Genomic DNA, 72089 nt, shown 5'->3' on the forward strand with positions numbered 1-72089 from the left:
GTCGATTAGAATTTAGCCTCATAGCTATATTCTAATTCCTTTTCCCCAGAATCGGTTTTTCTCGGAATTGGTGCAACACCACCCGAGTTCGTGATCCATTTTTTTTCCTTTCGCACTACTAAGCCAGGACCAAGTCCTGGGACATTTTGTTGGTTGTTTTTTGTTTTAGGTTAATCTGAAATGGCCCTTCAAGAAGGCTACAGTACAACCCGCCCTCCGCTATTCACCGGAGATGACTTCGGGTACTGGAAGGGTCGGATGGAGGCATATCTCCAGACTCACTTTGAAGTCTGGATGATTGTCAAAACCAGATTCCAACTACCATCTGATAGCGTCGGCAAACCACTACCGTACGAGGACTGGGATGCATCTTTTATCAAGAAGGTGGAAGCAATTGCCAAGGCAACCTGCACCCTCCAGTATGGCCTATCAAAAGAAGAACTCAACCACGTCGGCCCCTTCAACAGTGCCAAAGAGTTGTGGGAGAAGCTAATTGAACTTCACGAAGGGACATCCGACACCAAAGTAAGTAAAAGAGACCTAATTTTTAATAAATTATTTAACAGCAAATTGCAGGAAGGTGAAACAGCTGCCCAACTCCATGCCCGGATTCAAGATCTGCTCAATGGTCTTCATGCAATTGGACAGAAGGTAGACAACCGGGACATCATAAGGTGTTCTCTAAACGCCTTTCCAAGGAACACCTTGTGGGCATCCATGGTAGATGCCTACAAGGTCTCCAAGGACTTATCTACCATTAAACTAGATGAACTTTTTGCAGAACTCGAACTTCACGAACAGACTAATGCACGCCCGACCGAGAAAGGGTTGGCTTTGGTTGCAGGAATAGGGAGATCGCGTGAGTCAAAAATCAAGCGGAGAACCGAACCTGAGTCAGAAGAAGAACCAGATTCGGAAGACGACGATGAACTTACAACCGAGATAGTCAACTTAGTAAAGAAGCTCTGCAATCAGAAGGGTCACATCAAGGCAAATTGCCCGAACCAGAAGGATCCAAAGAAACCCAAAAGAAAGAAGGCATTGAAGGCAGCATGGGACGAGTCTTCTTCCGAGGAATCCGACGACGAAGAACTAGAACAGACGAACTTTCTCGCCTTGACAGCCCGGGACTATACCAACGGATCCGGAAGTGAGGACGAATCGGAAGCCGAGTCCGAGAGAAGCCACGGATCCGCATCCGTTTCCGAAGGACCGAACCCCTCTGTAAGTAAAAATCGTTTATATAGCTTAATTAATTATTTAATGCATAAAGTAGCTAAGTCCAAGATTCGAATCAAATCGCTTCTAAAGGAGGTAACACTCCTTAAAGAAACGACTAACAACGAATCCTTAACTGATCAAGTTCAGACTGGAACCTCAACTCAAGTTCAAAAACTTGAGGAAGAGAATTCCAATCTGAAAAGTCAGGTAAAGGATTTGAAAACAACCCTAGAATGATTTTCCTTGGGATCCAAGAATCTTGACTTGATTCTTGGAACACAAAGGGCAATCTACAATCGAACTGAACTAGAATATAAAAAGAAATATAAATCTTACATATCCTTAATAAACAAACCAAATAGTAAATCGGTCCAAGCTTGGGTTGCCAAGTTCAACCTGATCAATCAAGTAGGACTTGGACATTATTGGGTTCCTAAGGATCAAATACATTACCTCGATAAACCTTATCGAGGCTATGATCCAGGGGGAGCTAGCAGAAAAACAATTAAAATTAATAATTAAATTTAAAATTAAAAATTCGAAATTAATTTAAAACTCAAAATTCAAAATTCAAAATTAATTTAAAACTCAAAATTCAAAATTAATTACTAAAACTCAAAATTCAAAATTCGAAATTAATTTAAAACTCAAAATTCAAAATTCGAAATTAATTTAAAACTCAAAATTCAAAATTCGAAATTAATTCTTTAAAACTCAAAATTCAAAATTCGAAATTAATTACTAAAATTCAAAATTCAAAAATTTGAAATTGTTAAAATTCAAAATTCAAAATCAATTATTCAAATTTAAATCAAATAAAAATTTAGAAGGAGGATCCAGAAAAGCTGGCACCCCTAACTAATATACCCGAAATGGGTAAACAAAAGTAGACTACCCGGCAGGGTAATTAAGGTTAAAAAAAATGGGCTAGGTTTAACTTGACCCACGGTACTGGTGAAGTTTTTGGATGATAGTAAGTTAGGGAAGCTTGGGCATCGCATGTCTAGGAAGATATGGCTTCGACCTGGTGCATTTGGCCAAGTGGAACTGACCGAAGCTACTCTTAAATGGATCCTAACTAGTTACACCAAGGTTTAGTATTAAGTTCAATGGGTAGGACTATTTGGAAAACCTCGAAGGCATGGTTACTTTAATGAGTTCCTTGTGACTCACCATAGCCCAGAAGTTTATCCAAAGAATGCTTACTTGTTGAACCCAAAGCTAAATCTGAATCTAACACAAAGTTAAACCAAACCCTTAAATTGAACCTCAATTCATCTCACGAAAATTATAGGATTCCTTGATTGAAAATTCAGATCGGGTGAGATGACTAAGTAATTAAAAACAAACTGATAATTAATTGAAATTCAAATTAATTTCAAAATTACTTCAAAACTTAATTTTAAAATTCATTTAAAAAATCTTTAAAAATTATTTTGAAAATCATTTTAAAAATTCATTTAAAAGTCCTTTAAAAATTATTTTGAAAATCATTTTAAAAATTCCTTTAAAAGTCCTTTAAAAATTATTTGAAAAAAAACTCTTTTAAAAATCATTTAAAATTATTTGAAAAATATTTTGAAAATTCATTTCAAAAATCTTTTGAAAATGCATTTCAAAATCATTAATTTTTTTTTTAAAATCATTTCAAAATATTATTCAATTAATTTCAGAATGTTATTCAATTAATTTAAAAGGGTTTAAAAATCTTTAATTCTCAAATCATATTATAAAATTATGATCGCAAATGTTAACTCCATCTCACGTTCACTCATATGCTAAACATGCTTGTTTATCTAGAATGAGTGAGATGGAAAGATAGGAAAATTATCTTTTAACCTCTTATGCTTGGACTCCTGAACGCAAAGAATTTATTAAGGCATTTATTAAGGGGAAGTGATTTTAAATTGGTTTTAAAATTAGTTTTTCGTTAAAATAAAATTTTAACTTGATCTCAAAATTAAAAACTAATTTTTACTTATCTTCAAAAATTAAGGTTATTCTTAACTTAACTTTAAAATTGAAATTATTTATGACCTGACTTTTAAATTATAACTCTTCTAGAATGTTTTCAAAGCTGAGCCTTTATGTAAAACCTCTTTAAGCTAAGTACTTTATCAAGTTTTCTTTAACTAAGCTTAGTTAGACTATACTCTAAACTTAGCTATTTGGCAAGAAGTTTTCTCAAGGCAATCATTTTTAAGCTGAATATATAGCTAAGTATTTTCAAATTTAGCTAAGTATTTTTTAAAGTTAAAAAAAAAAAAAATTAGCTAAGTGTCTCTCAAAGCAATTGTTTTGCTGAAAATGTTAAGTATTTTCCAAAGCATTCTCAAAATTTCATCAAAACAATTATCTTCATAAGTTTAGCTAAGTCTTTGATAAAAGTATTTTAAATTTAAAAATCTTAGCTAAACTAAGTCTTGATCAAATTTTTTTTGCTAAACTCCCTCTTTAAAAACTAAGAAATTAAAGTGTTGTGATATCACAAACATTTACTTAGTTACTTGTTAAAGACAAAAATAACCTTATCTTAGCTAAAAGTATCTCTCAAACTAAAGGAAATGGGAATATTAAGATTAAGCATGCTTGTACTTAAGGGATCTGATACCTGATCAAAACAAATCTTAACTTATGCTTGTACTTAAGGGATCTGATACCTGATCAAAACAAATCTTAACTCATGCTTGGTCTTTAGGGCTCTGATACCTTACTAAAACAAAATGGCAAGCTATTAAACATTAAGGTTATCGCTTCTCCTTTGCCTTAAGTATTCTTGAAATTCATTTCAAAAACATGCCTTAAACAACTTTTCAAAAACTTCTCCAAATTTAAAACTTTCAAGTGTCCTCTATTTTGAAAATTCTTTTTGAAATTTTGTTAGAAAATTATTTAAGCTGAAACTTTTTCGAAAATTCGTTAAGTTAAAATTTTTTTTCTTAAGTTAGAAAATTCTTTAAAGTTTGAAAAATTTTGTTAAGCTGCAATTAATTTATTTAAGTTGAAAATTTTCCTTGGAAATTTTCTTTAAAAAACCTGAATATTTTTTCGGAAAATTTCTGAAGTTGAAAATTGTGTTTTGAAAATTTTTCTGTGAAAATTTTTGGAAACTCCTCAAAATACACTAAGTTAAAAAGAGCTCCTTTTTGCTATATCTCTTTAAGAAAAATCAATTCTAAGGTATTGCCTTTCACTTGCTCCTTGCCTAAGTTAAAATGTTTTCTGCTAAATTCTGTCTTGAAAAGTTAAGTTTTTCAAAACTAGCTCATTTTTGATATATGACAAAGGGGGAGAGTAGAGAAATTCAAAGAAAATATTTTAAAGGGAGCTTGTATTAAGGGGGAGCTATGGCTATTAGTAAAAAATTCAAAGAGAATAACTTATATTAAGGGGGAGCTATGTTTATGCTTATCTTGCTATCACGCTTATCGTGTTTCTTGTGCTTATACATAACTGCATATTTTTTACTTAACATTGAATTTCGGTTGCCATTATCAAAAAGGGGGAGATTGTTGGTGCGGGAAGCATCCGACGATCGAACCTTAGTTTTGATAATGGCAAAGGATTCAAAGTTAAGTTAGTGTGTGATCTAACATGTTTGAATAAGTGTTTCAGGAAAGTCCTAGCTGCGGTTAGGCAGGTGAAAAACCCTAAGGGGTGGTAACCTTAGGTCCTAGGGGGCGGTAACCCTAGGTGGAGGAAAACCCTAAGGGGCGGTAACCTTAGGTCCTAGGGGGTGGTAACCCTAGGTGGAGAAAAACCCTAGGGGGCGGTAACCCTAGATCCTAGGGGGGTAACCCTAGGAGAAAAGTCCAGTTGGTCTGGAGGACCGGACTGGCATCAGGTAAATCTCCTGAGTGGAGTAGGTGAGGACGCATTCCCCATAGAGGGAACAGTAGGCGTCGGGTCGACCTAGGGTTTCCGATTGGAAATCCGAAGTCAGACTCGGACAGTCCGAAGACTGTCAGCTCTTTTTCACTTATGAATTATCAGATACTAACATTGTCTTGCAGGGTATTTAATTGCTCGGACTAACCTTGTTTTGCAGGAGAAGCGGCTCCTGGAAAAAGGAGGTCCGGGCGCCCGGGACCAACTTTTATCCCCTGCGCGACTTCGCGACGTGGAGCAACCTGGTTGGCTGCCCACGTCACACTCCAGGCGCCCGGAAAGGTCCCAGGCGCCCGGAACCTCATATAAAAGGAGGGTTGAGGTGCAGCTTTAAATATACAATCTTCTAAGCATTCTCCGTGCGACAAGCTGCTAACGTCTCAACTCATAAGTGCTGCAACGATAACCCGGAGCTTCAGTTTTCATCTTTTTATTGTCGGTACAATATTCTTTTCTGCTTAAATTGTACTTAGCTTGTAATAGCTTTTACGAATTATAGTTGTTGCCCACCGGAAGCGATCAAGGATCGCGAGCCTTCGAGTAGGAGTCGTCACAGGCTCCGAACGAAGTAAATCCTTCGTGTCCACTTTATTTACTTTCCGCTGCGTTATTTCTGAACAAGCTTTTACGAGTTCGAAAAAAGAAATAGCCACGAGCACTATTCACCCCCCCTCTAGCGCTTTCGATCCATCAGATTGTAAATGACTAAGTAAAAGAGGCAAGAGAGAATATAAACACAAGTTAGATTGACTTGGGGGAGTTTAAATGAAAAGCATAGAAAACTCTTGAAAATTTCGTTTTAAGCTTTATTTTTATCTTTTTAAAAAATAGTTAAGTTTGAAAATTATTTTTAAATATAAACTTTGCAGAATTAACCAAATTTTTAAAAGTTTTTAAAACATCTTTTTAAACATAAGTTTTATGTTTTGCAAAAGTAAAATTTTCAAACCAAGTTTATTAAATTTTAATACTAATTTTATTTAATTTTCAAACTAAGTTTGAACACTTTTCAAACATAAGTTTATAAGTTCCAAATTTCAAAACTAAGCAGAAAAATCAATTTTCAAAACTAAGTTGGATCCAATTCTTAAAAATAACTTAGTTTTATATGAGTTAGTTTTCAAATATAGGTTTATCAAATTAGATTTTCAAAAATAAGTTAGATTTTTCAAACACATTGAAAATATTTTTAAGAAAATATTTTCCAAAAACTAATTTCAAAATAAAGGGAAAATAAGTATGAATAAATAATTAATTCTCCCCCTGAACCTGACATAATTTTTTAAGTAAATATATTAAAAAAATTTGAACCTCCCCCTGAATTTGATATTCCCTTAATTCATTACTCTTCCTTAATTTATCTTTCCCTGATTTTATTACTCCCCCTGAATTTATTACTCCCCTTAATTTAACATTAATATTTGGATATGTTAAATTTAACACATTTTGTGTCTAAGTGTTTTAGTGGATTTAGTAATACTTATATTGTTTATATAATTATTTCTATATCCTTGGTATAATTGTTCATTTAAGTTTGATTAATCAATTATTCTAAAATTAATTGACTTTAGATTCAAGTGTAATAAGTTAAACTTTAGTTTAAGGTTAAATAAGATAAGTTGTTATTGATTCAATAACAGTTAATCAATAATTTATTGGTTAACTTTTACTTGATTCAATAATTTAATACTTATTTAATTAAAATAATTTAAATTTCGTATTAATTGATTGAGTTGATTAATGAAAATGTTCGTTTAACTTTTCATTTACTTTCTTTTAAGTAGGATTAACTTAGTTTAAGGTTAGTAGTAATTTGAAGTTAAATTTATTAAAGTTATCATATAAAGTTAAGTAAGGTTCAATTTAAGTCAATCTTTAATTATGTTTTAATTAAAATAGTTAAAATTTTCATTAATATTTTAATGTAAAGTTAAGGTTGATTAACAAAGATTTAGAGTCAATTTAATGTTTTTAATTAGGTTAAATCTAGCTTCTAATCAAGTCAATCTTAGTTATCAAATAAGGTTAGACTTAAACAATTAAGTTTTAGTTATTTACTTATTAATTACTTAATTAAGTTTAAAGTTTAAATTTTGAGTGATTTAACCATTTTATAAAATATCAAACTTTTAAATTATTATTATTATTTTTAAAAAAATTAAAGAAATTTAAGATGATTTCAAGTCATTTTATAAATAATAAAAGGATTTACGTTTAATTTTAATTTTAAATCTTAAATTAATTTTTAATTTTAAGTTTTAAATCTTAAATTAATTTTTAATTTTAAGTTTTAAATTAGGTATATATTTAAAGTTTTTAAGTTATAATTTAAGTTTTAAATTTAAGTTTAAATTAATTTAAGTTTCTTAGTTTCAAAATGATCTTTAAAGTTTTTAAAAGAATCTTTAAAATAATTTTTTAAAGTTTTTAAAATATTTTTTAAAAATAATTTTAAAAGTTTTTTAAAATAATTTTTTTACAATTTTTAAAATAATTTTTTAAGGTTTTTAAAAGAATTTTTAAAATAATTTTTAAAGTTTTTTAAAAGAATTTTTAAAATAATTTTTAAAGTTTTTTTTTAAAATAATTTCTTTTTAAGTTTTTAAAAGAATTTTTAAAGTTTTTAAAAGAATTTTTAAAATAATTTTTTAAGGTTTTTCAAATAATTTTTTTAAGTTTTTAAAAGAATTTTTAAAGTTTTTAAAAGAATTTTTAAAATAAATTTTAAAGATTTTTTTAAAATAAATTTTAAAAAGATTTTTAAATAATTTTTAAAATAATTTTTAATTGAATTTTAAAATGATTTTTTTAAAAGAATTCTTAAAAGGATTTTTAAATGATTTTTTAAAATACTTTTAAAAAGTATTTTTTAAAGGATTTTTTAAATGGTTTTTTAAATGAATTTTTGAAAGGATTTTTAAAATTATTATTTTTAATTACTTTTCAATAGAATTTTTAAAATGATTTTTAAAATAATTTTTAAATGAATTTTTAAAAGGATTTTTTAAATGATTTTTTAAAAATAAATTTTAAAATAATTTTAAAAGGATTTTTAAAATAATTTTTAAAAGAATTTTTAAAAGAATTTTAAAAGTATTTTTAAAATGTTTTTTTTATATTTTTTAAAATATTTTGAAAATGATTTTTAAATGATTTTTAAAATAATTTTAAAATAAGTTAATTTAAAATAATTTTTAAAATAATTTTTATGTTAAGTTAATTTTAAAATAATTTTTATGTTAAGTTAATTTTAAAATAATTTTTAAAATTAGTTTTAAAATATGTTTTAAAATAATTTTGATGTTAAGTTAATAATTTTTTGGTTAAAATAACTTTTTAAGTTGATTTAATTTAACATAATTTTTAAGAGAATTTTTTAATCTTAAAAAAATTAAAATTGAATTTTTTATTATATTTAAAATGATTTGGTTTAGTTTAATTTTAATTAGATCTAATTAAATTTGGTTTATTCGATTCGATTTGGTTTGATTCGATTCGGTTTGATTTGGTTCGATTCGATTCAATTCGATTCGATTCGGTTCGATTCGATTCGATTCGATTTGGTTTGGTTCGATTTGATTCGGTTTGATTTGGTTCGATTCAATTCGAAGTCCTTAGTCATCTCACCCGAACAAGGTTTTCAATCAGGAAATCCTATAATTTTTGTGAGATGAGTTAGATTCAGTTTCAGGGTTTGGTTTAACTTTGTGTTAGATTCAGGTTTAGCTTTGGACTCAATAAATAGACATTCTCTGGATAAACTTCTGGGCTATGGTGAGTCACTTGGATATCATTAGAGTAACTATGCCTTCGAGGTTTTCCAAATAGTCCTATCCACTGAACTTAATACAAAACCTTGATCTAACTAGTTAGAATCCGCAAAGGGTAACTTCGGTTAGTTCCACTTAGCCAAATGCATCAGGTCGAAGCCATATCTTTCTAGACATACATAGACTAAGCTTTCTTAACTTATTATCATCCAAAACTTTAATTTATCAGTATCGTAGGCCAAGTTAAACTTTGTCCCTTTTTATTTTAATCCTAATTATCCTCCCGGGTAGGTTAATTTCGGTTACCTTGTCGGGTAGATTATTTTTGGAGGTACCAACTAGTTTGGAGCCTCCCCTAAATTATTGATTTTCTTTTTAAGATTTTTGTATATTTTTATTTAATTTGTAAGTTTTTAATTTTGAATTAATTAGATGAGTCAAATTGTCCTTCTTTAAAGAGTGTATTTAATGTTTAAATTTTCATTTAATTTTAGTTTTATTAAGTTAATTGAATTATCTTTCTTTAATAGCTTATTTTTAATGTTTAAGTTTTTATTAATTTTTAAATTTGAATTAATTAAATTATTTGAATTATATTTCTTTAAAGATTTATCTTTTAGCCTTTTATTAATTGTTAATTTTGAATTTTCTAGATTATCTTTGTTTAATTTGTTATTTTTAACATTTAATTTTAAGTTTGTTAAATTTAGTTTTGATTTTATCAAAGTGTTTGATTTTATCCTTATATTTTCTTTACTTGTTGATATGATTAGTGGAATTTATTAGATTAACCTTATCATTAAAATTTAATTTTTTGTTAATTAAATTATCTTGGGTTTGGATAGGATTTTCTAGATTGATATTGTCTAGATTATTAAATAATTTATTAATTTTATCTAGATCAATATTGACCTTGTCATCTTTATCATTTGAATTTTCAGATTTGTTTACGTTTAAATTTAAATTTTTAGGTTTATTAATTATTTTCAGATTTTCTATATTTTCTTAATTAATTATATTTGTTTTATCAGAAAATATCCTAGGGGTATTTTTGCAAGTATTGTCAACTATTTTATTTTCACATAAATTTTTAGAAATATCCAAATTAACATGCATATTATTTAAACTACTATTAGCAGGGGTATTTTGGTAAATATTACTAACCTTGAGTGCAACCCCTAATTCAGTAGGTTTTTTCGTTGGATCTAACTCGAGTCCGGATTCAATTTTGACTTGATCGTCTAACTTCAATGACTCCTCGTGAAGCTTGGTCAGACAGGTCCAAAACTCGTGGGCATCCTTGACTTTTCCTATCCTGCAATTAACTTTGTTAGGTAATAAATTTGAAACTAACTTTATTACCTTTTGGTTTGCTTCTGAGTTTTGTGTTGATCTTCTCAGTGCCAAGTTACTATCAAAGTCATTCATGAAAATGAAGTTTTCCATCTGCATCCTCCACAAATTGAATTCATGTCTCTCGTACATGTCATATGGAGGTGGCTCGTTGATGCTCCGTCCTTCTAGAAGAGACATTGGTCTTGCACACAAGGAAACTAAAGAAAGATCCCAAGACTTGGTCTTGGATTAGTAGTGCTGGGAAAAAATATAATATTTTACCAATTTTTTAAAAAATAAAAAAATATTAAAAAAATATTATTTCAATTTTTGGAAAATATGATATTTCAGTAATATTGACCAATGGTGAAAAGATGAAAATGAAATTTTCAAAAATATTTTTGGAGGTAAAAAATGAAAGGCGTAAGAATATATTTTAAGCAAAAACGATATCTAATTTTTCTTTTAAAAAAAACCCTTTGTCTGATTGGTTGTTGCACCAAATAAAAGCGGTACATGCTCTGATACCACTTGTTGGATCGAGGAGTTTCGCTAGAGGAGGGGGGTGAATAGCGAATTAAGAAACATTATCGAGAGTACACAGTGGAATAGACACGAAAACAACAACGCTAACACAAAAGCAATTTTTACTTGGTTCGGAGCCTTCGGCGACTCCTACTCCAAGGCCCGCACTCGTTGAGTGATTTCGTTGGGCAATCTACTAACAATTCGAAATATTACAGATGAAAGTACAATTGCTTAAGAAAATTTACCGACAACAATAAGGAATAAAAAAGAGATTTGCGTTGTCGGAGGAGCTTCGCAGCGTCGCAGGAGCGTAGCACGGCAGACCAATCATTGGAAGATCTTGTTGTTCGTTGTCCTTTGCTCCAGGCCTCACCCTCCTTATATAGGAGGCTTGGGGCGCCCTGATCCCTTTCGGGCACCTGGAGTGTGACGTAGCTCGTCCACACATGAAGCTCCACGTGGCGATGTGATAAGGGGATAAGTTTGCACTTCCGGGCGTCTGGATCCCTTCCGGGCGCTCGGACCTCCAAGCGCCTGGATCCCTTCCGGGTGCCCGGACCACTCTTCCCCAGAAAATCCTTCTTCTGCAAGAAAGAGTTAGTCCGAGGCAAAATGCAAATAATATTATCCTGCAAAATAGAATATTAGCACAATTTATAGATAAGCATAATAGTAATTAGATTCCGTCTCCTCGAGACCGGAATCTAGTCACGATCTCGACTTAGGTATCTGAAATGGATCTAAGTTGGATCGACACCTGATGTTCCCTTCCCGGGAGTGCGTCCTCACAGTCGCTCCCCTCTAGTGACTTACCTTCGCTTACTTGCCAGACGTTCGGTCAACCCTTCAACCCGTCTGGACTTCATGCCAACTATCCGGTCAACCTGTCAACCTAGCTGAAATTTGTGCCAAACGTCTGGTCAACTCATCGACCCGTTTGGACTTTGTGCCAGCTATCCGATCGGCCCGTCGATCTAGTTGGGTTTCGTGCCAGACATTCGGTCAGCCCGTCGACCTGTCTGGGCTTCACCTGCACACTCGATCAGAGTGTTAGATAACCATGAAACTAACTTAACATATTTTGTCATTCATCAAAACTTGAGTTAGACCGTTAGTGCTAACCGCACCAACAAGCTGCATGCGAGGATAAAAGATATCCTCAACGGACTTCATATAATCGACCATCAAATGGAAAACCGAGATTTAATAAGGTATGCTCTAAACACGTTTCCTCGAAATTCACTGTGGGCATCCATCGTGAATGCCTATAAGATTTCGAAGAACTTGTCTAAATTAAAATTAGATGAGTTATTTTATGAATTAGAGCTGCACAAACAGACTAATGCCAAAATCGAGAAAGATATTGCTCTTATTGCAGGGACATTAAAAGAAAAGTCCAGAACCAAACCTGAACTTGAAATTGAGTCTGACCAAGACTCAAGGGATGAAGACCTGATGAACCTGATAAGAAAGAAGAAGAATTTCAGCAAAAAGGACCTGCAAAAGATCAAGTCCACCTCCAATTCTAACAGCAAGAATGTGACCTTCTTCGGATGCAACAAGAAGGGGCACTACAAAACCAACTGCTCGAATCTGAAGAAAAAGAAGACCCTCAAAGCGACGTGAGACGAATCATCCAGAGATGAATCAGATGGTGAAGAACCGCAACACGCCAACTACCTCGAACCGATGGCTTACGAATCAAAATCGGAGAATGAATCGGAAGACGGGTCCGAACCCGAATTGAGCCACGAGTCCGCACTCATTTCCGAAGGTTCTGATGAGGTATACCTTACTTTAAGTAAAAGATTTTTCAAAATTATTGCATGTTTAAATAAGAAATTAACTAACTCTGAAAATTGCATAAATGAACTAACAAAAGAAAATAACAAACTTAATAAACAATTAAAATCAAGTTCAATAACTGAACCAATTCAAGCTGAAACCCCAACTCAAGTTGCAAGACTTGAGGTGGATAATTTCAGACTGAAAAATGAAATAATTGAACTTTCTTACTATAAAAATTCACAACTAAATCCAAGTATCTTGACATGATACTTGAGTCACAAAGAGCTGTGCACAACAAGTCCAGACTTGGATACAAGTCTAGCTAAACCAATAAATCCTTTATATCCTTAGTTAATCAAACTAAGACCCAAATTAAAGCATGAGTTCCAAAAGTGTGCCTAACCACGCAAGTAGAAATCAACCAATATTATGTACCTAAAAATGATATCCATTATATAAAAGCAAATCCAACTAAAACCTTAAATTCAAACCAAAACAAATGTTCAAAACTAAATTCTAAGCTTAAAAATGAAATAAAATCAAACAAATCAAATTACCATCAAGTCCACTATAATTATAAAAGTAATTGACACAAACCCAAAACTTAAAAATCAAACTCAACAATTCAGGAGAGACTCTAAATTAGTTGGCATCTCGAAAATAATAACTTACCCGGTTAGGTAATTAGGACTAGCCAAAATATGAACAACAGTTTAACTTGACAAATATACTGGTGAAGTTTTGGATTGTACTGGTGAAGCTTTCGGTCTTCATGCTAGATGTCCACTCCACGCCCCGTCCAGTCTTCCACCCGGTTCGCGACATCAAGATTTCAACCTAGGGTTACCATCCCCTAGGATTTTGCCCAAAGCTCTCGACCCACCAAGACTTTCCCCCTAGGGCTACCACCCTCTAGGACCTAGGGTTACCACCTCCTAGGGGTTTCCCTTTGTCCAACCGCAGCTAAGACTTTTCCTCACCTAAAGTTACCACCCCATAGGACCTAGGGTTACCACTCCCTAGGGTTTTCCATCTGCCTAATAGCAGTTAGGATTTTTGCCTAAGTACACTTAGGACTTTCCTGCAAACTCATTCGACCTTGTTAGATAATAAGGCAACCTAACTTTAAACCCTTTGACATAATCAAAACACAGATTCGATCATCGGATGTTTCTCGTACCAATAATCTCCCCCTTTTTTATTATGGCAACACAGTTCAAAGTTAAGTAAAACATAACAATAAATAAAGGAGCATAAACACTATAATTTGGGGAAAAAATCCCTTATGCTCCCTTTCACAAAGATTATGTTTAAATTCATTTGAATTCTTAACTTTGACTTTTCTCTCCCCCTTTGACATAAATCAAAAATAATATTAAGTAGAGAGAAAGTTTGTTTAATATGTAAAAATATACTCTGTTTAACTTTAAGCTCCCCCTGAAGGGTAAAAAAACAAACTTAGCTAAGTTTAGTTTTGAAAATAATTACTTTGAAAAACACTTAGCTAAATTTAGTTTTGGAAATGACTGTTTTGAAAAACACTTTAGCTAAATTAGAAATATTTTGAGAATACTTAGCTTTTTTCAACAAACAACTTAGCTTTGAAAATAAGTGCTTTGAAACACATTTAGTTAATTTTAGAAGTGCTTTGAAAATACTTAAATTTTTTCAAAAATAATTTAGCTAAATTTTAGCTTTGTCAAGTACTTACCTTTCAAAAGAAATTGATAAGAATTTAGTTTTAATACTTAGTTTTATAGAGGTTTTGAAAAAGACTTAGTTAAAAGTATTCAGCTTAAAAGGATTTTGAAAAAATACTTTAGTTTTAGGAATATTGTGATAAAAACTTCAGCTTTTAAAAATATTTTGATAAACACTTAGCTTGAAGTAAATAAAAAAAAAACTTAGCTTTTAAAAAAACATTTTCTTGAAAAAATACTTAGCTAAGTAAATGATTTTTTAAAATTTAAAATATTTTATCAAATACTTAATTTCAAAAATAATTTATTTTTCAAAAATAGTTTAAAAAAATAACCTTCTTTTTTTTAAAAAAAAATCTTTAACCCTTAAAAAACTTAACTTGACTCCTTTCACTCCCCCTTAATTAATGTCTTACAAATTTGAGGATCTTAGAGTCCAAGCATGTAAATAAATAATAAAAATAAAAGTTATTATTTTCCTGATTTTTCATCTCACTCATTTTAGGTTATCAAGCATGTTCAGCTTATGAGTGCGTGTAAGATGGAGTTAACTCATTTTATCAATATTTTTTTAAAAAAAATATTGAAATATAAATTTATATTTTCAGCGAGTTTGAATTTCAAATGAGCAAACATTTTAAATTTTGAAGATTTTGAAAATATATTAAAAATTAATTAGGTTTGAAATTATAACTTCAAAATATGATTTAAAAATTAATTAAAATTTTAGAAATTAAATATGATTTGAAAATTAATCATTATTAAGATTTTGAATTAAATTAATTATCATTAAGATTTTGAATTAAATATAATTAATTATCATATGATTTGAAAATTAAATAAGATTAAGATTTTAAAATTTTAATAATTAATAATTTGAAATTTAATTATGATTTGAAAATTATAATTTTGTAAATAATGATTTTGAATTTTGAAATTATTAAACAAAATTATAATTTACTTTGATTGAAATTAATTAGACTTATGAAATTAATTATGATTTTTAAAATTAATAAAAAAAATAATTTAATTATGATTTAAACATTTTGAAATTAATTTTTTGAAATTAATTAAGTTGATTTAATTGAATTAATTTGGGACTACTTTAAACCTAGGTCCATCTCACCCCTTTCTAGATTTTCAATCAGGGAACCTTAGTAGTTTTGTGAGATGGTTAATCTTCAATTTATATTATCATCTAAGGATTGATTTCCATTTGAGTTAGACTCTGGTTTTATAGTTAGTCAATTAAATATCTATTTCAATGATTGACTTTCAGACTGTGGCGAGACACTAGGCCTTCTTGGTTATGGGGTCATCTACCACTTCTAGACAAAGTTTTTCAGAGAAATTGGATATTTAATTTCCTTACAATAACTCTTAGGTCTCACTAGTTAAGTGTAAATCACGCCTAGGTCCTTATTTAGCCTAATCTAAGCATGCATATTGAAAACAGTAAAGCAAGCATCAGATAATTTTATTTTATGATAAAAATGGTCTTTTTATTGGCTTCCCCTGGATCATAGCCTCGATAAGGTCGATCAAGGTAATGAATCTGATCCTTGGGGATCCAATATTGACCAAATCCAACTTGATTAATCAAGTTCGACTTGGGGACTCATGCTTGGACTATGTTTCTATTTGATTGATTTACAAGTGACAAATATAATTTGAATTTATGTTTATGCTCAAATCCAAGTTCGGATCTATTATAAACGACTCTTTGTTTTTTAAGAATCAGATTAAGATTCTTGGAACCTAAGGTGAACTATTCCAACGTGTCCTTAAGTTCTTTAACTTCAGTTTTCAAATTGGAATTTTCTTTCTCAAGTTGTTGGACTTAAGTTGAACCATTTTAAACTGGCTCAGTTAAAGAACTCGAGTTAGTCACTTTCTTAAGGGATGTTACCTCCTTTTGGAGTGACTTGACTCAGACATTGGATTTAGCCAATATCTTTAATAAATATGAAACTAATTTTTCTAAATCATCTACATTAGTACCAAAAATTAGAGAGCTTATAGTGGGGTTAGGCCCTTTAGAAATGGATACGGATCCGTGGCTTCGCTCGGACTCGATTTTCAATTCGTTCTCAGTATCGAACTCGGACTTGTCTGATGACTTGGACCATGTTTCCTTCAAGACCTTCCTTCTCCGTTGCTTCTGGTTCGGACACTTCGGCTTGTAGTGTCCCTTCTGGTTGTAGCCGTAGCATGTAACTCCAGTCTTAACCTTCATATTTGATTGAATCACATTATTCATTTTGCACATTTTTTTGAACCAGTTTTACGATCTCGGCAGTAATTTCGTTGTCTTCTGAGTCCGATTCTTCTTCGGACTCGGGTTCAGTTATGTGCTTTACTTTTGGTTCCCGTGTTCTGCTTATGCCTGCAACCAATGCAATATCTTTCTCGAGTGAGCGTGTATTATTCTGTTCATGCAATTCAAATTCGGAAAAAAATTCATCTAATTTAATTAATGAAAGATCCTTGGATACCTTGTAAGCTACCATGGATGCCCATAAATTATTCCTCGGAAAAGCATTTAGTGCACCTTATCACATCTCGATTCTCCACCTTCCGTCCGATTGCATGGAGGCTGTTGAGGAGGTTTTGAATACGCGCGTGAAGTTGGCTAGACGTCTCACCTTCCTACATTTTGATGTTATACAGTTTATTAAAAAGTAAATCACGCTTGCTTACCTTCGTGTCAGAAGTGCCCTCGTGTAGCTTGATCAATTTTTTCCACAGCTCTTTCGTGCTTAAGAACGGGTCGGCTCGGTTTAGCTCCTCCTTTGTCAGTCCACATTGAAGAGTGCACATTGCTTTGGCGTTGACTTTGACCTTATTTATTATACTTGCGTCCCAGTTCTCGCATGAAACTGGTCTTCCCATGTCGTTGAGTGGGAGTGTGATGCCGGTTTTGATGATCATCCACATCTCGAACTGAGTTTGAAGGTAAGACTTCATTCGACCTTTCTAGTAGCCGAAATCTTCACCGAAGAAGAGCAGTGGTCAGGCTGTGCTGTAGCCTTTTTGATGGGTCATTGTAGAGGAAATATCTTGCACACACACAAAAATAAAAAATTTGTTCCAAAACTCAGTCTTGGATTAGTAGTGCGGGATTAAGAAATTAAAACACGAACTCGAGTGGTATTGCACCAAATTCGAGCGGAAATTTCGATTGCAAAAAAAAAAAAAGATCAGAAGGCGGCAATTATATCGATTCCGATCGACTCCGAAAAATCAGAAAATTACCACAAAAGAAAGAAAAAAAATTGCTTGAATGGTGGTTTCACCAATTTGAAGTGGCCCCGCTCTGATACCAATTGTTGAATCGAAAGCGCTAGAGGGGGGGGGGGGTGAATAGCGCTCATGGCTATTTCGTTCATTTCAGAAAGCTCAAAGTAAAACACGCAGCAGAAAATAAAACACAATGCAAACATCAAGTTTTTACTTGGTTCGGAGCCTGTGGCGACTCCTACTCCAAGGCCCGCACGTAAGAGTGCTTTCGATGGGCAATCACTAATCAATCTGGAATAAGTACAAGTACAATGATTGATTACAAGTAATAAGAGAACTTTTAAAGAATACCAACAACTCAGAAAGATGAATCTTCAGCGTGATGGTTGTCGGAGCAGCTTTGAGTGTTGAGGAAGCATTTTCTGAGCAGCTCGAAGAAGCGAAAGTTGTAACGACCCAAATTTTCTCATTTTGAGCCCAAAAAATAATTCAAAATATTTTTAAATGCTATAGAAAAATTCTAGAGATTTTTAGAGTATTTTTATGTAATTTTTGGAGTTCATTTGGTATTTTTACCAAGAGGAAGAAGTTTAAAAAAAAATGTTGAAGCCGGGTTTTGAACCCAAGACCTCGAACCCGAACCAGGTTTTAACCGAACTCAGCCAACCAACCGGTCTGCGAGAGTTTTGTTAATCAAGTATGGAGTGAAATATATTTAAGCTATAGTTGGAACGTTTAAAATAAATTGGAATAAAAAGTGTGCGGCTGAGGGATCGAAGACGAGGCCCTTGACCCGAGCAAAACTCGCCTGACCAGCTGTGCTGGCGGCCGGTGTTAATTAAGGAAAGAGTGAATAATATTTAAGTGGTATTAGATGCCGAAATACCCTAGGTATTAAAAAGGAATCGTTTTATTCCCGAGCCCTAAAATTTCTTCTCCTCACGCTCGCGACGCCGCGCGATGGCTCTCTCTCGGGTGGAAACGAAGACGACCTAGGGCATGTCTCCGGCGGCCGACGAGCATCATTTTCCGGCCGGTCTTCACCCGTGCGTGACCACCTCGACGAGAGGAGCTCGGAAACGCAAAGAAGCCGTCGGGATTCTCATCTATCCGAAACCCTAGATCTCCCTTTCCGGTTGTGAGTTCAAGGATACAAGGGGTAAGTTGCTACTCACCTGCAATAGGATAGCTCCGATTGTTCCTTACTTTTTCCGAAAGCTTTGGGATAAATTGTAGGTGGTTTGTGCTTTTGATCGGATTCTATGCTACATAGTTGCATTTGTGCCGACCACTACAGAACCTAGTTTTTAAGCATATAGTAATTTCTGTAATAACCTTGAAACTATGAATTGAGACAGACAAGGTTAGGTGAGTTGCTAATAGGTTTCAAGCAATAGCAATATGGTGGACCATCTGTCGTGAGTTTTGATGTATTCTTGAGTTATGTTCTTAAATTCATTTATGCTATTAATTAGATGATTTTATTGCAGTTATTTAACCTAAGTTTAGTCGAGAAACTGTGAACAAGATCTTCTAGTAAGGTGTGTTTTAAACATTAAGTTCAGTAACAAGGAGAATTGAGGATGTTTCTGTGTTCTTGTACATGGTCGGTTTGGTGTTATTGGTTCTTGTATTGATAGTGGAACTTTTGGACAAGATTGAAGTGTTTTAAGATGTTGGTCATTGTGTTGCACTACTGGTGTAGGCTGGGAAATGCTGGGCAGATTCGAAGGGATAGGTTTCAGTGTGGTTAAGTGGATGTGTCTACAACATTCTCTTATGAAACTTGGATTGCACATGTACTACTTGAAGTTTTGAGTTGAGTCCTTTAAGAATAATAGTAGACGAGCCATGCATGCTTACAGGTATTATATGATATGAATTGAATTAAGTTTATATTATGTTTTTAAAGAATTTAGAATGTGTGGATTTCTTAAGTTCTGGTTCTAAGTATATCATGTATCAACTCTTTGATAGCAGTATCATCCTTTTCTTTGATATCAGTTATAGATCTTTTGTTGAGATATTGGAACACGAATTGGAATATGCAGTTTAGTTGCATTGTGTAGCACCTGAGTTTGGATTTTTCCTTGCTGTAATAGAAAAGAACAAGCCTTGCATAGGTTTAAATTTCAGCAGGTTCTAGTTTTGTTTGTGCTAAGCAATTTACATAAACGGATTTAGTTTTGGGAGTAGCAATTGGGAGGAAATAGAAGTAATAGCTTAGAACAAACGAAACAAGTTATATAGGATCCAAAAATTCTAGTGAGTTCTAGTTTAATGGAAGCACCCTTTCCTTATGCTTTGTTTTGTTGGAAACAATTCGGCATGTGTAGATCTATTGTAGTGTAGAATTTTAGTGTAGATCTTCTTAAGTGTGCAGAGGAGTTTTGCTTCCTTAATAGGCAAGAACAATCTTTATAATAAGCTTGCACAACCTTTTAATAATAAGCATATAGTTTATAGTCTTTCTATTACTGCCGTGGGCATAAACAACATGCATATCACGAAGATGCAGTCCTCCACTTTTAGGGTGCAGATTTGAAGTTTGCTACTTCCTTAATGAGCAAGAATAGTTCTTTAATTTAAAGCATGTGTTTCATTAAATCTTTTTAGAAGATTATAAGTAGTTATAAGTAAAGAAAGGACCAAGGTCTTGATAGGATCTCTAAATTTCAGAATTTGGGATCAGCAGCACGCCAAGTGCTCGAAGAAATGCCGAGGCATTCTATAATAAAAGAATTAGAAGATAAGAAACATTTTAGTTCTTTCCTTTCTTGTGGAAATTTCCGGTGTAGATTAAGAGGTTTCAAGTATATTCCTTTGTAGATTTGTGAGGTTCTGTTGGGTTAAGGATGTTCTTTACATGATATGATAAGTTTTGAGGAAGTCTTTAGGCACGCTTTTTGATTGTGTTTGTACAGAATTGAGGAAGTCTTGCAGTTTAGAACGAGTTAGATTAATTTGTAGCATGTTAGTTTCAAATTTCATGAAAATATTTCAGTTGTAGATTTTCAGTTTTAGTTTATATATATATATATATATATATATATGCAACGAACTGCCTTTTATTTCAAGTATATATAAAGTTAGATTTATCTTTAAGCTTTTAGTTTCCCTTTGTTCTGCTAATAGACAATGAACACATAATGACTTGGATTAAGTATTGGTTTATTAGGCTAATTGGGGGTTGATCCGGCAGTGATTTTGGTTTATTTTATGATGAAGTAGGTAGTGTAATCTCTTTAGTGCAGAAGTGTGGATGAAGGAGTGAAGATGAGCATATGTAATATGTTGTTTTGGTGAGTATCATGTATTAAGACTAAAAGATGATTTGAAGTGATGTAATGAATTTAACAGGTGAGAAGTATGTAAGTGTTTTAGATATGCAAGTAGTAACTTCAGAGTAGAAGTTTAGTTTAGAAGATGAGAAAAGAAAGTTAAATGTTAGATCAATTCTGAGCATGATTTCTACTCTTTCTAGATGACCCTAAATGTTGGTACAATATTTGTTTAATGACAAACCTTTCTTCTAGATAGGGTAATGGTTAGTTCAGATAACTCTTTATCATGACTAAAGGAGCAAGATTGTAGAATGAGTAGAGTTGAAGTTTACCTCATGTTAGCTGAATTTGTGCAGTTGTGATCCATCGATTTTATGATATTTCAATGTTACTGCACTATTAAGGTTTAATGTAGTTGCTTCACCTAACTGCTTAGGAGGTTTGGAATTATGGAACAACTAAAGCTGTAGTCTTTACTTTTTAAAATATAGATAGTTTATAGAAAGCATTGTAGAACAAGGCTTTAGATTTCTTTTAAATATGCATGATTGTGTGTTACCTAGTTGATTTCACTTATAGATGCATATTTAAAAATACCCTAACAGTATTTTGAGTTTAAGAAAAGTATAAGAAAGATAAAGAAAAGAAAGTAAAAGGCCAAGGCTTAAGTAAATCCCAAAGTCAAGACTTTAGGGATTTGGCACACAAGGTGCTTATTAAAATGCCAAGGCATTATATATTAGAAGTATTAAAAGATAACAAGTATTTTACTTTTATCAGTGGCATTGTGTTGGACTCTCAGTTGTCCTTGGGTTGGGCTCCCATAGTCGTCCCTAGGTTCAGATAACCTAGTATACCCTACTAGATTCGGGACTAGCTATCTCGGGTCAAGTTAGGGATGCGCGCAAAGTAAGTACAGTTGCCAGGGCCCAAGAAGAAGTTGATTATTATTTTGATGTGATTAGGACATAGTAGATGAATTGTGTTCTTGTGTGATGATTTGTGGTATTGTTTTCTTTTGGTTTTGACACTTATATAACTGCGTGAGAGTTTGTTATCTGTTCCAGCCGCCTGTGGCTGTGTATATAGTGTTTGTATATCAGTTTAAAGTCACCGGTACAGGGGAGACTCTGTCGAAATTTTTCGGTAGGGTTTCCATGTGGTCTTTAATCATACCAGTTAAGTAGAGTTAGTAGCTAAGTAACGGTCACTCTTAGAGAGTAGTAGTAGTAAGAAGAGTGGTCGTTACAAAAGTCGTTCGTTGTGTTGTTCTACAGCTTCTGGTTGAGGCTCCTTATATAAACTATTCCTGGCACCTATAACCCCTCCGGGCACCTGGACCACGTGGCTCAGCTACTCCGCGTGTGCCACGTCATCTTCCCGATAACTTGTAGGTCCCGAGCGTCCGGACCAGCTCGGGGCGCCCGAACCAGTTCCGGGTGCTCAGACTATAATTCTCCAGCACCTTTATTTTTTGTAAAATAAAGTTAGTCCAAGAAAAAATAATATATTTAATATAAGATTTGACAACCTTTGATTGTCCGGTTCTGACTTCGAATTTCCATCCGGAAACCCTAGGTCGAACCCACACCTACTATTTCCTCACCAGGGAACGCGCCCTCACCTACTCCACTCAGGAGAGTTTACCTGTTGCCAGTTGATCCTCCAGACCAACTGGACTTTTGCTCAGCGTCCGAAGCTTCCGGTCTTCATGCTGGACGTCCGCTCCAGACCTGTCCAGTCTTCCACCCGGTTTGCGACACCAGGATTTCAACCTAGGGTTACCACCCCCTAGGATTTTATCCAAATCTTTTGACCCACCAAGACTTTCCGCCTAGGGTTACCACCCCTTATGACCTAGGGTCACCACCCCCTAGGGTTTTCCCTTTGCCTAATCGCAGGTAGGACTTTTCCTCACCTAGGGTGTGAGATCTCGGAAGAATTTAATAAATAAGGTTATTTGGGAAATAGCCTTATAGAATTTTTCCGGAATTTTTAGAAATTTTCTAGGAATTTTTCGGAGCTCGTACGGAGGGTTTTGAGGGGATCGATCGACCGGTTCGGATAAAGCCTGTTTGGATACCCGTTTAAGGGAGGAAATGTTTTATTAAATAATTCTTTTCTTTTATTTCCCCCCCCCCCCCCAAATCGCCGTTTTCCCCAAACACTGCCGATCCCGACCCTCTCTTCCCCGACTCCTCTCTGCCCTATCCTCGTCTCTGCTCCGACGAGGCCGACACCAAGGAGTAGATCGCCGGCAATAATCTTCCTCTTCCGAGCTCCGTCGAACTCAAGCGCGGGCCTTTCCCTCGCGTTGCCCTCGGTTGCTATGGCCGACATCAGATGCCAACCAACGAGCCGAGCCTCTCTCGCGTGGACGACACGACGCCGATGATCGCCAGTGTAGACCTATCCTCGGAGCTTGCCGGAGATCAATTAAGGAGGCACGGCTCATCTTGATTTTCTCTTCTCAACCCTTCCCTGATCTTGCCTCCCGGTTCTGCCGATCCTTTCTTCCCCGATTCGATCGCCGGCTTGAAGGTGCCCTAGGGTTTCGAAGGTAAGCTATTAAACCTAGCTGTGGATGTTAGAGCTTCGGTTTTCTTCTCTGTTTACTGATCCTCATCTTCTTGGCGGTGGAATTAGGTCACGGTTTTGGAGAAGTTGGTATCAGGGAGGTGTTGTTGGATTAGGGGAAGGAATCGAATCAGACTTGTGCTAGGTTTTCCCTGATCAGATTGGTCATCTTCTTGTGGTTTGTAATCGATCAGTGATGATCTTCCGATTGGGTGACTTCTTCTGGAGATGACCTTTAGAGATCAGCTTCTTTGCTGTGTTTGAGGTATCAGCTGAAGTGGGGAAGAATTCCAGTAGGGCTAGCTGTGATTCCATTGATCCAGCCAGGAAAATTCCTCTCACTGTGCTCTGTGGTGTTCTTGATCAAGCAACTCACCTTTGTTTCAGCAGACACCTCATCCAGCAGCTGTGCTGGTTCTAGCATCAACAACATTTGAGATCAAGGTAAGTTGTGAGGTAATTGATCTTGGTTGTAGATCATGTTTCGGAGTTGAATTCTAGATGATCTTGTTCTAGATTGGAATTAGGGTTTTACTTAGTGGTTTATATGTAGGGATTTTGAGTACATGAGGTATTGAAATTGGAGATTAGTTTGATGATCTCGTGCTAGATGAATTTGATTCATGTATTGGATAAGGAATGCATTGGATTAATCCATGATTAATTAATACATATGTGTAGATTTAATTGTGTAGAAGAAATCTAATGAAATGGTTAGGGTTAGGGTAGTTAACCCTAATCAACCGTTGGATTTCTAATCTAATTGGTGATTAGGGATTAGGTAACTAACCCTAATCGACCATTAGATTTAAATTGGTAAGTTGAGATTGTGGATTAGGGTTTTACCCTATTTTAGTGTTAGGGATTTTATTTAGCTATTCATATGGATTTAGCTAAATAAAATATATATGTTGTTTGACGCAGGATTCTGATTCGAGACAGATGTCTCGACGTTGACTTCGGATTTGGATTGTACCTTCTATTTGAGGCGGGTACCCTTTGACTTATCCTGTTAATATTGTCTTGTGATATGTGCAGTTTATATATGTTTACTAGTAATTGGTAGATCTTTCTCTTCTCTGGTTATAGTTTATTCTATACCTATAGGCGATTATTAGCGATTGGTAGTTAGCATATTCCCTGGTTTAGTTATTTGATACTTGATACATGTTGCTACGATTAGCATCTATACCTTAGTCTAGCATGTTTTTCTTTCTTGCTATGCTTATCTGTGTTCATAGAGATGCATATCTATAGTGCTCTACTCTACTGGATTAGTTGCTTTACATGTGTGATACATGCTCTTGGATTCATGATACTTACATCATTGTTATATGTGATGTCTTTGGATTTATGCTGTTTATTATCCTTGTTATATATGTGTTTATCTGTTTGGCATCTACACATATGGAGGAGGATATGTTCAGGTATGACATACTGTAGCCGCATGCACCATATCGCATGATTGCATGCTGGGCGATTGACGACTCCATTATTGTTGAGCTCGTCGGCCAGCTACATTGACCTGCACACCACGTGACCATTGCATGGGTAGTGGCACAGCACACAGGGTGTGTAGGTTGCCCGGTGGTGCTCCGCTGGAGGCTCCACTCATGGGTAGTGTGATAGGCAGCGTGGTAGCACACCGGGGTCCCTCCCCGTCATTGCGTACCGGGAGATGAGAGCATCGCGCTCCCTCCTATAGTTGAGGTTGGAGGATAGGTGTACTCCGGTGCATCCCGTCCACTCGGTCACTCTTCAGGGGTAGTGACGACAGAGTGCACGGTGTCACAGCCCTACCCACGCGGTCTCACCATTGTGTGTGAGATTCTGACTGGCGTCAGGGGTGACCATGTCATTTGCATTGCATTAATTATGATTGATGCATTTTGGTGATTGCATATGATTGACATGCATACAGGTTATATGCTTTTGCTCTGACTATCTTTATCTGTGTATGTTTACAGTCAGTTGCACAAGCCTCGCCGGTGAGTACAGTTTATTACAGTTATGCATTTTCTTGTTATTCTTGCTATAGACTGTACTTTATGCCTATTGCTGGTTACTACAGTTTATTTCGGCTATGCATATCTGTTATTCTGTTAGGAGACTACACCGTAGGTTGTATGGTTAGAGAACTGTACTCTTGATCCCATGGTTTAGGAGACTGTACCTTAGGCTATTACTAGTGGATATATATTGCTGTACATGTCTATTGGTTTACCTGCTGAGTTCTTGAACTCACCCCGTTGTTACTATTTTTCAGGTTGAGGCCGTCAGGAGAGATTCCAGTCGCTAGCCCCTTGGTCGCGAGGATTTCTAGATATCGTTTTCTGTATTCGCTTTTATACGTATACTTGTATTGTGGGTTTGTATTGTGGACTTTATGTCGAACCTTTGGGTTTGCTGCTTTTGTTTTCCGCTGCAGATTTTCACACTACGTCGTGGATTTATTTTCTTCGTTGTAGTGGAGTAGGATGTGTACGTATATCTTCGTTGGTTTTATATCGTTCTTCCTTATTAAACTGCGTGGACTGATTATATGTTGAGCTGTGTGGAATATTGATATAAACTGCGTGGTTGTTTCTTATTTGTATTGTATTGTTCCGGCCGAGTGTGGCCGAGGTATAGATATATGTATACTGAGATTCATATTGTCCGCCGTACAGGGGAGATGCTGCCGAAATTTCTTCGGACAGGGACTACCTGGGGCGTGACAATTTATTTGGTATCAGAGCCAGGCTCACGATACTTGCTCTTTGTTTTGGATTTTCGAGGTTTATCTGATACCAATTTATTTGGTATCAGAGCAGGTTCTGATACTGGTTCTTACGAGTTTTGCGTGCGTATCTGGATATTTCGGTATTTCGGATTGTACGGATTTCCGTCGATTTTCTCGTTTCGGAATTTCGAGGCATTTTTGACGCGGTTTTATTGGTTCTATTTGGGGCTAAGCAGCGACAGGACATCTCCAGACGGCAATTTGGTAAATTAGGTAAAAGTTTTCAGTTCTTATACCTGTAGTGATATCTGGGTAACATTTTCTTTACAGATATGCCACCTACACGTGTACCGGCACCGAGACGTGGGCGGCCACGTAAGAGGCCGTTAGATTCTCCTGAGACAGAGTCTTCAGAGAGGTCTGGTAGGGTTGAGCCTGTCCGTCAGGGGCAGACTCCTCAGGTCATTGTGGGTACGGGTGCTTATCAGACCCCGATAGCTCCGACTTCCGAGGTACCTACCTCGACTGTACCGCCAGTAGTACCTACAGGGTACTCGGCACCTTCTCTAGCCGCGCCTGCTACTACGTACTTGGCACCCCAGATACCTGCGCCGGTTACTGCACACCCGGCACCCGCACCAGCAGTACCGGTTACATCTTACCCGGTACCGCCCATCGTACCTTTAGTCGTCCCTACTTATGCCTACTCTGTCGTTCCACTAGTGGTTCCTACCCTGTTTATGTGGCAGCACCAGTGGTACCTCTTCCAACCTATCCATCAGTACCACCCATAAGATCAACTCCAGTGATTCTGCCCAGTACCGCAGCGATATCTACGGATATGGTTGTGGCACGAGCATGGATCCCAGCCTTGGCGGAGTTGGTGAAAAGCCAATTCACGCCATTTCGCGGGGAGACTGATCCGAGCGTGGCTCAATCTTGGATAGAGTCTATGGAGCGGACATTCTTTTACATGACCTGCTCCGAGTGGGAGAAGGTTGAGCTGACTGCTTACCACTTACGAGACGGGGCAGAGATCTGGTGGGACACACAACGCTCGATTATAGGCGAGCAGCCTGTTATATATACGAGATTTAGAGAGGCATTCGAGAGTCAGTGTTTTCCCCGGGCGTATCAGATGACACGTCGGCGGGATTTCCTGAGTCTTCGACAGAATAACCGCTCAGTGATGGAGTATAATGCCGAATTTAACCGGTTGGCCGGATTCTGTCCTGAGTTGGTTGGCGATGACAGATCTCGTATGCTTTAGTTTGTCCAGGGACTGGACGAGCATCTTCAGGTGTATATTGCCGATTTTGGTCAGTCATCATATACAGAGGCTCTGGATAGAGCTCTTATGATTTAGGCAGCTCAGTAGAGAGCAAATACAGATAAGAAAAGAAAGTAGACTGATCGGACTTCCGGACGGATCCAGCAGCCACAGACTACTGGGCAGCAGTAGAGAAATCACCCTCAGATGGGTCAGAGTACTTCTAGGTCATCTGGCCGACCCCAGAAGTCAGGATGCTGTTCATCAGGATGTTCCCGGTCTTCTCAGCAGAACCGGAAACAGTCTACTGGTGACTCTTAATGCACTTGATAAGGATCCCTAGATCACATCACCTCTGCATGCACCCTGGGACAGTCAGTTTGCTATTATTGCAAACTGCTTGGGCACTTGAGCCGAAACTATTCGCTGAAGGCTCAGCATGTAGCGTCCGGAGTTTCTGTTCCAAGAGGACAGTTTAGTCAGTCCAGGAGATCCGCAGTTTCTTGGGTTTGGTTGGATATTACCGACGATTCGTTGAGGGTCTCTCCAGTATTGTTATGTCGTTGACACGTCTGACCCGGAAAGGCGTGAAGTTCACATGGTCAGAGGCTTGTGAGACCAGCTTCCAAGAGCTGAAGCGGAGATTAGTATCAGCACCAGTCTTGGTTTTACCTTCTGGTGATGACGGATTTGTACTTTACACAGACGCATCTCTTCAGGGCTTGGGCGCTGTATTGATGCAGCACGGTAGGGTAGTCTCTTATGCTTCTTGTCAGTTGAAGGAGCATGAGAAGAACTACCCAATACATGATTTAGAGCTAGCCGCTATTATCTTTGCTTTGAAGATTTGGCGACATCATCTTTATGGTATTACTTTTGAGATTCTTACTAATCATAAGAGTCTCAAATATATTTTCACACAGAAGGAACTCAACCTCCGACAGAGGAGATGGATGGAGTTCCTGAAGGATTATGATTGTACTATTAGCTACCATCCGGGTAAAGCTAATGTGGTTGCTGATGCACTTAGCAGGAAGTCCATAGGGACTTTAGCTTGTCACCGAGTTTTAGTCACGGACTTGATTCAGGGATTCTCCGAGTTGAGCCTTGAGGAGCAGGGACGGACAGAGCAGGGTATTCTTGTTACCATGGTTGCTCAGTCGTCGATCAGGATGAGGATACGAGAGGCCCAGGCCGGAGATCAGCATTTACAGTTCATTAGCAGCCAGATAGATTCCGGACAGCAGACCGAGTTTACACGAGATGATGAGCGGATTGTTTATTTCCGAGGTAGATTATGTGTACCTCAGTCTCACCCGGTCAGGGAGGAGTTACTTCAGGAGGCTCATCGATCTAGATTTGCTATCCACCCAGGTGGGACCCGTATGTATCGTGATTTGAGGCGTTCCTATTGGTGGAACGGTATGAAGAAAGACATCGCGGAGTTTGTTGCTAGATGTCTGGTCTGTCAGCAGGTGAAGGCCGAGCACCAGAGACCTGCTGGATTACTTCAGAGGATCCCTATTCCAGAGTGGAAGTGGGAGCATATTACTATGGATTTTGTGGTAGGACTGCCTAGGACTCGACGAGGCCATGATGCGATTTGGGTAATCGTTGATTGATTAACCAAATTCGCGCATTTTTAGCGATCCGGAAGACTGATTCTCTGGATCGATTAGTTGAGTTATACTGTCGAGAGATTATCAGATTGCATGAGTTTCCGTTGAGCATTATATCTGATAGAGACCCACGGTTCACGTCCCGATTCTGGCAGAGTCTGCAGCAGGCCTTGGGCACATAGCTTCGTTTCAGTACGGCATTCCATCCGTAGACAGATGGGCAGTCAGAGCGGACTATTCAGACATTGGAGGACTTGCTGAGGTCTTGTGTCATGGACTTCGGAGGCAGTTGGGAGGACCACCTGCCATTAGTGGAGTTCGCCTATAACAACAGCTATCATTCGGCTATCCAGATGGCACCGTTTGAGGCGTTGTATGGTAGGCCTTGTCGGACACCCATCCTCTGGGAAGAGGTTGGGGAGGCCCAGCTGATAGGACCTCAGAGAGCTCAACAGGATGAAGAGTTAGTTCGCACTATCAGACGGAGGATGTCAGAGGCTCAGGACCGTCAGAAGAGTTGTGCTGATCAGAGACGGAGACCCCTGGAGTTCTCCATTGGTGATCATGTATTTCTTAGAGTTTCACCCACGAAGGGGGTGAAGAGATTTGATCTCCGAGGTAAGCTAGCTCCCCGATATATTGGACCATTCCAGATCTTGGAGAGGATTGGAGCAGTAGCTTACCGTCTGGCGCTACCACCATCTCTAGCTGGCATTCACGATGTATTCCATGAATCTATGCTGAGGAGATACGTATCCGATCCGACACATATTCTGTCAGATATATCTGTTCCTATTCAGCCTGATGTTACTTACGAGGAAGTTCCGGTGCGGATTCTGGACCATAGAGAGCGTCAGTTGCGGAACAAGACTGTCCGACTGGTTAAAGTCGGATGGCAGCATCATTCTGACGAGGAGGCTACTTGGGAGCTGGAGGATACGATCCGAGCTCGATACCCCCATCTGTTTACTTGAGGTATGTGGGTTAGAGTTCCTCCAGCATTTATACTGCATGGTTATATTTCAGTGTTTGCTGTTGGTTATAGCGAAATTTGGGGACCAAATTTTTATTAGTAGGGGAGGATGTGAGATCTCGGAAGAATTTAATAAATAAGGTTATTTGGGAAATAGCCTTATAGAATTTTTCCGGAATTTTTAGAAATTTTCTAGGAATTTTTCGGAGCTCGTACGGAGGGTTTTGAGGGGATCGATCGACCGGTTCGGATAAAGCCTGTTTGGATACCCGTTTAAGGGAGGAAATGTTTTATTAAATAATTCTTTTCTTTTATTTCCCCCCCCAAATCGCCGTTTTCCCCAAACACTGCCGATCCCGACCCTCTCTTCCCCGACTCCTCTCTGCCCTATCCTCGTCTCTGCTCCGACGAGGCCGACACCAAGGAGTAGATCGCCGGCAATAATCTTCCTCTTCCGAGCTCCGTCGAACTCAAGCGCGGGCCTTTCCCTCGCGTTGCCCTCGGTTGCTATGGCCGACATCAGATGCCAACCAACGAGCCGAGCCTCTCTCGCGTGGACGACACGACGCCGATGATCGCCAGTGTAGACCTATCCTCGGAGCTTGTCGGAGATCAATTAAGGAGGCACGGCTCATCTTGATTTTCTCTTCTCAACCCTTCCCTGATCTTGCCTCCCGGTTCTGCCGATCCTTTCTTCCCCGATTCGATCGCCGGCTTGAAGGTGCCCTAGGGTTTCGAAGGTAAGCTATTAAACCTAGCTGTGGATGTTAGAGCTTCGGTTTTCTTCTCTGTTTACTGATCCTCATCTTCTTGGCGGTGGAATTAGGTCACGGTTTTGGAGAAGTTGGTATCAGGGAGGTGTTGTTGGATTAGGGGAAGGAATCGAATCAGACTTGTGCTAGGTTTTCCCTGATCAGATTGGTCATCTTCTTGTGGTTTGTAATCGATCAGTGATGATCTTCCGATTGGGTGACTTCTTCTGGAGATGACCTTTAGAGATCAGCTTCTTTGCTGTGTTTGAGGTATCAGCTGAAGTGGGGAAGAATTCCAGTAGGGCTAGCTGTGATTCCATTGATCCAGCCAGGAAAATTCTGTTCTTGCTGTGGTGTCTTTGGTTTCGGCAGACACCTCATCCAGCGGCTGTTCTGGTTCTAGCATCAAGAACAGTTGAGGTCAAGGTATGTTGTGAGGTAATTTGATTATATTTATTGTGGATGATGTGTAGATTTGAATTAGGGATTTTGAGTACAAGAGGTATTGAAATTGGATATTAGTTTGATGATCTCGTGCTAGATGAATTTGATTCATGTATTGGATAAGGAATGCATTGGATTAATCCATGATTAGTTAATACATATGTGTAGATTTAATTGTGTAGAAGAAATCTAATGAAATGGTTAGGGTTAGGGTAGTTAACCCTAATCAACCGTTGGATTTCTAATCTAATTGGTGATTAGGGATTAGGTAACTAACCCTAATCGACCATTAGATTTAAATTGGTAAGTTGAGATTGTGGATTAGGGTTTTACCCTATTTTAGTGTTAGGGATTTTATTTAGCTATTCATATGGATTTAGCTAAATAAAATATATATGTTGTTTGACGCAGGATTCTGATTCGAGACAGGCGTCTCGACGTTGACTTCGGATTTGGATTGTACCTTCTATTTGAGGCGGGTACCCTTTGACTTATCCTGTTAATATTGTCTTGTGATATGTGCAGTTTATATATGTTTACTAGTAATTGGTAGATCTTTCTCTTCTCTGGTTATAGTTTATTCTATACCTATAGGCGATTATTAGCGATTGGTAGTTAGCATATTCCCTGGTTTAGTTATTTGATACTTGATACATGTTGCTACGATTAGCATCTATACCTTAGTCTAGCATGTTTTTCTTTCTTGCTATGCTTATCTGTGTTCATAGAGATGCATATCTATAGTGCTCTACTCTACTGGATTAGTTGCTTTACATGTGTGATACATGCTCTTGGATTCATGATACTTACATCATTGTTATATGTGATGTCTTTGGATTTATGCTGTTTATTATCCTTGTTATATATGTGTTTATCTGTTTGGCATCTACACATATGGAGGAGGATATGTTCAGGTATGACATACTGTAGCCGCATGCACCATATCGCATGATTGCATGCTGGGCGATTGACGACTCCATTATTGTTGAGCTCGTCGGCCGGCTACATTGACCTGCACACCACGTGACCATTGCATGGGTAGTGGCACAGCACACAGGGTGTGTAGGTTGCCCGGTGGTGCTCCGCTGGAGGCTCCACTCATGGGTAGTGTGATAGGCAGCGTGGTAGCACACCGGGGTCCCTCCCCGTCATTGCGTACCGGGAGATGAGAGCATCGCGCTCCCTCCTATAGTTGAGGTTGGAGGATAGGTGTACTCCGGTGCATCCCGTCCACTCGGTCACTCTTCAGGGGTAGTGACGACAGAGTGCACGGTGTCACAGCCCTACCCACGCGGTCTCACCATTGTGTGTGAGATTCTGACTGGCGTCAGGGGTGACCATGTCATTTGCATCATATGCACAGATTGCATTAATTATGATTGATGCATTTTGGTGATTGCATATGATTGACATGCATACAGGTTATATGCTTTTGCTCTGACTATCTTTATCTGTGTATGTTTACAGTCAGTTGCACAAGCCTCGCCGGTGAGTACAGTTTATTACAGTTATGCATTTTCTTGTTATTCTTGCTATAGACTGTACTTTATGCATATTGCTGGTTACTACAGTTTATTTCGGCTATGCATATCTGTTATTCTGTTAGGAGACTACACCGTAGGTTGTATGGTTAGAGAACTGTACTCTTGATCCCATGGTTTAGGAGACTGTACCTTAGGCTATTACTAGTGGATATATATTGCTGTACATGTCTATTGGTTTACCTGCTGAGTTCTTGAACTCACCCCGTTGTTACTATTTTTCAAGTTGAGGCCGTCAGGAGAGATTCCAGTCGCTAGCCCCTTGGTCGCGAGGATTTCTAGATATCGTTTTCTGTATTCGCTTTTATACGTATACTTGTATTGTGGGTTTGTATTGTGGACTTTATGTCGAACCTTTGGGTTTGCTGCTTTTGTTTTCCGCTGCAGATTTTCACACTACGTCGTGGATTTATTTTCTTCGTTGTAGTGGAGTAGGATGTGTACGTATATCTTCGTTGGTTTTATATCGTTCTTCCTTATTAAACTGCGTGGACTGATTATATGTTGAGCTGTGTGGAATATTGATATAAACTGCGTGGTTGTTTCTTATTTGTATTGTATTGTTCCGGCCGAGTGTGGCCGAGGTATAGATATATGTATACTGAGATTCATATTGTCCGCCGTACAGGGGAGATGCTGCTGAAATTTCTTCGGACAGGGACTACCTGGGGGTAGACATAGGGTTACCACCCCCTAGGATTTTCCACTTGCCTAACAGCTAGAACTTTTACCTAAGTACACTTAGGACTTTTCTACAAACTCATTCGACCTTGTTAGATAACAAGACAATCTAACTTTGAACCCTTTGACATAATCAAAACATAGGTTCGATCGTCGGATGCTTCCCGTACCAACAATAGTTAGTTAGTAACTAACGGTTAGACAGTTAAGGATAATTTATAGTTGATTAGATGAATTTGAAATAATCTCATGTTCACGGGAGAATTGATTTTCAAATTTTTCTAAAAATTATTTTCAAATCACACCTTTGAAAATATGTTTTTGGAAAACTCTGTTATTTCTCAATTTATAAGTTTTGAAAAATAAATTTGTCAACCATTTCAATTTTTTTTAAACTACCTTAAATCATTTTTTTAAATTATTTTTTGAAAAGTGTTATTTAAATTCTTGGAAAATGCCTTTTATTCTTGGAAAAGTTTCATTGTTGCAAGACCTAGCATTTTCATAATTTTACTTTTGGAAAACTTTTTTGGAGGCTATTTTAAAAGATTTTTCATGCTTAAAACTCTTTAAGTTTTTTAAGGTTAGTAGATTTTGGAAATTTCAACTTTAGTAGCCTTACGAAAATTCTGATATAAAGTGTTTTAAAATTTGTTTTAAGATGTCTTTTAAAAACAAAATCAATTTGACACCTATCTCAATTTTTGAAAATTGCTTTGAAAGATGTCTTGTAAAAACCTTATTATTTTCAAAGTTTCTTAAAAATCGTTTCTATACTTAAATTCTTTTCTAAAACAGTTTGTAACAATAATAGTTTTAAAAACTATTTTGAGAGTATTCTACGATATGTTGACCAATACTTTTTGAAAACACTTTGAAAAGTCTTTATGATTATAAAAGTTTTTTGACTTCCCCAAGTAATCCTAGAACTTATTCTGTTATCAAAATTTTTTACTTTACTTAGCATATTTTTTTCTTAGTTGTCTGTTCATGGTTTTGATGAATGACAAAGGGAGAGGGTTGGGGATTAAGTTAGCAAACACCGAAATTCGAATAACTTAAATATCATTTGTCTATTGAATAACTTAAATATCATTTGTCTATTTATGCTTGTATTTTTTTTACTAACTTAATATAGGTTATCATTACATTAAAAAGGGGGAGATTGTTGGTGTAGTTTGCACTAACGGTCTAACTTAGGCTTTGATGAATGACAAGTAAGTTAAATTAGGTTTTGTTGTGATATAACCACTTGATTAAGTGTGCAGGAGAAGTTTAGATAGGCCGACAGACTGACCGGATATCTAGCGAAATCCAGCTATGTCAACGGGTCGATTGGATAACTGGTACGAAGTCCAGATAGGTTGACAGACTGACCGGATATTTGGTAAGAAATCCAGCTAGGTCAATAGGTCGATCGGATAGCTAGTTTGCAGTTTAGACAGGTCGACGGGCTAATCAGATGTCTGGCAAATGAGTAAGTTAAGGTAAGTCACTAGAGGAGAGTGACCTTGTGAGGACGCGTCCCAGTTGAGGGACAGTAGGCGTCGATCTAGTTTAGGTTCATTTAGGATCCCTAAATTGAGACCTTGACTAGTTTCTGGTCCTGGGAGGACAGAAACTAATTACTACTCTTTATTATTAATTATTATTATCCTAATATTTGTTTTGCAGATTATTTGGACTAACATTATTTTGTAGGACAAAAAGAGCATATTTGCCTTCGGATGAACAGTGTCCGAAGGCGCCTTCAAGCAGTGAAGGCATCTTTGTATTGTTCATAGAAGGCGCCTTCTATGGTTATGGAAGGTGCTTTCCGCAAGGTAAACTTTTGACCTCACTGCGGATAAGTGTCGGGTTGTTCGAGATCAAGTTTAACCCATTGGAAACGCCTTCGGCGACTATGGAAGGCACCTTTCATGCATTATATAAGGCTGTCTCGAGAAGCCATTCAAATAACACTAATATACAAGCTACTGTGCCTCTGTTTAAGCTTTCGACTGCTTTTGGTTCTTGCTACAACTCTATGGCAAAGCTGCTATGCCCGACGACTGCTCCAAGGAGTTCCAATCGTGCCCAGCAGACCGACATCAACACAAGTGCTTTTATTTCGATCCATAAGTGTTGGTAACATTTTTTTTGCTTAATTACTACAAAAGGACAAGTGCAGTGTGTTGCAGTTGACCTAATCTTTCTTATACTCGATTTTCTCTTCCGAAGGTACCGAAAGAGGTTTTTAGTGGATTACCCATCGATAGGTCCGCGGAACCTGCGTCTTGGAGTAGAAGTCGCCGAAGGCTCCGAACCAAGTAAAAATCGCTCGTGTTTTCTGGTGTTTTGTTTGCTTTCTTATTTACTTTCCGCTGCGTACACTTTGATTTTAAAAATGAGAAAATAAGTTTTTAAAAACCACGTGATTCACCCCCTCTCACGTGTGCATATCGATCCAACAGTTACAAAGCTCTGCAAATGAAATAACAATAGTAGAGAAGAAAAGAAAGATTATAAGTCACTATAAGAAATTTGGGATCCGACCTTCTTGCTAGCTGCGTCTCTTGCTCCCTGAGCAATCTTTCGCTCCGACTTCTCTTCCCTCGGGAACACCGCACGCTTCCTTCTCGTCCGTCGGTGTACTCTTCTACAGCGCCTCGCCCCTCAGATGCACGCTCCCGTGCCATCCTTCTCGCTAGCTGCGTCTTTCGCTCGACTCCCTGTGCTCCTGTATACTTAGACACAAGGTTAAAAAATCACATGACTTAACTTAACTTGTTAATCACACCAAAACAACCTTGGGGTTCCAACAAGAAGGACACGATATGATTTAAGGTATGAAAGTTTTTCTAGCTGGCTTTCGACTTTATTGATCATGAGATTGAAGTCATAGATGGTTGAATCTTTTTCAGCTTGAAGTATTGAAATTTGCTTCAATGGTCGACAACTATCAACTCTTACATAGCCCACAATTCATCTATCTCTCCCTTCACTGCTTTGATCTTCCTAATTGTCTCTCGCAAACCATCAATCTCTTCTTCAAGTAAAGTTTTATGTGAATTTATCTCAAGCTATAATTTTTCATTCTCCTTTTAAAGGTTACATATCAAGCTGCAGAAGCTTACCGAAAATATGAAAGTTTTTTTAATTCTTTTTTAAAAAGTTTTATAGGCCCACGGGTTGGCCCGCCAAACTAGCAACCCGCCTTCAATTGAGTTGGGTTGGAGATTTCCCAACTCACCAAGTTGACAGGTCGGCTCGCCCCGCCCCGCTAAATGCTTGACTTGCCATAGGCCGACCAGCCCCACCACGGGTAAGCCCGTTTGACAACTCTAGGAAAGTGTAGCAACACTTGTCTTCCAAACTCAAAGTCCAACGAACAGTAGTAGAGAAGAATCGTGTAAGCTTTGTTGCATTTGAACCTCGTCAAAGGCTTTATCCATCGCGATCTAGGGTTCCCAATCGATTGATCTTACTCTCAATCGATTGCCACATCGGATCTAGGTGATCCTAGCTGTCCAAAACTCGCAACCTGCACAACAATCATATCTCAATCAATCGGAGAATCAATTGGGATAGCTGGATCAATCAACTGATAAGGACTTATTAGGACTTTCCTGCTGCCTGCTTCACTTATTAGAACTTTCCAATCTACTTGGCTTTACTCACCAGGACTTTCCACACCAAGTGTCTGGTTAACACTGACCCACTCGGATTTTCTTTTCCTTCCAACCTTTCCGTTGGTCTTACGCTCACCTAACCTCTAGTTAAGACTTCCCAGTTAACTCTTTTGGTCAACCTTTGATTGTTAATATCCCATATGGACAATTGCACCTGCAATTTTCATACATTGTCAAACATCAAAACTCAAATATTAAGACTCAAACTTTAACAAACTCAAGTTTAGTCAACTTAGTCAACTTTGACCAAGGAGAAATTATACCAACAACTCTCACCAGGACTTGGCTCCTCACTTCTTAATGCTAATACATTTAGTATGAAGTCGGTCAGACTTAAGGACCTTAGCATTCCACTTCTCAATATCAAGGTGCTCAATATATAGCCGATCGACCCAAAAGTCGATCGGATGTATAGGGTTCACCCCCCCCCCCCCCCCCCCAAATCCCCATTCTTTCAACACAAGTCTCTCAGCATGTGGTTAGTCGATCTCAGAGTCGGTCGAACTTAGGGAACTTAGCGCTCCACTCCTCAGTGCCCATATACACAAAATAAACTCGATCAGCTCCCTCAACGATTAGGCATATAAGACCCAACTCCTCGTTTCTACAATACAACTCCCAACATATGGCTAGTTGGTCAAAGAGTTGGACTTATAGGTCATAGATCCTCATCTCTCAACGCTAAGGTAACTCTCAGCATATGGTCGGTCGACCAAAGGGCCTATTGGACTTAAAGGACTTAGTTCCCCATTTCTCTTGCCAATCTTCCACCATACAGCTGATCGGCTACTAGGTCGATTGGACTGTCTCCAAAAGACCATATTGTCCGAAAATCACAACAATCTGTCATAGAATAATAGTTACTCATCAAAAAATATTCCGCCACCAAGGTATATACATGAAATGGAACCTTCCTCCGAGGATGGATGTATAACTTCCATTGTGTGGCGTTACTTGACATAGTTTGACATCAAACATTCTCAGCCACCTCATTAATACGGGAGTTACAAAAGATAATTCATGTGCATTAAACGAAACCTTTCTCGAAGGGTGGCTACCCATATTCTATTACTCGACATATTTTGATACTAGAGATTCTCTAACACCTTATGATTATGAAGGATTCTGAGGGCCAATATAAAAAGGGGTCATCTTCGTTGACCAAGTATGTTTTTAGACACTGAAAAACATACACGCATCCACTTTACTGTTCATCTTCTTCTCCAATTTTCGCTCGACTACTGTCTTAACTTGAACGTCGGAATGTTTGCGCCAGAGACCCCTCCCTTATTCTTAATGTACCGCTCGTCTTTGCTCTCTTTGCGGTATGTGCAAGAAAGATTGTCAAGAATGAAGGAGAACATTTTTTGGGAAAGGAAAAGTCTTCTGTTAGTCAATCGGACCGCTCATCGTACCCAATGCGTCATCTTTTTAGATTTCAGACCGGATCAAAATGACAATTCCCAACCTCTTGGGCCAATTAAATGGCTCATTATGCTCAGAGTCTGATCTCGCTCGCCGTCAGTGTAGCCACTGATCCCGGCTTCCATTCTCCATGTACTCATAGACAAGGAACTTGGAGTCTGCATTCGAGACGCAACAGAGTAGCTTTACAATGCTGGCATGCCGGATTGAGCCCAAAATCTTGACTTCAGCCTCCAAGGCCTTCCCCATCTTCCAGTCTATCTTTCCGGTATTCCGAATTTTCTTTACGGCAACTGTCATGCTGGTGTGATTGCTGATGTCGATTCTGTACACACCCTCCCTTGCACTGTTAGCTTACCTATTATGTTGGCTTCAGTGAAGTCCACTTTCTGAAAAGAAGTGAGCTTCAACGGCAGCTCATCAACGATGTCGGGCTGCCGGTGGCACATTAATATCCCCATCACAGTAACCATCAGGAGCATGAATCCACTGAGCGCTAGCAATATTATGATCAGTCTCTGCGAAGACATACTATCGATACTGGCCGTGCGGTGTGCACAAAGTTTGAGCTTGACTATGGACTTGGAGGAGCAGAGATCGGGATTTGCTGAAAAGCTTTGCTCGTAATCTTGGTTCTGCAACTGAAGGGGTATCTCGCCGGATAGTTGGTTGTGAGACAAGTTAAGGGAGATGAGTTTAAGGTTGCCCATCTCCAGCGGAATTGGCCCTGATAGCATGTTCCATGAAAGGTCTATTATTTTGAGCTCCGACAACAGTCCAATTTCTGGCGGGATGTTTCCCGAGAGGTTGTTGTTCTTGAGGTTGAGCTCTGTAAGTGACTTCAAAGCGGATATGTCTGCTGGAATTGAACCGGAGATTTGATTTCCATCAAGCAATAGATTCAGGAGCCTCGACATTCCGGTGAGTACTGCTGGAATTTCGCCTGAGAACCTATTGTTACTCGCTTTGAGAACTTGCAGTTCTGGAGTTGAGGACGGGATTTTTCCAAAGAAGAGGTTGTCTTCGATTTCCAAGCGCGTTAGGCTTCTTGGCAGTGTGTCCGGCAAAGTGCCAGACAAGAGGTTGTGATGGATCAACACCGTCGTCAAATTTACTGCAGTCGACCATATCTTGAAGGGAAACTCGCCGGAGAAGCTATTGTTATAGAGTTGAATGTTAGTCAAGGTGTGACACTCATCGGCGAGAAACGCTGTCAGTTCGCCGGAGAAGTTGTTGTTGAAGACCACCACCGAATTCAGAGCTCCTTTTGCACACAGGCCTTCAGGCAAGCTGCCGGAAATCCTGTTGTCTGATACCTCAAAATTCGTCAGCTTGGAGTGGTTCCCGAGCTCTGTTGGCAAAACTCCACTGAACCGGTTACCGAAGAGCCTAATGTCATATAGCTTGGGAAGAAAGGCGATGTCGTTGGGAATCTCGCCGGATAGTTCATTGTAGTACATGAACAACTTGGTGAGATTGAAGAGGTTGCCGAATCCCACCGGTATCGACCCGTTGAGACTGTTGATGGACACATCGATCTCCTCCAAGCCTGTCGCCCTGATCTCGCCGCTGATTTCTCCGGATAGCTCATTGGCATACAAGTAGATTCTTTTGAGCTTCTCCAGCGACCATATGGATTCAGGAATTGAGCCATTAAGCAAATTCATCGCCAGGTCGAGATGTTCTAGCTCTTTTAGATTCTGGAAACTCTCCGGTATCTCACCTGTGACTTGAGTCTCCGACATCCAGAGGTACTTGAGGCTCCTCATATTCCCGAACTCATCGGGAATCCGTTGGTTTGCAAATTGATTGTATGCGAGAGTGAGATTTTGGAGCATCGAGAGTTGGCCAAGCTCGGCCGGAAACGAGCCATTCAATTGGTTGCTGTCGAGGTGCAGGAACTGCAGTGACTTAATCCGGCCAATTGACGGTGGGACGTCGCCGGTGAAGTTGTTACCCGAGAGGTCGAGGTGCCGGAGGCGAGAAGACAACTTGTCGATATCGCCTGGAATCTCTCCGACAAAGTAGTTTTGGGAGAGGTCGAGGTACTGGAGGCTGGAGCAGCGGTAGAGTCCAGTAGGGAAGCCAGTGGCTATGTTGTTGTAGGCGAGGTCGAGGTGGGAGAGATTGTTGAGGTCGCAGATGAAGGCTGGGACTGACTGGGCGATGTTCATGTTGGGGACGGATATGCCGTTGACGAAGCCACCATTTTTGCACTGGACTCCTGGCCATTGGCAGTGGGGAGCGGAGGTGCTCCATGAGCTGAGAGCAGAGGTGCTGCTCCAGTGAGCTCTCAGGCGGAGGAGGATGCGCTGCTCCTGGTGAGCGGCATGGGCGACGGTGGTGGCTTTGGAGATCAAGAGAAGGTGAAGCCAAATAAGGATTTTGTTTAGGATGAAAGTGGAGGAGATATGAACAGTGGAATTTGTTTCTTTGCCACCCATTAGAAATTTCTTTGCTGGTGCTCGTTTGATGGAGATGAATGGTCATCTCATATGCTTCTTAAATAGAGAATTGCGTGACCCCTTGGATGGATCTAATGGTTAGTACACAAGGTATTATCATCAATGAGGTTTGGGGTTCGAATCTCGGTAAAACCGAGATAAATGTCTCCCTTATGTGTTAGTCACTATTCCAAAGGCTAATAGTCGTCCGTGATTTACCTCTTCCGTGTTGGCCCTGAGACGGATTGGCAGGGACGCTAAGGACGAACGTATTCACCTTTTGTCATCAATTAAATAGAGGATTGAGCAGTGAAGAAGTACTTAAAAAACAACAAACGTCCTACATTTACGGAATCATCACATGAGTATTATTTTTTTTTTTAAAAAAAAATTACTATTAACTACTCTAATATGTCCGCTAGGTCCTCTGAACTATAATTTACGGTAAAAAAAATGGATCATAAAATTGATTGCTTGTTGAAGATGGATCCTACCTATTAAATAGATGGGATCCATCTCATCAACCAATAGATGTAATAATCTATCCTTTGTATAATAAATTACGGTCTAGAGAATCTGTACTCCTAATATGTTGTTTATAGAATTATTATTATACTATAAAATATCGTAACAACTATTATGTTATTGTAACAATTAAGATTATCTATTATAATATGTACCAATTATTGTAGTATTCTAATAATTGTTAAGTATCTGTTTTAATTATTTTAATATAATTTTACTAATTAAACTAATTTTAATAAAAAATTAAATAATTTTGACAAGTTCATAAACAATTATTTTGATATAATAGTATTTAAAATTTAGGATTCTTGATTTGAAGGTAACTATTATTGAAAGTAATTTTGGTAAAATTTAAGTGGGTTTGATCAAATTAATTTAAAAAATGATATAATAATATTTTATATATAATGATTTTGATTAAAGTGAAATAGCCGGTATTTCATTAATAGCAGTTATTGAGTAGTTGTTTTATGTTATCATTATGATAATGCTAAAATTTAAAATTTAAGGTTCAAGATTTTAAAATTTAATTACAATTGTATAGTAGCTATTTAATAAACAATTATTTAAAAATGATTTTGATCCATTTAAGCAATTTTAATAAAATTTAAATGATTTTGATCAAGTTGTTAAAAAATATTTAATATAATTATATTTTATAAATTGTCATTTTTTTTACTTTGAAGTAATTAATGAGCAGTCGTTTGCTATATGCTATTGAGTAGTTGTTATAACAATATTAGAATTCAGGATTTAAGATTCAACTCATAAAGTTCAGTTATAATCAGATAATAGCTACTTAAATAGTTACATAGTGATTTAAAAATAATTTTAATTAATTTAAATTGATTTTAATAAAATTAAAATAGTTTTATATAAGTTGATAAAAAAATATTTTGATATAATAATATTTTTTATATAATAATTTTGATAAAAATAAAATAATTAATTTTTAATATTATAATAATTAATAAATTATTCTAATAATATTGATACAAGAGATTTTTATATGGATGAATTGGAAATTCCAACTAAATTATTCTAAGTCTACGAGTCAGTCTTCTAAAGTTAGTCTACTCTTAGTCTCGGCTATTATAAAGTTAATCATAGTGGTGGCAATGATTAACTACTCTATTATAAAGTTAATAGAGTCTAGTGGTGGTCACTATTTAATTGTCACGTTAAGGGTGGCAACAAAATAGGCGGTTGTCGTTTTCTTATTCTTTTCCTACGTATTGAGATATTAAGGATGGAAACATAGTCGGTCAATATTTAATTGTTTTTGATACATGGTAAAAAGATGATTAGTAAATGTCACTATTAATTTATCTCTAGATTAATATGAAAAAGATAAATTACAAATGGCTATTAATTATTAATATAAATCATCAATATATATGAAGACTCACATATAGAGACATGAAAGATAGAAATATAGACAATTTTATCTGACCTAATTAATGGGTGAAATAGAAGTATTTGTATTGTATCTGATATCACTATTGATGATTGATTTGCGGGAAAAAAAAAATACAAAGCATATCTCAACTTAGCATTCACTCAAGAGGTGTGCTTTGATTAATACCTGATCCATTTAAAGTACTTTTAATAAAAATTAAATAATTTTGATTAAGTTGATAAATAAAAAAAACAGCGTAGTTAGAATTTTCAAAGAGATGGGCAAATTTAATAATTTTTTTAAAAAATAATGCAATAAAAAATATTTAACTATTGATTCTAGTGAAAAATCATTTATGATCTCGCTTACTCATAATATTTAACATTCCTATATATATATATATAAGACCTTCACTCCGACATAAAAGATCATCTTAAGTAGAACTTAATAAAATAAAATTTATACTTTATAATTCTCCTTTAGTTAATAAAACATGAAAGAAAATTATTGGTGTAGTTGGACAAAGGAGAAAAAGAGTTGCTTGTAAATAGTTACTCATTAGAAAAAAAAAAAGAAAAAGAAACACAGTTACTTTTGAGAAAAATAGAGAAGAGAAAATAGGGAAGAAATAAAAGAGAAGAGCTTTACCTTTTTCATTAGCAACCTCAACTAGTTTCGGTGAATTCGACGACAGCACAAAGAGAGCAAGGCTGTTGGATCAAAAACGCTAGATGGGGGGGGGGGGGGGGGAATAGCGCTCGTGGCTATTTCGTTCGATTCGTAAACCTCGAGTGTTAAAGCAGCGGAAAAAAGAACAACACACAAAGACACGGATTATTTATTTGGTTCGGAGCTTGTGACGACTCATATTCCAAGGCCCGCGATCATTGATCACTTTCGATGAGCAACAACTATAATATCGTAAATGAGAGTACAACTTTGAAATACAATATTAAAGCTGGAATACAAATTATACCGACGATGAAAATCACTATCTTGAAGCTTCGAGTCGTCGGGGTCTTGCCGTAGCTCAGCCAGATCGTCTTGTTAGCAGCACACAGAAGAAAGAGCTCTAGAGAATTGATTGTTGAAGTGCTGCCTCAACAACCCATTTTATACACTGCTGAAGGTGCCTCCAAGCACGTCTGAGGCGCCTCTAGGCTGCCCGAGTCGCATGCGTGGATCAACACAGAACTGGTCGCACTTATCTGCTTTAAGGCGCCTCCAAGCCTCTTCAAGGTGCCTTCAAGCCTTGGTCCAAGGCGCCTCCAGTTTCATCTGAGGCGCCTCCAGCACTGCTTCGCAGCCAGCTCCCGCTTTGCACCCGAGGCGCCTCCAAGCTCCACGGAGGCGCCTCAGACACTGTTCATCCGAGGCTTAGCTTGTTTCTTTCGTACCTGCAAGACACGTTAGTCCCAAAACAATAACATACCCTGCAAGACAAAGTTAGAATAGATATAAATATGATAAATCAAGTAATTGACAGTCATCGGACTATTCGGGTTTGACTTCAGATTTCCGACCGGAAACCCTAGGTCAACTCGACACCTACTGTTCCCTCTATGGGGAACGCACCCTCATATACTCCACTCAGGAGAGTTACTTGATGCAAGTCCGGTCCTCCAGACCGACTGAACTTTCTTCCTAGGGTTACCACTCTCTAGGGTTTTCCTCCACCTAGGGTTACCACCCCCTAGGACCTAGGGTTACCGCACCCTAGAGTTTTCCTCCACCTAGGGTTACCATCCCCTAAGACCTAGGGTTACCGCCCCCTTAGGATTTTCCTCCACCTAGGGTTGCCGCCCCCTAGGACCTAAGGTTACCACCCCTTAGGATTTTCCACCTGCCTAACCGTAGTTAGGACTTTCCTGAAATCTCATTCAAGCATGTTAGAAAACAAGTAATCTTAACTTTGAATCTCTTTGCCATTATCAAAACTTGGGTTTGATCGTCGGATGCTTCCCACACCAACAATCTCTCCCTTTTTGATTATGGCAACCGAAATTCAAAGTTAAGTTAAAAAGAAAAGACAGTGATAGCACAAGTATGAATTTAGCAAAAGCATAAATTCAGCACACACATAAATAAGCACATATAAAGCTCCCCCTAAATAGAAGCTTACAAAAGCTCCCCCTTAATAAAAGCTTTCCCTTTTTCTTAAAATTTTTTATTTGAATTTCCTTATACTCTCTTCCTTTGCCATATATCAAAATAAAAGGAGAGTAAATAAGAAAGTGAGAGATAAATGACCTTAGCTAAAAAAAACTTTTTAATATTTAGCTTAAATTTTGAAGTGATACAAAAGACTTTTGAAAAACCTTAGTTAGATTCGAAAGGCTTTATTGAAAAATATTTCGTTAAATTCTTAAAGCATTTTAAAAGATATTAATTTCGAAAAGCTTTTTGAATAATATTAAGGTAAATTTTGAAAAGCTTCTAAAAAGTTAGGTAAATTTAAGAAACTTTTGTAAAATGCTTAAATAGAACTTTTTAGAAAACTGAGTTTGAAGGAATTTTCTAAACAATACTTAATTAAATTTGAAAAGTCTTTTGAGACAAATATTTAACTTAGTTACTTTTGAAAAAGACTATAGAAGTCACTTAGCTAAATTTGAAAAGAAGCTTTAGAGAATATTTAGCTAAATTTTAACAAGCCTTTTGAAAAACACTTGGCTCAATTTGAAATGGTTTTGAAAATACTTAGCTCAATTTCAACAAAAATTAGCTAAACTTAATCTTTTGAAACTAATTGTTGTTTGAAAAATGAGCTATTAAAAAGATTTAAACACTTAAAGGTATAAATACTTAACCTTTTTTTTAAATTATTGATAAAAGCTTTGCTTAAGTACACAACTTTAAAAGGATTTTCATAAAAGCTTAACTTAAGTACTTAACTTTGAGAGACAGTTTCTTGCAAAAAAAAACTTAGTAAAAGATTTAGATAATTTTAGTGCTTAGAAAAAATGATTAACTAAAAATCTAAGCTTTTAAAAATAATGTTAATTCAATATTAAGCTTAATATTATATCTATTTTAAAACTGAGTCAAAAATAATTTTTTATTTTAAGGCAAGTAAAAAATAATTTTTAAAACCAAGTCAAAGATAATTTTTATTTTAAAGAAAAACTAACTTGAGAGAAAAAAATATTCACTCCCCAATGATTAGTGTCGTAATAAATTCTTAGGGTTCTTTAGTCCAAGCATTATTTTCCTAATTTTCCTTCTCACTCATTCTAGGTTATCAAGTATGTTCAACTTATGAGTGAGTGTGAGATGGAGTTGCCTTTATTTTAAAAAATATTGACATTTAAAATAAGTTTAAGTTTGAATTTCAAATGAGTGAATATTTAGAATTTTGATGAATATATTAAAAATTAATACTTTGATTGAAATTAATTAGCCTTTAACAATTAATTATGATTTGAACCTAAAGGAATTAAATAAGATTTTTGAAATGATGTAGAATTAAATAGGATTTATGATTTTAAAATTAATTATAGAATTAAAATGATTTCAAATAATTTAAAATGATTTTCAAATGATTTTCAAATAATTTTTAAAATGATTTTTAAAATAGTTTTCAAAATAATTTTTAAATAATTTTCAAAAAGATTTTTAAATAATTTTTGAACTGATTTTCAAAGGATTAAAATAATTTTTAAATGATTTTCAAAGGATTTTTTTAAAAAAATTTAAAATTATTTTTAAAGAATGTTTAAAATAATTTTCAAACGGATTTTTAAATAATTTTTAAAATAATTTTTAAAATAATTTTTAAATGATTTTCAAAAGGTTTTTAAAGGATTTTCAAAGGATTTTTAAAATAATTTTTAAATGATTTTCAAAAGGATTTTTAAAAGAATTTTTTAAAAGATTTTCAAAGGATTTTTAAATGATTTTCAAAAGGATTTTAAAATAAATTTTTAAAGGATTTTAAAAATAATTTTTAAAAGATTTTTAAAAGAATTTTTAAAAGATTTTTAAAAGAATTTTTAAAAGAATTTTTAAAAGATTATTATTTATTTATTTAATTTAATTTGATTTTTAATTTGATTTAATTTTAATCCTTTGTCATCTCACCCGATCTAAATTTCAAATCAGGGAATCATATAATTTTGTGAGATGAATTGGGATAAGTTATAGAGTTGGTTTAACTTTGTGTTAGATTCAGGTTTAGCTTTGGGCTCAACAAATAGGCATTCTTGGAATAAACTTCTGGGCTATGGTGAGTCACTTGGACATCATTAAAGTAATCATGCCTTCGAGGTTTTCCAAATAGTCCTATCCACTGAACTTAATACAAAACCTTGGTCTAACTGGTTAGGATCCATAAAAGGTAGCTTCGGTTAGTTCCACTTAGCCAAATGCACCAGGTCGAAGCCATATCTTCCTAGACATGCATAGACTAAACTTCCCTAACGTACTATCATCCAAAATTTCACCAGTACCATAGGTCAAGTTAAACTTGTTTCCTTTCTAATTAGTTCTAATTATCCTGCCGGGTAGCTTGGTTTGGGTTACCCTGCCGAGTAATTTAGTTTTGGAGGTACCAGTTATTCTGGAGCCTCCCCCTACATTATTGATAATTTTATTTAAATTTATAAATTAGATTTGAGTTATATTTAAATTAAGTTTAGTAAATAAAAGGTACTTGATTATAGCTTGGTTTGTAGTGTTTAAGTTTTACTTTAGACTAATAACTAAAGTCTAGATTTTGTTGATTAGTTAAATTATTAATAATCCTTTCTAACTTATCTATTTTATCTTTTAAGATATTACTTTGTTTCTCTAATTTTCTCAATGTTAATTTCTTATGTTTATTAAATAATTTTAAGTTATTCTTATTTAAATTTGAATTAACTCTATTTATTGTATTGTTAGCTAGCATATCCAATTTTGAAGAAAAATCTATACTAGAGCAAGTAGGATTATTTAGAGTACCGACATGTATTGAAAAGATTGGATTTTCATATAATGCAAATTTATTTACCTTGATTTTTTTCCCCTAGATTATTGGGTTTTCTTTCTGGGCATTGTCTTTTGCAGTGACCCATTCGTTTGCATTTAGAGCATTCAATGTGCTTCTTCCTTTTCCTGATCGTTTTCTCCTTCTCCTCCAATTGAGCCGACCAAATCTTATGAGTAGGGCACTGGTTTCTATAGTGCCCTCTCTCCCTACACTTAAAACAAGTTATGTGAAATTTAAAATTTGAATTTATAATTTTACCTTTAGGATCCATGATAGGATTCTCCCCCTTGATTGTTGTCATTTCAAATTTTGACTCAGATTCAGATATCTCGTCTTTGGCCATCAGTGCTATGAAATCGGGTTGCTCTGATTCTTCTGAGTCTGGTTCGGAGGTTGACTCTGGGGATTCAATTTCAGATTCGGACTCAAGTTCTATTCAATCTTCTGGCTCTGAAGGGATCTCATAAAGCTTGAGCACTTTCTTCCAAAGCTCCTTAGCATTGTTGAACTTTCCAACTCGATCAATATCTGAATTTGTTAGTCCGCATAGGAGAATCCATGTTGCTTTAGCATTTGCCTCGAATGTTCTTATTATTTGTGCATCCCACTTGTCACAGGTGATGGGTACACCTTCTTCGGTGGGGAGAATAAATCCAATATGGACTATGGTCCATATTTCTGCTTCGGTCTTCAATTGGTGCTCCATCTGGTCTTTCCAGTATCTAAAATGTTCGGCGGACATAAGTGGTAGGCATGTGGAGCTGTACCCATCTTCGTAGGTCATTAAGAAGGAATCTCGCAAAATAAACACAATAAAACTTGTTCCAAGACTTGGTCTTGGATCAGTAGTGCGGGAAAGGATAGAAATAAAAATTCATGAATTTCGAAAAAAATAATAAAATATTATTTTAAATTTTGCCAAATTCGATATTTTATCAATACTAATAAACCGTGAAGAGATGAAGATGAATTTTTCAAAAATAATTTTGGAGGGAAAAAATGAAAGGCGTAAGGTTTTATTTTTACCCTATACGAACGAGAAAGCGACAAAAAAAAATGCTTGAACGGTAGTTGTACCAATTCAGAGCAACCCCGCTTTGATACCAATTGTTGGATCGAAAGCGCTAGAGGGGGGGGGGGGGTGAATAGCGCTCGTGGCTATTTCGTTCGATTCGTAAAACTTGAGTGTTAAAGCAGCGGAAAAAAGAACAACACACAAAGACACAGATTATTTACTTGGTTCGGAGCCTGTGGCGACTCCTACTCCAAGGCCCGCGATCGTTGATCGCTTTCGGTGGGCAACAACTATAATATCGTAAATGAGAGTACAACTTTGAAATACAATATTAAAGCTGGAATACAAATTATACCGATGATGAAAATCACTATCTTGAAGCTTCGAGTCGTCGGGGTCTTGCCGTAGCTCAGCCAAATCGTCTTGTTAGCAGTACACAGGAGAAAGAGCTCTAGAGAATTGATTGTTGAAGTACTGCCTCAACAACCCCTTTTATACACTGCTGAAGGTGCCTCTAAGCACGTCCGAGGCGCCTCCAGGCTGACCGAGTCGCACGCATGGATCAGCACAGAACTGGTCGCACTTATCTGATTTAAGGCGCCTCCAAGCTCCATGGAGGCGCCTCGGACACTGTTCATCCGAGGCTTAGCTTGTTCCTTTCGTACCTGCAAGACACGTTAGTCCCAAAATAACAACATACCCTGCAAGACAAAGTTAGAATAGATATAAATATGATAAATCAAGTAATTGACAATCATCGGACTGTCCGGGTTTGACTTCAGATTTCTGATCGGAAACCCTAGGTCGACCCGACGCCTACTGTTCCCTCTAGGGGAACACACCCTCACCTACTCCACTCAAGAGAGTTACCTGATGCCAGTCGGTCCTCCAGACCGACTGAACTTTCTGCCTAGGGTTACCACCCCCTAGGACTTAGGGTTACCGCCCCCTAGGGGTTTTCTCCACCTAGGGTTACCACCCCCTAGGACCTACGGTAATCGCACCCTAGGGTTTTCCTCCACCTAGGGTTACCACCCCCTAGGACATAGGGTTACCACCCCCTTAGGATTTTCCTCCACCTAGGGTTGCCACCCCCTAGGACCTAAGGTTACTACCCCTTAGGATTTTCCACCTGCCTAACCGTAGTTAGGACTTTCCTGAAACCTCATTGAAGCATGTTAGAAAATAAGTAATCTTAACTATGAATCTCTTTGCCATTATCAAAACTTGGGTTCAATCGTCGGATACTTCCCGCACCAACAAAGGCAAGGTCAAATATAGCTATTTTTGTGGTGCTAACAAAATCCTAGAAAATGTGAGAAGAGGAAAAAGATGTGAGGGCCAAGGATTGTTCTTGTTGTAGGATTGTTGTCGAAGTTGGATTCGGTTGAACTCAACTCCGGATGGCCGAAGTATCACTCGCACGAAGAAAAGTCAACTCTAAAGTTGACTTTAAAGTCTGACAGTAGCTATTGGAGGCGCCTTCAAGAGGATGGAAGGTGCCTTCAATACCTAGTCATAGAAGACGCCTTCAACGATATAGAAGGTGCCCTAGAGCTTATGGAAGGTGCCTTCAAGCCTGTTGGAGGCGCCTCCAAGAGTCGTTAGCTGAAGATAAAGTTTCATCTTCAGCGGATAAAACTGATCTTGTTGGATGCCCCTTGGACCTCCTTAGAGGCGCCTTCGAGCTACGGATAGGTTTTTCCATGAGCTATAAAATGACCCCGAGAGCTAGGAATTTAACAACAACTGAATTACAAGTCTTGTAATCACTTCCTAGTCTTTCTTGTGAGCTGTCAACGTCTGTAAGAGGCTACTCTGTCTTCAACAAAGAAGATTTTTAATGGAGCATTTTGAAAGCTTTAGATTAATAGCCACCTAAGTTGTAACCAAGTAATTCCTCACCTCTTCTTTATTTTTAGTTGTTTAGTTTATTTTTATTTAAAGCAAATATGCTTATTAATCAAAGTCCAAAGAATGAAAAGGGGTGTTTTATTTCTACAGGCAATTCACCCCTCCCCCCCTCTTGTTGGGCGCACCAGGACCAACAAGTTAGAGGTCAAAGAAATGCTTGTTGGTGCAATCGACCTCTAGGATTTCAATGTTTGATAATATACCCAAGTATGGTCAGATTGATTAAGGGTTCATTCAAACATGACTTGATATTTGGAATAGAAAAGTCTAGCTAGGACTAGATAACTAGCAAGGGTAAGTCCTAATCGAATGTTAAACAGGCGAAAAGTCTACTAAGTGACTAGTTCTAATTGGAGGTTAGGGAAGGAGAAGTTCTGATGAGTGAAGTTAGACCCTAGTGAGTGAAGCTTGGTGGTGGAAGCCTTAGTGAGTGAAATTAGGTGGTGGAAGTCTTGGTGAGTGAAGTCAGACCCTAGTGAGTGAAGCTTGTTGGGACCGAAATGTAGCTAGAGGGGGGGGGGGGTGAATAACTCATCGCGTGCTAGGTACTCGTCGTTGCTTGTTTCTTCAAAAATATGCAGCGGAAATACAAGAAACAACTACAACAACGCTAACAAATGGATTTTACTTGGTATCCACCTCACAAGAGGTGACTAGTCCAAGGATCCACGCACACACACACACCTCCACTAATAAACACTCCTTTTCGGTAACTACCGAAGGCGGAGAAGCCCTACAAGACTCTCAATACAGAAAGAAAGGAAAGGGAACAAAACTATAAGCAAAGCTTACAGTGAATACAAGAAACCCTAACCCTAGCTTTCTTCTTCTTGCTTTTGATCGGCCTCTTGACTTGGAAGAGCCTCCAAGAACCTTCAAGAACTGGCGATCTGGAGCTTAGAGAGAGCTATGGAGTTGCTGTCGAGGATCTGGAGTGAACAGTGCAAAGTCTACCGAAGAAGACGCACGCCAACGACCTTTATCTGCGCCAATGGTCGGATCCCGATCGATTGGATTGCTCCCAATCGATTGGGGAGGCTTTGGATCGATCAACCAATCGATCCATAGCGCCTCTGTGCTCTGGTAATTTGCCTGGATCGATCGGACGATCGATCCAGGGCTTATCGCGACACATCGCAGCTTCCCAATCGATCAGCTGATCGATCCAGCAGGCTTCTGTGCACTCGCGACTGCCTCCCAATCGATCCACTGATCGATTGGGACGAAGGCTTCTCGCGGGGACTCCCCAATTGATCGACCGATAGATTGGGCTCCAGCCAATCGATCGGCTGATCGATCCATCTGCTGGTTTTTTACTCAAAACCAAGTCCCAAGCCCCCCAAACCAATATCCGGTCAACCTTGACCTACTAGGACTCCTTCACCAAGTGTCCAGTCAATCCCTTTGACCCACTTGGACTTTTCTCCTCGTGCCAAGTATCCGGTCAATCCCTTTGACCTACTTGGACTTCCACCAGATGTATGGTCAACCTTGACCCATCTGAATTTCCCTGTGCCAAGTATCCAGTCAATCCCTTTGACCTACTTGGACTTCCACCAGATGTCTGGTCAACCTTGACCCATATGGATTTCCCTTACCTGGCTTCACTCACCAGGACTTTCACCTAGCTTCACTCACTAGGATTTCCATTTGCCTAGCTTCACTCACTAGGACTTTCCAATAGCCTGGTTTCACTCACCAGGACTTTCACCTAGCTTCACTCACTAGGATTTCCATTTGCCTAGCTTCACTCACTAGGACTTTCCAACTGTCTGACTTGACTCACCAGGACTTTCACCTAGCTTCACTCCTTGGGATTTCCTTCTGCCTGGCTTCACTCACCAGGACTTACTTCTGCCTGGCTTCACTCACCAGGACTTTCCTTCTGCCTAGCTTCACTCACTAGGACTTTACTTCTGCCTGGCTTCACTCACCAGGACTTTCCTTCTGTCTGGCTTCACTCACCAGGACTTTCCAGTCAAGTATCCGGTCAACCTTGACCTACTTGGCTCTCCTTCACATCTCAACTGGTCAACCTTGACCAAACAGGAATTGTATCAACAATCTCTCCAAATGAACAACTACACCTGCATTGTCCATATCATCTAAACCCAATATATTGTCAAATATCGAAACCCAAACCAAGACTCAAGCTTGGTCAACCAGGTCAACCTTGACCTAAGGGATATTGCACCAACAATCTCCCCCTTTTTGATGTTTGACAATACCTTTAAGTTAGGACACCTTTGAGTTAAGCTAATCCCATAGTCTTAACTCTCTTCATGCCAAAGTATGAATGATGGTTCCCTTCATTCTCCTCCTTTCCTAGAGGGTAACCTTCCTCTTCAGGAAATGAAGGCCTAACTTAAACCACACATTCTCCCCCTATTGGCACACATCAAACACAACCTCTCCCCCTGAAGAGTTGCTTATCGTTGTTCACAACTTCACTCGTTGTGATCAACACGATAATGAAGATCCCATACCCTTCATTATCATCAATGCTCACCCTTGAGTATTAACCACTTAAATAACCCAAATGAAGGTCTCATACCCTTAATTTGTATTGAATGCTCATTCATGAGCAAAACACCACTCAAACAATGAGGATATCCACTCCCCATTAATTTCAAATGCTCAACCTTGAGCATTTTCACGCAAGAAGGTTAACCACCTTCCAAGGTTAAAATTTTTTTTCATGTCCTTAAAGAGTACCTCCCCCTAAAGACATGGTCGTAACTTCTATCATTGCACCAACAATAACTTGGAATCCCTAAACCTTTAGGAAAACCAAATTTAGAAGTTTAGAGGTTCAAATATTCAAAATTTTAAGCAAACCTCACTTAAACTTCTACCTAGTCTACCTTAACCAATTCATCCTTGTTTTCATCATGAAAACACCCTCTAAATGTGTAAAAACATGTCTTGAGGGGTTATGAATGGTTACATAGACTAACCATGGTTCAAAGAGGCTGAAATCAGGCCTTCCCAGCCAAAATCAGCATCTTCGATCGATTGGAGTTGATCCCAATCGATTGAACCTTCATGAATCGATCCACTAATCTGTAAAGCCCGAAAAATTCCCAAATTTATTTTAGAATTATTCTATGATTTTTCTGGAATTATTAGATATTTTTCCGGAATTTTCCGAGTAGCGGGAGTAGCAAAAACAAATAGGTCGTAAAATAGCTTAGGCGGGAATCGAACCCGAGACCTATGGTGTAAGGGATAATGTTAGTAACCAGTTGAACCCAGCAGGGCCGTGCTGAAAGGAAGGAGAACCAAATATATTTATATTAGAGTTGGGTTCATTAAACCACTTAATATAAATAATAAACTTAAGTGGGGTTTGGTTTATTTTGGTTCGGCACCTCTTCACCTCACGACACTTTCTCTTCCAAAACCTCACCGCCGCCTCTCCCTTCTTCTCCTCTTCCTCACGCACGGCACACCAAGGCAAGGGTCCATAGGATCATCTTCCGGCGACGACTCCAACACGAAAGGGGTTCTTCTCCGCGAGAGGAACGCGAAGACGTAAGCGGTTCGTCGAGCGGACAGTTTTCCGGAAACACCTAGCGAATAGAATCGTAAGAAAACCTTACGATTGAGGTAAGAAACCCCTCACCTGCAGTATAATTGCTCTCGCTTGTTAGTTTTGGCGTTAGTTCAGTAATTTTATAGTTTTCAGTTTTAGGGCATGCTTTTAGTGCACACCAAGCATTCGGTAGAATGCCCAGTTCAGAAGGATGTACCAATAGGCGTCCTAACAGCATATAAAATGTAATAGAAACATTTTATTCAGTTTATTATTAGTTATTACAGCTATATGGATCAGATATCCATTGGGTGGGCTCCCACAGTAGCCTCTAGGTTCAGATAACCTAGCTCTAGGTTCAGATAACCTAGAACAGCAAAGTAAAATAAAACAGTATTCAGTATTTTACTTTTATTCAGTTGGCATCGTGCTTGGATCAGATATCCATGGGCTGGACTCCCACAGTCGTCCCTAGGTTCAGATAACCTAGTAACCCTGCTGGATTCGGAACTTGCAATCCCGGGTCTCGTAGGGATGCGCGCACAGTAAGTACAGTTGCCAGGGCCCCAGCAGCATGTTTAGTATTTTCATCTATTATATGTATAGTTTTCAAATTTGAAACCCGTGATGAAAACACTAATTTAGCTTTCAGTTCAGTTCAGGTTCAGTTTACATGATTTGAGTTCTTGTACAGATTTAGACATATGCATGACTAGTTCAGTTTCATGCTCAGTTTATATGTTATGCCATGTTTCAGTTCCAGTTTATGCTTGGTTTGATATGCCATGCCATGCTTGCATGTTCAGTATGTTTTTCAAACAACATGATTTAAAATCATATTCGCATCGTATGCATGATTTAGTGAGGTAGATGGTTTCTTACTAAGCTTTAAGCTTACAGGTACTACTTTTCTTATACTGCAGATACAGGTAAAAGAAAAGTGGACTAGCGGAGGCTGGAGGGCGATGCTACAATGATGTGTGTGTGCAAGGGGTCTGGAATAAAGATCCTAGGGATCTAAACAGCTTAAATTTCAGCATTTAGGTTTCAGTTTGCTTAATGTTCACTTTTGAGCTCGTTAAATGTTTTAATCCAATAAAACTATGCACTATTCAGTTTGTCAAGTTTAGAATGCATGTAGGTTCATGTTAGAATGTTTTTCATGTATTTAAAATTCATATCTGTGAGTTGTGGCACGTTTTAGTGCCGGAAAGTCCTGAAATCAGAAACTCTGATTTCATATCAGAGTTGGATCGGTCTGCCGACCGATCCGTTACAGTATCAGGATCCAGGATCGGTCAGCCGACCGATCCAGAGGCATACAGTATACTACTGTATGCTATCTGATCGGTCGTCCGATCGATCCAGCACCGAACAGAGAGTTCGGGACGAAATCTGCAGTCGCTGATCGGTCGGCCGACCGATCAGTGAGCAGCTGGATCGGTCGACAGACCGACCCAGAGGCGAACAGAAACATAAGAAGTGCACTGATCGGTCTACCGACCGATCAGGGTGCTTCTGGATCGGTCGGTAGACCGATCCAGTTGTGAACAGAACGCAGCAGAAGCACGGAGGCTCACTGATCGGTCTCCCGACCGATCCAGAGGGTGCCTCCGTGCCAGTATCAGCTGGAACGATCTGTGAATCGTTCCGAAGGCTCAATCGACTTACGGATCGGTTGAAATGTCTGATTACAGCTAGCAGGACCTTCAAGAGGCATAGATTGTCTCTCCTAGTATGTGTACTACACTTAGGTACTCTTAGAATGTCAAGTTGAGACTTTACAGTAATTAGTTTAGCAAATTTCAAATTTGCTCAGTTTTCCGCACAGCATTTTCAGTAGTTAATGTAGCGATCTGGCTCACAGCCTAGTACCCAGGAGTTGGGTCGTTACATAATCGATTCAGATAGTGTGGATCGATCGATGGATCGATCCAGCGAGCATTTGCTCGCGGGATTTGCCTTCTCAATTGATCGCTCGATCGATTGAGGCACTCCAATCGATCGGGTGATCGATTGGAGTTCTGATAGTTGCTGAAATTCCATTTCAGTCAACTTCAGAAACCCCTAGAAAATTCTACAAAAATTCAAAAATCATGAAAATTGTTGTAGCCATTATTTAGGGCATATATTATCATGAAAAAATAGTTTTCTAAGAAAATACATCATATTTTCAAAGATGAACACAAACTTGAAAACGTGTAAAAACTTTAGTGTTTTCTTTAAGTTTGTGCTCAACTATTCAATGATGATTACTATCAAAAGATAGCCTTCACCAAGATTTTCCAAAACATATTTGAGATCATTTTCAAAACCAATTTCCAACCATGTTCTTTGGGCTCAATGCACATGACTTGTACATTAGTTTTCCTAATGATTGGAACACACATAACTATGTGTTTTGATGAACTTAAAACTCAAAAGAATGCACTAAATCAACATCTTGAGTTTTGTTCATCTTTCTAACATCTCACTTGTATCTAATGTGTACGAAAACACATACAAGGCACCTTATAGTTCATTGTGAGATGTAGATTTTGGTTTTGCCCTAATCTAGGGATCATGCATCTCTATCTAGGCATTTTTGAGATATTGAACATCCACCAAGGATCTTACTTGTTGAATATATACCATTTGTCCTTAATTTCAAGGAATTAAAAATTAATGCATGAAATGATATGGCATACATCAAAATGAAATATTTTCAAACGAAAATTTTCCTATAGCTACATGATGTATGTATGACATGACATGGTATTTTTATATTTTCATAATAAGGCATGAGTGCAAAAATAAAACATGATGTCATGGCATATAATGGGCAAACAATCATGGCAAGGTTTAGCATAAATAAAATATACCTAGATTATCTATCTAAGTATCCTTAAGCACATAGCTAATCCTAAAACTTAAACCCTAGATTGCCTAATTTCCTCAAGAAAATGCCAAAACCCAACTTGGCATTTCTTTAATCTCTTGAATTAATTTATGCCAATTAAAAATTTAAAACATTCCTCAAATGTTGGCATATTCCATTTTTCCACAAGAGTGATCTTAAGAAAATACCAAAATCTCAACTTGGTAGTTCTTATGATTTTTCCAATTTGTGTCACTTAAGATTACATCCAATTTCTCAAAATATGACATATTTTACTATAACAAGAGTAAATCATAAATCCATTTCATTTTCAAAGGTTAATAATAGCCTTGAAAATGCTCCATGAGTGTTAACTTCATCATGATTGGGTTAACTACCCTTCCACTTAGAGTTGATACTCTCTAACCCATATATGGGGTAGAGAAGATGATCCTAGGAACCCAAAACCTATTGGTGCTCCTTGGATGCTCTAGGTACTCACTAGGGATAACTTCCCTAGATACCTTCATAGTGACCTTGTTTGGCTTCTTAGAAGCCTTGGTCACTTTTTCTAGGTCAATTCTAGGGATTTCTTCCCTTGTGACCTTCTTAGTGACTTTCTTAGATTTCTTAGAAGTCTTAGTCACATTTGTTACAAAAATACTCTTAGGGATGACCTCCCTAGTATTTTTAGCTTGCCCACTAGGCCTAGGGTTGGTTCCATAGCTATATGGAATCCTATGGTAAGAAATTACATCCTTCTTGGTTTTAGGTTTGTATCCCAAACCCTTATGACCATTGGATGACTTTGATACTTCTACACCTAGGTTTTGACTCTTGGACCCTTGTGTCATATTTGTGATTTTTCTAAGAGTCCTCTCTATTTTGTCAAGTCTTGACCTCAAGACTTGATTTTCCTTCCATAATTCTTCAACCTTAGGTTTTTCACTAAAACCTTGATTTTTCTTCTTCTTAGGCAAATACCTAGAATCCTTAAGGTTCTTGCCTAAATTCCTATCTACCTTTCTAAACCTAGGTTGAGAGGTTTTAGCATGATAAGCTACATGATTTTCCTTAACTTTATCATGCCTCCTATTTTCATGGTAAATAGCATTGAAATGATATAAATTAGAAATATCATGTTTTTTACCATTATTTAAGGGGATAGGTTCAATGAATGATACCTTCCTTTTTATCTTGGAGGCTCCCCCTTGAGTTGTGCTTCCTCCTTTGGCTTTGACCACCTTCTTCCCCTTAGAGCATTGACTTCGGTAATGTCCCTTTTCATTGCAAGAGAAACACACAATGTGCTCCTTACTCTTCTTCGTTCTGGGAGCGGTCTCCTTGGGCTTCTCCTTGCCCTTTTGTGCCACTTGGCCCTTCTTCTTGGCCGATTTAGGGCATTTACTTTTGTAATGCCCTTTTTCCCTACACTCAAAACATATGATATGATTTTTATTTTTAATTGAAATGTTTATACCTTCATGTGTAGGGATGACATCTTCTCCTTTTGATCCGGAGGTAGAGGCTTCCTCTTGATCCGATAATGATGCTCCTCCAATAGATTTGTCTTGACTTGTGGAGGTGGAAGTTTCTTCATCCTCTTCTTCTCTTGACCCGGATGTGGAGACTTCTCCTTCTTCTTGATCCAGTGTCACCGAAGGTCTCTCCCCCTCAATCCTAGAGGTGGAAACTTCTTCATCTTCATCTTCTCCACTTGACCCGGATGTAGAAACTTCTTCTTGTTCTGGGGTCAATGATCTACACTCCCCCTCAATCCTAGAGGTGGAGGCTTCATCATCTTGTACATGGAACAAGGAGTATGCTCCCTCCTTGTTCCCTTCATTGCATTCCCTCGAAGATGAAGCTTCTTCTTGGACTTCTTCTTCGGAAGTTGAGCATCTCTCAACTTCGGAGTCCTCCTCTTGGTCTTGCTCCAATGAGTCGCCCTCTTTAGATTCCTCTTGATTCGGTACAGTGGAGGGTTCTTCATAGAGCTTAGCCAACTTGCTCCAAAGCTCTTTGGCATCTTCATATTGTCCAATTTTGCATAGAATTGTGCTAGACAATAAATTACCAATAATTTGGTTACCTTGTCATTTGCTTCGCACCTTTGAACTTGCTCCGGGCTCCATTTGCTCCTCTTGAGAACTTTGCCCTTCGAATTCGTTGGAGCTTCAAAGCCTTCCATAAGAGCAAATCATTGCTCTATCTCCACCATTAAGAAGTTTTCGATTCTTGATTTCCAAATATCGAAGCTTGTAGATGTGTACGGTGGAGCCACTCTTGTGTCAAATCCAAGTCCATCTTAGAATTGCATCTTGAAGTTGAGCTTCTTGAATTCTTTGACTTTGATAATTTTGCTCCAACTTCTTCACCCTCTAGCTCTTCTTGTTATGTTTTGCCCCTTCCGACGATGATTCCGGTGAAGAGCAGCCTCGCTCTGATACCACTTGTTGGGACCGAAATGTAGCTAGAGGGGGGGGGGGGTGAATAGCTCGTCGCGTGCTAGGTGCTCGTCGTTGCTTGTTTCTTCAAAGATATGCAGCAGAAATACAAGAAACAACTACAACAACGCTAATAAATGGATTTTACTTGGTATCCACCTCACAAGAGGTGACTAGTCCAAGGATCCACACACACACCTCCACTAATAAACACTCCTTTTCGGTAACTACCGAAGGCGGAGAAGCCCTACAAGACCTCTCAATACAGAAAGAAAGGAAAGGGAATAAAACTATAAGCAAAGCTTACAGTGAATACAAGAAACTCTAACCCTAGCTTTCTTCTTCTTTCTTTTGATCCGCCTCTTGACTTGGAAGAGCCTCCAAGAACCTTCAAGAACTGGCGATCTGGAGCTTAGAGAGAGCTGTGGAGTTACTGTCGAGGATCTGGAGTGAATAGTGCAAAGTCTACCGAAGAAGACGCACGCCAACGGCCTTTATCTGCGCCAATGGTCGGATCCCGATCGATTGGATTGCTCCCAATCGATCGAGGAGGCTTTGGATCGATCAACCGATCGATCCAGAGCGCCTCTGTGCTTATCGCGACACATCGCAGCTTCTCAATCGATCCACTAATCTATTGGGACCTCTGGATCGATCAGCCGATCTATCCAACAGGCTTCTGTGCACTCGCGACTGCCTCCCAATCGATCCACTGATCGATTGGGACGAAGGCTTCTCGCGGGGACTCCCCAATTGATCGGCCGATCGATTGGGCTCCAGCCAATCGATCGACTGATCGATCCAGCTGCTGATTTTTGCCCAAAACCAAGTCCCAAGCCCTCCAAACCAACATCCGGTCAACCTTGACCTGTTTGTACATCATGCCTAGCATCTGGTCTCCCTTGACCTGCTAGGACTCCCTCACCAAGTGTCCGATCAATCCCTTTGACCCACTTGGACTTTTCTCCTCGTGCCAAGTATCCGGTCAATCCCTTTGACATACTTGGACTTCCACCAGATGTCTGGTCAACCTTGACCCATCTGAATTTCCCTGTGCCAAGTATCCAGTCAATCCCTTTGACCTACTTGGACTTCCACCAGATGTCTGGTCAACCTTGACCCATCTGGATTTCCCTTGCCTGGCTTCACTCACCAGGACTTTCACCTAGCTTCACTCACTAGGATTTCCATTTGCCGAGCTTCACTCACTAAGACTTTCCAACAGCCTGGCTTCACTCACCAGGACTTTCACCTAGCTTCACTCACTAGGATTTCCATTTGCCTAGCTTCACTCACTAGGACTTTCCAACTGCCTGACTTCACTCACCAGGACTTTCACCTAGCTTCACTCACTAGGATTTCCTTCTGCCTGACTTCACTCACCAAGACTTACTTCTGCCTGGCTTCACTCACCATCCTTCTGCCTAGCTTCACTCACTAGGACTTTACTTCTGCCTGGCTTCACTCACCAGGACTTTCCTTCTGCCTGGCTTCACTCACCAGGACTTTCTAGTCAAGTATCTGGTCAACCTTGACCTACTTGGCTCTCCTTCACATCTCAACTGGTCAACCTTGACCAAACGGGAATTGTATCAACAATTTCCCCAAATGAACAACTGCACCTGCATTGTCCATATCATCTAAACCCAATATATTGTCAAATATCGAAACCCAAACCAAGACTCAAGCTTGGTCAACCAGGTCAACCTTGACCTAAGGGATATTGCACCAACAAAGCTAAGTGGTAAAAGTCATGCTGAGTGAAGTCAAATCCTGGTGAGTGAAGTAAGTGGTGGAAGTCCTAATAAATGAAGTCAGGCCCTAATGAATGAAGCTTGGTGGTGGAAGTCCTAGTGAGTGAAGCCAGGTAATGGAAGTCCTAGTGAGTGAAGTTGGGTAATCCTAGGGAGAGGTAACCCTAGGTAATAAAAAATATTAGAGGAGGAAACTCTAAGCATGTGTAACCAACTGGTTTTCAGACTGTGCATGGTCGATTGGACCAGTGAATTCTTAATACTGCTAACATTTTCTTACCTTACTGCTTTATATCTATTATCCAGACTCAGTGTTACAGGTAAGTCTTAGTATATCAAGGTGATCAGACACTAGTTGGGGCTAGAAAAAGTCCAAACAGGTCTGGATGACCAAATGTTTGGTAGGTAAGGTCAGATAAATAGCTAGAAGAGAGATCCAGTGAGGACGAGTCCCAATTAGGAACTTAGGCATTGATCTAGTTTAGATCAATTTTAGATACCTAAACTGAGATCATTACTAGATCCTAGTCTTGGACAGACCAGATCTAATTGATAATGTTGTTTTATTATTATGCTAACTTTGTTTTGCCTGTTACACTTTATTTTTGAACTAAAGCATTTTGCAAGGTTAAAGTAGCATAATCATCCTCAAATAAACAATATCCGAGGCACCTCGAATGTGCTTGAAGGTGCCTCAGATCAGTTTTTGGAGGCGCCCTGGACCAGTCGAAGGCGCTCTCAAGGAGATAAGAGTGGAGGATAAAACTTTGTGGTGCGGAAGTGCCCTGGAGGTGTTGGAACCCCAAGGTTATTTTTTGTATGATCAACCAAGTTAGGTTAGGTCCTGTTATATTTTGATTCCTATGTCTAAGTATGCAAGAGCTTAGGAGCACAAGAAGTCGAGCGAAAGATGCGGCTAGTGAGAAGGATGGCACGGGAGAGAGCCAATGGGCTCGGTGTGTCTGAGGGACAAGGTGCCACGGAAGAGCACATCGGCAGACAAGTGTTGGTTGCTACTCGGAAAACCTAGAGGTTCCACTGTATAAAAATTTTGTACAAAGATCTAAACCTTTTCCTAGCTACCATGTGTTCTTTTAAATTAAATTTTGAATCGCCTGCGGAACTTAACACGTTTGATCCAAAACTTAATCTATTTGTTCTTTTCGGTTTTGACTTGGATCTCCTGCGGAACTTAACACGTTTGATCCAAATCACCTAAGTTATTAATTCCATTAAATATTAATTTCCAAAATTGGTTCCCAGTACTGACGTGGCGAGGCACATGGCCTTCTTGGATATGGGAGCAACCACCACCGACTAGACAAAACCTTTTAAGGAAAGCTAATATTTAATTTCCTAAAATAACTTTAGGTCAACCGAAAAGAACAATCAAATCACAAGGAAAAGAAAAACAAAAGAACACTATATCGAAAACAAATTCGAAACACTAGAATCGTATGTCTCTTGTATTTAGTATTATTTCCAAAAATAACTAGTATGATGCGGAAAGAAAAATTACTAGTTATACCTTTTAGAAAAACCTCTTGATCTTCTACCGTATTCCTCTTCTAACCTCGGACGTTGTGTGGGCAACGATCTTCCGAGATGAGAAACCACCAAAGCACCTTCTCCTTTCTTCAAATTTCGGCCAAGCATAAAGCTTCCAAAAGATGAAGATCTTTTCCACCAACCAAGCTCCAAGGGATGTAGGCTTTCTCTCCTTCTTCCTCAAGCTAGATCTGGCCACCAATTAAAACTCCATAAGCATGAAGAGGTTTGGCCACAAAGAGAAGAAGAAGAGAAGAAGGAAGGGCCGGCCACACCACCAAGGCAAAGAGGAAGAAAAATAGAATAGAGTCGTTCACCTTGAAGCCTCCTCTACCCCCTCTTTTATAATCCTTGGTCTTGGCAAATAAGGAAAATTTAATAAAAATTTCCTTAATTCTTTTTCCATTGAAAAGAAAAATTATTTAATTAAAAATAATTTTCTTTTTCAAATACAATGGCCGGCCACCTCAAGCCCCAAATCAAGGAAAGTTTTAATTAAAACAAGAATTAAAACTTTCTAATTTGTTTCCGGAAATTTATAAAAATTTCTCCAATAATTTAATCCCTTCATGATTGGTTTATAAAAAGAAAATTTAATAAATTAAAATCTTTCTTTTAAACATGTGGATAAAAAGAAAGTTATCTCTAAAAATTAAAATCTCTTTTAATCTACAAATAAGGAAAGATATCAAGTCTTTTCTTAATCTTTTGTAGAAACTAATAAAAGAGAATTATTAATTTTTAAACTTTCTTTTAAATCATGAACATGGTTAAAAAGGAAAATTTTCTTAAAATTTAAAATCCTCCTTTAATCAACAAATAAGGAAAGATTTCAAATTTTAAATTCTCTTTTAAACATGTAGATGATTTACAAATAAGGAAAGTTTTTACCAAAAATTAAAACCATCCTTTTAAACTACAAATAAGGAGAGAGATTAATCTCTTCTCTTAATCTTTTGTAGAAAGCTATAAAAGGAAATTTTTAATTTTTAAACTCTCTTTTAAAATCATGATATCCACATAAGAAATAATTTTAATAAAAATCCTTTTTAATATTCTAGTGGCCGGCCACCTAAGCTTGGGACCCAAGCTTTGGCCGGCCACCTACATGGCTCATCCACTTGGTCTTGGCCGGCCCTAGCTTGGGTTCCAAGCTAGCTTGGCCAGCCCCATTGGATGGGTAAGAAGGTGGGTATGCGGTGGGTATAAATCTCTATATACTAGAGGCTACGATAGGGACCGAGAGGAGGAATTGATTTTGGTCTCCCGATAAAATTAAGCATCCCGTGCTCGCCCCGAACACACAACTTAATTTTATCAATAATAATTCATTCCACTAGAGAACTATTATTGATCTACCACACCAATCCCAAATTACATTTTGGGCTCCTTCTTATTATGAGTGTGTTAGTCTCCCTGTGTTTAAGATAACAAATGTCCACTAATTAAGTAAGTTACTGACAACTCACTTAATTAATATCTAGCTCCAAGAGTAGTACCACTCAACTTCATTGTCATGTCGGACTAAGTCCACCTGTAGGGTTTAACATGACAATCCTTATGAGCTCCTCTTGGGGACATTCTCAACCTAGATTACTAGGACACAGTTTCCTTCTATAATCAACAACACACACTATAAGTGATATCATTTCCCAACTTATCGGGCTTATTGATTTATCGAACTAAATCTCACTCATTGATAAATTAAAGAAATAAATATCAAATATATGTGCTTGTTATTATATTAGGATTAAGAGCACACACTTCCATAATAACTGAGGTCTTTGTTCCTTCATAAAGTCAGTATAAAAGGAACGACCTCAAATGGTCCTACTCAATACACTCTAAGTGTACTAGTGTAATTATATAGTTAAGATAAACTAACACCTAATTACACTACGACCTTCCAATGGTTTGTTCCTTTCCATCTTGGTCGTGAGCTACTGTTTATAATTTATAAGGTACTGATAACATGATCTTCTGTGTGTGACACCACACACCATGTTATCTACAATATAAATTAATTGAACAACTACATTTATCACAAATGTAGACATTTGACTAATGTGATTCTTATTTTTAGATAAATATTTTATACCAAAAGCTAGGCTTTTAGTATACATTCTAACAACAAAAAGGATGCATGCGGCGGTCTGAGGCACAAGAAACCGGGGAGGAAGGCTGCTCGAGGAGAAGGCTAGAAATTGGGTTCAGGTGAGCCCTATTCCGGTGGTCGAAATCACCCAGGAGATCACAGTAGCAAAGGAGCGAAATGGAGCTACAAGTACTACTGGAGGCACCTTCAAAGGCTGTTGAAGGCACCTCTGCGCCTTCTGTGGAAGGCGCCTTCCAAGGCTATGGAAGGCACCTTCGACCAGGCTGAAATGAGTCATTGGTCGTGGATAAAGTTTTATCCATGAGCGCCTCACTGGAGGTGCCTTCCAGCCCTATGGACGGTGCCTTCAGCCTGCGGATAAGATTTTCCAGGGGCTATTAAAAGACCCCTGGACCTAGGAAAGAAGTAACAACTTGTGTATTCACTTTCCTAATCTTTTCTGAGCTTTCATTCTATGTAAAAGGCTTCTCCGCCTTTAGTGAAGGAGATTCTTAGTGAGCTTTCTACTGTCTTGGATTAACAACAATGTAGGTTGTAACCAAGTAATTTTTGGCCTTTTACTGATTTTATTTAAGTTGTTATTTCTGTTTAATTTACTGATTTTATTTAAGTTATTATTTCTGTTTAATTTTATTTTAATTGCTTTGCTAATCTAAGTCGAACGATGAGAAAGGTTTATTTTAGTGTTTTAGGCAATTCAACCCTCTCCAGTCGTCCTACCCGGTCCAACAAGTGGTATCAGAGTCTAACAGCTTTAGGAGGACTAACCGTCGAATGAAGTAAACGAGATGGCCAGACCAAGCATCTGCCCACCAAAATTCGAGGGGGAATTTGCGAGCTAAAAAAATAAAAATGAAGGAATTCTTTAAAATCAACTTTGAATTATTTTTAATAATAGAATTTGGTTTTGAAGCACCCGAGGGCAAGGAAAAGTATCAATGGACGAAGAAGGAACAAGCCGACTTCGTGGCAAACAATAAAGTAGAGTTTCATCTACTAATCGTTCTACTGTCACAAGAAGTCAACTGGATCGATGCTTACGAGTCTGCCAAGGAGATCTGGGAAAAATTCCTAGAACTACACGAATGAACCTCGGAGGCGAAACTTGCAAGATGGGACCTACTTTGCAACCAAATCACCAACCTTCGATTAGAAGAAGATGAAACCGTTGCACACCTTCACTCGCGGATTAAGGAGCTCATCACCAGACTTTCGAATCTCGGAGAAAAGGTAAGCAACCGAGATTCGCTAAGGTACGCACTTAACACATTCCCTAGAAATAAGGAATGGGCATAATTAGTAAATGTCTATTATATCTCTAAGGATCTAGAGTCTGTTACCTTAGAAGAGTTATTTTCAACATTTGAAATCCATGAAATGAGTTTTCTAGGCTAAGCTGGTAAATTTTAAAAGTTAAAAAAATTAAAAATTAAAAATGATAAATTGAGGACACAAGTTGAAAACTTAAAAAATCATACATGTTCAACTGTTCAAACTCAAAATTTTAAAAGACTAAGTTGGTACCTTAGATTTCACAGGGGTCAAATTAAAATAATATCCAAAAGTTACGTACCTCCAAAATTCTTGATTAATCCTGTAGGAAGGAACCTATATTGGATTCCAAAAACTTATATAAATTAAAAGTAAAATTGGACTTAGGGCTTTGAGATAGAAGATTAAATATTTGAATTCTTTAAGAGGTTTTGTCTAGAAGTGGTTGATGATCCAATAATCAAGAAGGCATAGTGCCTCGTCACAGCCTGGAAGCCAATTACTTAATTGAATATTTAATTGACAAATTGATAAACATGAAATAGTTAATTAAATTAATGCTTTCAATTTTTGACAATTTCATAACTTAGAATTTTTTTTAAAAACTTAGAGTTTCTAAAAATATTGACAATGAATTTTTTTTAGCAAAATTATTTTCAAAATTTTGTCAAAAACTTGATAAGTTTTTTACTCTTTTTAAAAAAATCTGAATTTTTTTCTGAAAATGTTATCCTTAGATTTTTTTTGGTACCCCAATTTTTTATGTGATCAAAGGGGGAGAAGGAAAGATTAAGTCTAGGGGAAGGTAGTAGTTAAATTTCAAATTCAAATTAAATTTGAAATTTTTTTTACACTTTATTGCATAATTGCAATTTTATTATCTTGGTATTGTAATTTTATTATCTTTACTTTATGATTGATTTACCCTAACTTAACTTGGGTTACTCACATCAAAAAATGGAAGGATTGTTGGAACCCAAGGTTATTTTTGGTGTGATCAACCAAATTAGGTTAGGTCCTGTTATGTTTTGATTCCTGTGTCTAAGTATGCAGGAGCTCAGTGTAGGTCCGGATAGACCGGCTGGAGAGGGTTTTGCCTGAAAAATAACTAAAGGCTTTTCTCGAGTTTTGGAATTAGATTAGTATCAATAGCATAAAAATAAACAATACAAAAACTGAAAGAAAGAGACTCAGAATTTTACTTAGTTTGGGTGGTTGTTAATCCAAGACAATGACAGCACTAGAAAAAATCTCCTTCATGTAGGCGGAAAAGCCTCTTACAATCTTTGAACGCTTAGACTATTGCTAGAAAATGAATGCTTGAGTTGTTGATCTATTTTCTAGCTCTAGGGACCTTTTTATATCTCCTGTAAATTCTATCCATAGCTCGAGGGCGCCTCCAAAGGGTTTAGAGGGCGCCTCCAGCGAGGCGACAGTGGATAATACTTTATCCGCTGCAAATGGCTATTTTGGCTAGGCCGAGGGCGCCCTCCAAAGGCATGGAGGGCACGATCCGCCTGAAGGTGGCGAAGGCGCCTTCAACACCTTGTTAAGGGTGCCTCTAGCAATGTTCTCTAGCTCCTTTCGCTCTCCCGCTGCTCCAATCGCCTGGGTGATTGCGACCAACCGAAGTAGGACTCACCCGAACCTAATTTTCGGCCTTCTCCTCGAGCAGACTTCCGCTCCGGCTTCTCACCCCTCAAATGTCGCATACATTTTTCTCGCCCACCGATGTACTCTTCCGCAGCCCTCTCGTCCCTCGTACGCACCGAGCCCGTCAGCTCCATGATATGCATAATCTGTCATACCCGCAAATCAAATTAACAAATGATATCCATTGAACCCCTTAATTAAACAATGATGTTGTAATAACGAGCCCAGGATCGAATCTCTCGAGGAACTAACGGTAGAATGTAATCTAGGATTGTATGTTATTCCTATTTATGGGTTTTTAACATGAAAATGGGGGTTTTAGCTTTGAATCTAAATCTAACAAATGAAAAGCACAGCGAATAAGAAACCAATCTAATGCATAAATGAAATCTACCTATGTGCCAACAATCAAACCATAATGCATTGTCACCCTACGTTGTGATTAAATCATTAACACCCTTAAACTAAGAATGAAATAACAAGACACAATTAAATCTAATCTTAAGCATAGAATAAAATAACAAGACATAAGATAAATCTGATCTAAAGCACCAATTTAAACCCAAAATTAAAACTTAACAACCTAACAATTAACCAAGCACAAATTAAACACAAATTAGACTTCAACAAGGAAATGAAATGCTAGATTACTTGTTAAAACATAACAAACATAAGCGAAATCTGTTCTAACTTCTAAAACAGTAATAAAATGAAATAAAATAATAAATCATTCCAATCTCGCAACCAATCTAACCAAGCTTCACACTCTTACCATCACACAAGAGGTCGGAGATGAGAACGCCCAACTCCGGTCATCAGTGGAGAGTCTCAGCTGTGCCTCGGTTCCAGGTTTGCTCAACAATACCGGCGGAACACCTCCGGTAAGCTGGAAACAACCCAAAACCTAAGATATGGCCGAAAATTTGGAATGCTGAAAATCTGGATCTCGGAATCTGGATGGGAGCTGCGGATGATGAACGGTCGTCGGGTGAAGCTTATCAACACCGGAGGAACGCTGCCAGATGTTGCTGATGGAAGATGGACTCACATATTGGAGGAACACCGTCAAATCTGAGGTGAACATAGGATCACTGAGAGGAGAATTCCACCGGAGGGAACACCCGGCGATGGCTCCAGATGATCGGGAACTAGCTATCGTAAAGCTCTACATTGATGTCGAAGCTCGAGAAGTTGATCGGAGAAGGGAAACGGGGTCGAAATTGCTGGAGATGCTCGCGGGACGCTAACACAGCGCGGAGGAGATCGACACCAACGAAGCTACTATAGCTTCTATTTTAAATTAGATCCAGATCTGAACGAATGGCTGGGAGCAATTTGGATCTTGATCAACGGTGAAAAGTCACTTTAACTCCGATCCGAAGGTGCTGATCTTAATCTAGGGTCTGGATCTACTCTCCCTTAGGTCAGATGGACCAGATCTTCAATGTATGATTCAGATCTGTCCAATCTTTGATGAACGGTCCATAATGCTCCAACAGCTTGATCTTCTCATTTAAACTCTAATTCGAGCACAAATTCAATTCGAATAAATCCACATCCAAGATCCTTTGATGCATACAAAATAAGAATCAAATATTAGCATCAAATAACACCCAAAATAAGATAATTTGTAATTAAGTCCAAGAATAAAGATAATGTATAAAATGTAATACAAATATAGGTTTTATCTATGAATATAATAACAAACATGCATGTATGAATCAAAATAATACAGTAAAATCATGGTTATCAAATCCCCCACACTTAGTCTTGAACGTCCTGTGCAAGTAAAGAAAATCTAAAAATCATCTCCACAAAAAATTCTCTAGCAATACCTAGAAGATAGTAAAAGAAATTTAACTAAGACCATCTAAAGATCACAAACAATCATGAATATAATCCAAACAATAATCAGTAGGTATGGTAGTTTCAATCCAATTGAAAAATTAAGCAAGTTGCAATTTTACAAGGTATTCACCTATTCTATCTCTCACACTCAAATGTGTATAAGTGGAGATCACTTAATGCAACTCACAACATTTCACTACCATAAGCTTGCTTATTTTCTACTTCTCCACCACTATAAAACATAGCATACATGAATTAAAAGGATTTTATCATCAAGAATTGAAATAGAATCAAAAAGAACAATTAAAGTGGATGAAATAGGAAAGAGAAAAGAATTCAATAAAGAAAGTGAGAAGATGAGAGTATTGGAGGAATATACTTGATGAGTTGACCATTTTGATGTGTAAAGAGATGAACACCATTTGTCGTTACTAATTCAAAAGATCAAGCTAACCTCTCCTTCAATTTGATGGCAATCCAAGATTCTTGATACTCTATCTCCACACTTTATACTTTCTTAATTTGCCATTTTTTTCACTGTTTTTCCACTTTAATTCCATCACTTAGAGATAAAACAATCTCAAATCCCCTTATGGAGAAGAAATCCCTCCCCATGTTGGAGCAATCCCAATGGTCCATGCGACAATGTGTTTTGGTGTTTGGGCAAAGGGTTTAAGTTAGGTTCACCCTTGTTATTTGATATGTGTACTTGAGTTGTGCAAGACTGCAGGATACACATGTGACTCAGGTTGACGGCTTCGGGTCCGGTGAAGGATGGAGCATCTGAGGGACCGTGGACAAGGCAGTGAGGACAAGGACCGAGGGAAGCGACTTCGAGGCATATGCGAAGGATGACATTGGAGACGAGCCGCGAGCTTGAATGCATCCGAGGGACGAGAGCCAAAGGAAGTAGACTTGAAGGCAAGAGGTTAAAGCTGCAAATGAAGCGTCAAATGAGTCATAAGGGTGAGGGTACGAGTGCATGAGAGATTGTACTCGGAGTAAAATTCTAGTTTTAGGGTTTTACTTTAGCAGTACTGTAGTAGTCGACTGGTGCAGTCGACTGGGGCAGTCGACTGGCAGCGAACAGAATGTCTCTGTTTGCTCAGTTAGTGTGGAATCGATCCATTGGGATGTAACGGTCGAATTTCCACAGAGGGCAGTCAACTGCATGTTTTGGCAGTCGACTGGTAGGCGTGGTTTTCAACCCGCGGCCTATATAACCAAGGCTTGGAAGCTTGGTTATCCCTGACAAAATTAGACTTGGTTAAAGTCTAATTAGTAGTCTACAAGTGCTCAAGAGTTTCCCTTGTGTCCAAGAGGTCTTGGTGAGTTTGTGGTGGGGTTTCTCCACCCACAAGGAGGTTTGAGCTAGCCGAAGGTCTTCCGGGGAGTAATCCACCGACGGATAGGGATCGTCCACCTTACGGACAGCCGTGGAGTAGGAACTTTATCTCCGAACCACGTAAATGATCATGTAGCTTGGTTTGCATTCTTTCCTTTAGTATTTAGCTTTCTACTTGCTTTGTTTGCATTTCCACTTGCGCACTAACGTTGTAGAAAGAAGCGAGTATTTGGGGGTGTCGTCTATCCAACCCCCCTTCAAGTCGGCCGACCGATCCCCCAACAAGTGGTATCAGAGCGAGGACGCTCTCTATTGGACTAACCGCCAAGGAGGCAAAAGATGACCGACTTGATTGAACCTCCAAAGTTTGAAGGTGGAAGCCTTGGGGACATCACCTATTGGATGATGAAGATGGAGATCTTCTTCAACACGGATTGGGACACCATGATGGTGGTAAAGGAGTCATTCAAAGTCCCAAAGGACAAGAAAGGAAAGAAGCTCCGAACACGACATTGGACAGAGGAGCAAACCTCACGATCGGAGGTAAACTCAAAGGTAATAGCAATTTTAATTGATTTATTGCCTCCTAATGCGATAAGTGGTGTAGGTAAATATGAGAACACCCATAAATTGTGGAGCAAAGTGAAGAAATTACCATGGGAGGAATTTTTGCCTACACAAGAAGAAGAAGAAAAATCCGAAGAAAGTGATGAAGTGGTCCAAGAGGAGAAGAAGGACCAATCGGATGTGGAGCCCAAGGAGATGGGCTTAGTAGCTCAAGAAGAGGAGGTGGAGCAAACGGAAGTTGAGTCACCCTCAACATCCGAGGAGGAGAAGGAAGATGAGGCATCATCTACATCCTCAAGAATTGAAGAAGATTCCAAGACAAGTGAAGAAGAAAAAGTCTTGGAAGTCAACATAGCAAGCACCTCCACCGAAGTGAAGTCAAAGAACAACATAATTTGCTTCGGTTGCAATGAAAAAGGACACTACAAGAGTAGATGTCCATTGGGTAAGAA

At 37.9% G+C, this 72089-nt stretch overlaps 1 protein-coding gene and 1 long non-coding RNA gene across 2 annotated transcripts; one reads left to right on the plus strand and one right to left on the minus strand.

The window, feature by feature from the left end:
• The first annotated feature begins 23180 nt into the window (after positions 1 to 23180).
• Positions 23181 to 24274, plus strand: LOC121994355. The gene is made up of 3 exons (XR_006115691.1): positions 23181 to 23314; positions 23401 to 23775; positions 24256 to 24274. It is a non-coding gene; the product is annotated as an uncharacterized LOC121994355 (long non-coding RNA).
• Positions 24275 to 38725: 14451 nt separating this feature from the next.
• On the minus strand, positions 38726 to 40873 carry LOC121995238 (receptor-like protein kinase HSL1). The gene has a single exon (XM_042549026.1). It carries the CDS (start codon positions 40871 to 40873, stop codon positions 38726 to 38728), a length of 2148 nt encoding a protein of 715 aa, XP_042404960.1.
• Positions 40874 to 72089: the final 31216 nt, after the last annotated feature.

Source organism: Zingiber officinale, chromosome 6A, assembly GCF_018446385.1.
Source record: "Zingiber officinale cultivar Zhangliang chromosome 6A, Zo_v1.1, whole genome shotgun sequence".
NCBI classification, from domain to species: domain Eukaryota; kingdom Viridiplantae; phylum Streptophyta; class Magnoliopsida; order Zingiberales; family Zingiberaceae; genus Zingiber; species Zingiber officinale.

Coding starts and splice junctions, on each gene's coding strand:
- LOC121995238 (XM_042549026.1), bottom strand. CDS start 40,873: ATGGGTGGCAAAGAAACAAATTCCACTGTTCATATCTCCTCCACTTTC.